Below are 72089 nucleotides of genomic sequence, written 5' to 3'. Positions count from 1 at the left end.
GGAATGCGTCCATTTCTTCTAGATTGCCTAATTTATTGGCAATAAACAGTATAGCTGTTAATAATATGTTTTTAAAATTGTATTTCCTTGGTGTTGGTAGTGATCTCTCCTTTCTCATTCATGATTTTATTAATTTGAGTCTTCTCTCTCTTCTTTTTAATAAGGCTGGCTAATGATTTATCTTTCATTAATTCTTTCAAAGAACCAACTCCTGGTTTTGTTGATCTGTTCCACCATTCTTCTGGTCTCGATTTCGTTGAGTTCTGCTCGAATCTTTATTAACTCACTTCTTCTGTTGGGTGTAGGATCTACTTGCTGTTTTTTTCTCTAGCTCCTTTAGGTGTAAGGTTAGCTTTTGTATTTGAGTTCTTTCCAGTTTTTGAATGGATGCTTGTATTGTGATGTATTTCCCCCTTAGGACAGCCTTTGCTGCATCCCAAAGATTTTGAACGGTTGTTTCTTCATTCTCATTAGTTTCCATGCAACTTTTTAATTCTTCCTTAATTTCCTGGCTGACCCTTTCATCTTTTAGCAGGATGGTCCTTAACCTCCACGTGTTTGAAGTCCTTCCAAACTTCTTGTTGTGATTTAGTTCTAATTTCAAGGCATTATGGTTTGAGAAACGCAGGGGACGATCCCAATCTTTTGGTATTGGTTCAGACCCGATTTGTGACCCAGTATGTGGTCTATTCTGGAGAAAGTTCCATGTGCACTGGAGAAGAATGTGTATTCAGTTGAGTTTGGATGTAAAGTTCTGTAGATATCTGAGAAATCCATCTGGTCCAGTGTATCATTTAAAGCTCTCGTTTCTTTGGAGATGTTGTGCTTAGAAGACTTATCGAGTATAGAAAGAGCTAGATTGAAGTCACCAAGTATAAGTGTATTATTATCTAAGTACTTCTTCACTTTCGTTATTAATTGATATATTTGGCAGCTCCCACATTCGGTGCATATATATTGAGGATTGTTAAGTCCTCTCGTTGGATAGATCCTTTAAGTATGAGATAGTGTCCCTCTTCAACTCTCACTGCAGTCTTCTGGGTAAATTTTAGTTGATCTGATATAAGGATGGCTACCCCTGCTTTCTTTTGAGGACCATTTGAATGGTAAATGGTTCTCCAACCTTTTATTTTCAGGCTGTAGGTGTCCTTCTGTCTAAAATGAGTCTCTTGTAGACAGCAAATAGATGGGTCCTGCTTTTTTATCCAGTCTGACACCCTGCGCCTTTTGATGGGGTCATTAAGCCCGTTCACGTTCAGAGTTACTATCGAAAGATATGAGTTTAGGGTCATCATGATATCTATTCAGTCCTTGTTTTTGTGGCTTGTTCCACTGAACTTCTTAAAGGGGAATTTTAAGAGACCCCCTTAAAATTTCTTGCAGAGCTGGTTTGGAGGTCACATATTCTTTCAGTTCCTGCCTGTCTTGGAAACTCTTTATCTCTCCTTCTATTCTGAATGAGAGCCTTGCTGGATAAAGTATTCTTGGTTGCATGTTCTTCTCATTGAGGACCCTGAATATATCCTGCCAGCCCTTTCTGGGCTGCCATGTCACTGTGGAGAGGTCTGCTGTTACCCTAATGCTCCTCCCCATAAATGTCAGGGATTTCTTGTCTCTTGCTGCTTTAAGGATCTTCTCTTTATCTTTGGAATTTGCAAGCTTCACTATTAAATGTCGAGGTGTTGGATGGTTATTATTGATTTTAGGGGGGGGATCTCTCTATTTCCTGGATCTGAATGCCTATTTCCCTTCCCAGATTAGGAAAGTTTTCAGCCATTATTAGTTCAAATACATATTCTGGCCCTCTGGCCCTTTCGGAGCCCTCGGGAACCCCAATTAAACGTAGGTTTTTCTTCCTCAGGCTGTCGTTTATTTCCCTTAATCTATCCTCATGGTCCTTTGTTTTTCTCTTTTTCTTCAGTTTCCCTCTTTGCCATCAACTTGTCCTCTATATCACTCACTCGTTCTTCCACCTCGTTAACCCTCCTCCTAGGACTTATAGATTTGATTGCATCTCATTCAATTGATTTTTACTTTCTGCCTGATTGTATCTAAATTCTACAGTCATGAAGTCTCTTGAGTCCTTTATGCTTTTTTCTAGAGCCACCAGTAGCTGTATAATAGTGCTTCTGAATTGGCTTTCTGACATTGAATTGTAATCCAGATTTTGTAACACTGTGGGAGAGAGGACTGTTTCTGATTCTTTCTTTTGAGGTGAGGTTTTCCTTCTAGTCATTTTGCTCAGTGCAGAGTGGTCAAAAACAAGTTGTATTGGGAAAAGGAGAAAAAGAGAGTAGAGAAAGAAGGAAAGAAAAGAGAAAAAAAAGAAAAAAGGAAGAAAAAAGAAAAAAGAGAAGAAAATGAGAAAGAAAAAGAAAGAAAGGAAAAAGGGTGGGGGAAGCAAACAGAAATCAAAAAGAAAAAAAACGCACGGGGGAGTATCTTCTGAATCTGTATACTGTAAGTCCCTTGACTTCCCCTGGAACTGGTCCGTATAGCTGGTCTTCTGGGGGAGGGGCCTGCTGTGCTGATTTTCAGGTGTGAGCACTTGGGGGAGCTGCTCTGCCCCCTGCCTGGTGCAGGGCTCAGTGGGGGTTGTTTACCCCGTGAGGCCCCAGGAGGAACAACTGCAGTGATGGGGCCAGCTCTGGAGCCCTGGAGTCAGCTCCCGCAGGACCTACTGAGCTCTTGATCTGCAGGGCCTGGAGGCTCCGGGGCGGGGCCGCTGATCTACCCAGCTCGTGGCAGGAGCGTCCTTGCTGTCCTGGGCCCTCCCGGCCTCTGCCTGTCCCGGGGGAGGCCGGATCCTGGGCTGTGTCCCTGCGCCCAGTGCTCCTGGGCCTGCGCTGTTGGATTCCCGCTCCCGCCCCGCAGCCCCCTCCGCGGAGCCGCCCCCGAGCCCCCCCGAGCTGCTCCCGCCCCGCAGCCCCCTCCGCAGAGCCGCCCCCGAACCCCCCGAGCTGCTCCCGCCCCGCAGCCCCCTCCGCGGAGCCGCCGGCGGAGCTCCTCCAAGCTGCTCCCGGAGCCGTGCAGCCCCCTCTGCACGGAGCCTCTACCTCCGCCCGAGCCCCTCCGAGCTGCTCCCGGAGCCGCATAGCCCTGTCCACGGAGCCACCGCCCCAGCCCCTCCGAGCTGCTCCGGGTCCCACCGTGTGCGCTGCAGCCCTTAGGGAGCTTAGCGCACTCTCCCAGGGTGCAGGTGTCTATTAGTGTCCCAGGGAGCCCGAGGGCATCCCCGCCCTCCTGGGGTCCTGCTCTAACTCCCTGCAAGCCCCTTTCCGCCCGGGAAGGTTGGTGCAGCTCCTGTTTCTCTGGGACAGGGCTCTCCTGTCCTGGGGACACTCACCCCGGCCTCAGCCCGGCTCCTCGCGGGGCCCCTCCCCCTTGGATGCCCTTTGTTTCTTTATTTCTTCCCCCCCCCGTCTTCCTACCTTGATAGTGCGAACTCTTCTCACTGTAGCATTCCAGCTGTTCTCTCTTTAAATCTCAGGCCGAATTCATAGATTTTTAGGATGATTTGAAGGTTATCTAGGTAATTTGCTGGGGACAGGTGATTTGGGGACCCTACTCTTCCGCCATGTTGCACCTCCCTCAGATTTCATTATTTTTGATGGATAGGTAATTTTCTATTGTATATACATACCACGTATGTTTATCCTCTCATCCCTCAATGGACATCTGGGCTCTATAGTTTCCCTATTATGGATATTGCTGCTATAAACATATAAACATTGGGGGGCAAGTGTTTGCATCCTTTGGATAAATACCTAGTACTGCAATTGCTGGGTCATAGAGTAGTTCTATTCTTCACTTTTTGAGACACCTCCATGCTGTTTTCCAAAATGGCTGTATCAGTTTGCATTCCCAGTTGTTTTATAGGTCCATGGAGAACGCATCGTTATGCACCAAGGAGTCAAGGATGTATATGTCAATATCCCTGCCTATTGTGGCTTACCAATGTATTGAGGTGACAAAATCTGTGCTTGAATACAGCAACGTACAATGTGCCATAAACTTAATGGTAAATGAGATTCACTCTTTCTATGGGGCTTATGGATGGAAGGAGATTAATAAGAACAGATGTTTTTGTTTTTGTTTTTGTTTTTTAAAAAAAGATGGATCCAAAGCTAAGCATTGAAAATAGCTTAGGAAGCAGAGTAAGGCATTTTAGGTAGGATAAACACTGTGAAAAGGTATTTAAGAATGAAAACTCATAAATTAACAAAAATTTATCAGAGAGAATATAATAACGGTTTTCTCCAGGGAATATTGAAGGTTCTAGAGATCCTGGTTATTAGTGCCAAAGTATAATAGCATCTTCCTAGTAGTAACACGCATTCTCCCAAACCTAAGGAACAATTCCTAAGGCAACTAATTGTATTACAATGGCTACAGTCATTTGAGTCAAAAACAGATCCATCACCCCCACAAGTAATAATTTTATCAAACCAGACCTAGTTTTACTCCTGCTCCCCAGTTCCCTAGATATGCTGGAACAGTGTGCTATAATGTTTAGCAAGCGTATTACTTTTATTTATGTTTTCATTAAAAACTGAAAGAAAATTTTCCCTAACTATAAAATCATGAACACTTTTAGTCAAAAATGGTGTCATTTAACAAATCAATTTCAGATCCTCTATAATCCTCTATAATTAAAATGAATTAGAATAAAAATTATTAATATAAATTAAGTACTCAGAGTTTTAGATTTGTTTTCAGTATGTGAATTATAAATCAGTCTACAAAACACTAAAACTTACAAACTATTATTCTCAAAGCCAAAGAAACAGAATTATTCAGGCAAAGGTTTTCGTTTGGTGATGTTCATACTTTTTATATTTCCATCGCAGGATAAGGCACTTAGGTTTACTTTTTTTGCTTCTTCCCAGACATCACACTGAAATGTGTAATTCTTAAAATAAGTTTTAACACTTATAGACATTTCATGATTAGCTATTAAGCTAATACAATACAGTACTAAAATTAAAAAACTATTTATCCTTTCAAATGATATGGTTTATTCCCAGGGAATGCTGTAAACTGTGTCCATATTTCTCCAAGGAATTCAGATTCAGAAGCAATATTTCCCTGAGGATCTTTGGCTTGTTTACTACACAAGAGATGCCAAAATATACAGACTCTTTCCTATCTCCTTCAACTATGTTTTCAGGAGATGCTGTACAAAATATACTATAGTAAAGCACCATGTACCCCCTTTACCTTCATTAATTTATTAATCAATTTATTCCTTCCTAAAATACCTATTCATTTTGTGTTTGAAATGTAACAAGCACTTCTGTATATCTAGGTCATATGTCCTGAGAGCTCCCCTACCCCTTCTTCCCTGTGAGAACCTGGCAACAAGTCTATGAAATCTATGAAGGGAGCTCTTACAGATACCTCATCTTTCAGCATGATAAAATGCCTATACACATCATCATCAAACTGATAAACACCAAAGAAATGAGAAAATCTTAAGTGTAGCTAGAGAAAGAGGCTACATTACATACCATGAATATTAGAGAACAATGGCTCAAACAATTTCTAACTTCTTTTCAGAAGCTATGGAGGCCATAAAACAGGGGAATCTTTAGAGTGCTGAAAAAAAAGCTAATTCTTATTTCATCACGCTCAAAACTTCAGAATAACCACCAATTGATCTCATATAAAAAAAAAACTCAATTTTAAAATTCTTCAACACATTCAGTCTCTAGTTTGAAGGATACCCCAGAGACCCCAGACCCTAAGTATACAGGGATGAGAAAATATAGCAGACAACTTTCTGCCCTGAAATGACTTAGAGTTATCTAAGAGTTATCTAGAACAGAAGGATAAAAGAGACAGTGAGAGAGAGCCGAAACACATGTAGAAATTAATATTAATGGTGTCATAAAGAACAAAAGACTGAGATAAAGTCTATAAAGAAGGGAAAATTCTCCTCACATATCATCTTTTTTTGAGAATGACTCTTTTGTGGAGAATACATTTAATTAGAGGCCTGGAATTTGGAGGTAGAGTAGGAGCAAAGGTAAGGAAAGAGGTGAAAGAGAACTTGAGGAATGGAAAGAGCGTCAGCATTACAACTGGTGACAGCAAATAAGAAAAGAGTGAAAGAGGATGAAGATGAGCAGTGAGGAGCTGTGCCAAGGATTCTTACCGGTTACTCATTGCCTGCAATTCAGTTAGGTTTTAGGACATAATTTTAGCAAAGAAGTAGCAAAAATGAGTTAAATTTTAGAGAACATACTTTTATCTTCTCTACATAAAATAGATTGGGTGAGGGAAGGAAGCAAAGATTCTTCAGAAGGTTATTACAGGCTACTAGTTAGACCAGGTGGAAGGCAATGGTAGACTGGATTTGAATGTTAACAGCTGGAGAAGACACTGAGTCTAATCACAAATGTTTCCTGCTGAACACACATTGAGACTGGACATCCTGGACATTTTGCATTTTGGTGTGCTCTATAATTGGATTCTTATGAATGGAGATTATGAAAATGACCTCCAGGCTTACCAGTGAAAACCTCCCATGTGACACCACTCTCTCTTCCTCCATCTGCTGGCTGACTGTAGAAACCTGTTGAAGATGGAAGAACCTTCAAAGTAAATTTCTGAATGATTGGATAGAGTAGGGGAGGCACATCCCACCCTACAAACAAAATCTCTGCCATCCATGCTGCATGTTTGACTTTAAATTTTCAGGAAATAGTTTTCCATTGTATTAAATCTTTTCAAAACATGAACTGACTCCTTGAAAGTAAGCACAGTGGCTAAGCCTTGAGAGAGATAATGACCAGAAGAGAAAAAAAGGGAGGATTCCGTCGTATTGGTAACAATCTGTTTCTTTATCTGAGGGCTACTTATGTGGGTATGTTAAATTTGTGAAAAGTGACCAAGTTATATAGTATAATAGTACATTCTGTACATACATTTTTACTTCATTGAAATATCTTTAAATATCTAATATGTAGCATTGCGATTATTTTAAAGTTTATTTGTTACAACAGTAGTATTTGTTTTAGGTACTTAGCAGTAGAAATAAAGAAGGTAAAATGAATTGAAATAAAATTTTCTGTAGAATCAGACAAATTTCCTACAGATTGGATGGAGACAGATAACAGCTGCCAACCTTAGACTCCTAAACTCATCTCCTTTCAATCTAGATCTCATGAGTTTGACCCTTCCATGGTATGTCACACATTTAATTATTTCCTTTGTCAATGATGACATGTCTTGGTTTTCAAATCCTGAAACTAATTAAGTCCCTAAAACTGCCACTCTAGAGGATGCCTTGAGAGGTTTAATTTAGGTAAATATAATATAAGCCCCTTATTGAATCAGGATTCAAACTTTTAGCAATAATCCCCTTAAAGTCTTTCACAATATGGGTTGGGGGATTTCATATTTCCCGTGTGGAATGTATACTTGTCATGGTTAAGTAAGCTGTAACCTCCAAAAACTCCTTCTGGCTTACAATATACAGAAGATTTTGTCTTGGTTTTAAACTTGAGTTTATAGATTTTAGAGTTTCCTCACTTAATAAAAAATTCACATATGTTTAACATATTTGTACAATGATCTCCAGGGAAATCTTTCCTTCTTTTAAAAATTGTTTCATCAGTTAATCCTCTTGAGATCAGTGGGAGAGTATGCAAGAATGATTATAGGTCTTGCAATCTGAAAAACTACAAAAGAAGCAATTGCGCTTCTCATGCAGGCTAGAAACATCACAAAATAAACAATGAGACTGAAATCTTTTTTTACCACTCCTTCTAAATATTTAAAAAAATAAATATATTTATTTTAAATGTGATGCAAAAAATGTTCTCCAGATTTAATATAATCTAAATTGGAGGTATGGCTTTAAAAAATAAGAAATGAAATTAGGTTTCAGTCCTGATAAAATCTTTAAGCTAACACATCTTTTTTTATAAATTTATTTTTTATTGGTCTTCAATTTGTCAACACACAGAATAACACCCAGTGCTCATCCCCTCAAGTGCCCACCTCAATGCCCATCACCCATTCACCCCCACCCCCCGTCCTCCTCCCCTTCCACCACCCCTAGTTCGTTTCCCAGAGTTAGGAGACTTTCATGTTCTGTCTCCCTTTCTGATATTTCCCACTTATTTTTTCTCCCTTCCCCTTTATTCCCTTTCACTATTTTTTATATTCCCCAAATGAATGAGACCATATAATGTTTGTCCTTTTCCGATTGACCTATTTCACTCAGCATAATACCCTCCAGTTCCATCCACGTTGAAGCAAATGGTGGGTATTTGTCGTTTCTAATGGCTGAGGAATATTCCATCGTATACATAGACCACAGCTTCTTTATCCATCATCTTTCGATGGACATCGAGGCTCCTCCCACAGTTCGGCTATTGTGGACATTGCTGCTAGAAACATCGGGGTGCAGGTGTCGCAGCATTTCATTGCATCTGTATCTTTGGGGTAAATCCCCAGCAGTGCAATTGCTGGGTCGTAGGGCAGGTCGAGAGTGAAAAATCAACCTCCACACAGTTTTCACTCTTTGAAAAAAAACCTCCACACGGTTTTCCAGAGTGGCTGCACCAGTTCACATTCCCACCAACAGTGCAAGAGGGTTCCCCTTTCTCCACATCCTCTCCAACATTTGTGGTTTCCTGCCTTGTTAATTTTCCGCATTCTCACTGGTGTGAGGTGGTATCTCGTTGTGGTTTTGATTTGTATTTCCCCGATGGCAAGTGATGCAGAGCATTTTCTCATGTGCTTGTTGGCCATGTCTGTCTTCCTCTGTGAGATTTCTGTTCATGTCTTTTGCCCATTTCGTGATTGGATTGTTTGTTTCTTTGGTGTTGAGTTTAATAAGTTCTTTATAGATCTTGGAAACTTAAGCTAACACATCTTGAGTGTAAGATGCTGGGGTTACTGTATTTTGGATGAGAATGCAAGATAAAGGCAGGTTAAAGGAATATAAAAAAATATGATGGATATGCAGTATTCAGCAATTGCCTGTTTCGGGACTCGAATCAAAAGAAGACAGTTGAGAACGAAATTGCTACTAAGGACAATAACAAGGTTTGGGAAAATTTTTATTTTAGTCATACTAACCTAATTTCATGAAGCTGGACAAAAAAGTTGATTCCTTTGTAAGCCATTGAGATATATGACATGAAGTTAGAACTATCTTTTTTACTCAATTGAGTTATCTTATAAAGAAATCTCTGAACTTTCATTTTGGAGGAATCAAGCTTTGAATAGATATCCTTCACAGCTTTCAACAGAATCTCAGAAATCTATTTTATTAAATAAATATATTGTTTTCCTGAGATAATTATAATTATATATGCCTTTAATATACAGGGTCAATGTGAATATTATAAAATATGACACTGGAATATAAAATATGACATACTAGGAAAATAATTAGTCCTAAACTTGAGAAATTTCCACTTATTGAATTCAATAGAATTTAAACATTTCATGAAATATCCAGTTTTCATATCCCAAAGGAATCACTTCTCTCTTACCTATAAATTGCCAAAGTAATTACAGAAGTCCCTGCATTTATAAAAATGGTCAGAAACAATGACTATTTTACCAACATTTACCAAGTATTTTATTCGGAATTCAAGCAAAATAACGATGTCAAGCAGTTTACAATCGTTTTTTGTTTTGTTTCGTTTGTTTTGTTTTATTTGGGTGATTTTTGTTTTGTTTTGTTTTTGTTTGCAATTTTGTAATTTAAATTTAGCCTGGGAGTATTCACGTCTGAATTTTCACTTCTAACTTTATAATTTGGCACCCTATAAAAGTCATCCTTTGCTGATTGACATTTCCCTATGCTTTTGACCTTAAAAAATAGACCAACCTTGAAAAAAGAAAATAGGCCAAATTTGGATTTCAAAAACCTGATTACTGAGCATAAATTGTGCTTTAGTGGCCAGAATGTAGACATTTTCAATGTGATGACCAACAAAATAATACAGTTTTCCAGAGTGGCTGCACCATTTCACATTCCCACCAACACCTGCCCTACGACCCAGCAATTGCACTGTTGGGGATTTACCCCAAAGATACAGATGCAATGAAAGGCCGGGGCACCTGCACCCCGATGTTTCTAGCAGCGATGTCCACAATAGCCAAACTGTGGAAGGACCTCAGTGTCCATTGAAAGATGAATGGAGGGCAGATCCGGTGGTGCAGTGGTTTAGCGCCGCCTGCAGCCCAGGGCCTGATCCTGGAGACCGGGATCCAGTCCCACGTTGGGCTTCCTGCATGGAGCCTGCTTCTCCCTCTGTCTCTCTCTCTCTCTCTTTCTCTGTATCTCTCATGAGTAAATAAAATAAAATCTTAAAAAAAAGAAAGATGAATGGATAAAGAAGATGTGGTTTATGTATACAATGGAATATTACTCAGCCATTAGAAATGACAAATACCCACCATTTGCTTCAACGTGGATGGAACTGGAGGGCATTATGCTGAGTGAAATAGGTCAATCAGAGAAGGACAAACATTATACATTCTCATTCATTTGGCGAATACAAATAATAGTGAAAGGGAATAGAAGGGAAGGGAGAAGAAATGGGTAGGAAATATCAGAAAGGGACAGAACCGGGATCCCTGGGTGGCGCAGCGGTTTGGCGCCTGCCTTTGGCCCAGGGCACGATCCTGGAGACCCGGGATCGAATCCCATATCAGGCTCCTGGTGCATGGAGCCTGCTTCTCCCTCTGCCTGTGTCTCTGCCTCTCTCTCTCTCTCTGTGACTATCATAAGTAAATAAATAAAAATTTAAAAAAAAAGAAAGGGACAGAACCAAAGACATCTAACTCTGGGAAACGAACTAGGGGTGATGGAAGGGGAGGAGGGCGGGGGGTGGGGGTGAATGGGTGACAGGCACTGAGGGGGGCGCTTGACGGGATGAGCACTGGGTGTTATTCTGTATGTTGGCAAATCGAACACCAATAAAAAAGTAAGTTTATTATTAAAAGGAATAAAAACAAAAACAAAAACAAAATATAATACATTGAAGGGTCTGGGGGAAAGAAAGAAAAATCGGTAAGTAAAGAATGAAATTAAGGGAGAAAGAGAGGGGAAATCTTAGTTGTATTGTAATTACTTATAACCACTGGAGATATCTGTATATTTTTAACAGCTGAACTGGTCTATATGAAATGTTATGTTGAAAATGCAATGTAAGATATGACATGATATTCTTCTTAAGGAAAATACGGTCATGATATCATCACGCTTTAGAAAAAATGGTGATAGACATTTAAGCTGATAAACATGAGGATGTAGGCATGGTATGGAAAAAGATGGAAAATAAGAAAAAAATGAAAAGGTTAACACAATTCTGAATTTTAAGAGGCTAAGCAAAACACAAGAGAATAAGAGAAAAGAGTGAGGACAGGACTAAGAGGGAAGAGGCCACCATGGCAACAGAGCAACACAATGACATGGAAACAAATTACCAGGTATGAGTAGATAACATTTTTTAAATGTCTCGTTTTCTAGAACTCTCCTGCAAAAACTAAATAAAGCATGCTATCATGATGCAAGTGTAGGAGAGAGCCACTAACACCAATGTGACCACAAGTGTCACCACAGCGAAGATGAAAGACATCAATTCTAGGACATGTGTGTCTGTGCAGGATATCTGCAGGATGGGGGAAGTTTCATACATAAAGTCATTTTGGAAGCACAGAAATCCAGCTTGAGTCCCATGAGCAATGGGGGAAAGATGATTAGGAATCCAGTCAGCCAGGAAGAAAGTACAAGCCAATAGCACACTCTGCTGTTCATAATGATTGGGTAATGCAAGGGTTTACAGATGGCAACATAGCGGTCATAGGACATAGCAGCCAGAAGGTAAAACTCTGCAACTCCCAGTAAAAGAATAAAAAATAATTGAGCCACAGTTATTATTAGAAATGTTTTGTTCTTTAGTCACTACGGTTTTCAAATATCTGGGAATACATACCGTTGTGAATATGATTTCTAAAAATGAGAAATTACAGAGAAAGAAATACATTGGCATCTTGAGGTGAGGATTAACCAGAGTGAGGAGGATAATGGTTAAGTACCCCATCAGCTCAATGTGTAATTAAGAAATAAAAACAGGAGGAGGGGCAAGATGGGGGAAGAGTAGGGTCCCCAAATCACCTGTCCTCACCAAATTACCTAGATAACCTTCAAATCATCCTGAAAATCTACGAATTCAGCCTGAGATTTAAAGAGAGACCAGCTGGAATGCTGCAGTGAGAAGAGTTCGCGCATCTATCAAGGTAGGAGGACGGGGGGGAAAAGAAATAAAGAAACAAAGGGCATCCAAGGGGGAGGGGCCCCGCGAGGAGCCGGGCTGAGGCCGGGGCGAGTGTCCCCAGGACAGGAGAGCCCCGGCCCGGAGGAGCAGGAGCTGCACCAACCCTCCCGGGCAGAAAGGGGCCCGCAGGGAGTTGGAGCAGGACCCAGGAGGGCGGGGATGCCGTCGGGCTCCCGGGGACACTAACAGACACCTGCGCCCCGGGAGAGTGCGCTGAGCTCCCTAAGGGCTGCAGCGCGCACGGCGGGACCCGGAGCAGCTCGGGGGGGTCGGGCGGCGGCTCCGCGGAGGGGGCTGCGGGGCGGGGGCAGCTGGGGGGGGTGCTCGGGCGGAGGTTCCGCGGAGGGGGCTGCAGGGCGGGATCGAGAATCCAACAGCGCCCACTGGGAGCACAGGGCACCGGGATATGGCTCAGGATCTGGCCTCCTCCCGGGACAGGCAGAGGCCGGGAGGGCCCAGGACAGCGAGGACGCTCCTGCCACCAGCTGGGTAGATCAGCGGCCCTGCCCCGGGCCTCCAGGCCCTGCAGATCAAGAGCTCAGTAGTTCCTATGGGAGCTGACTCCAAGGCTCCAGAGCTGGCCCCACCACTGCGGTTGTTCCTCCTGCGGCCTCACGGGGTAAACAACCCCCAATGAGCCCTGCACCAGGCAGGGGGCAGAGAGCTCCCCCAAGTGCTAACACCTGAAAATCAGCACAGCAGGCCCCTCCCCCAGAAGACCAGCTATATGGACCAGTTCCAGGGGAAGTCAAGGGACTTACAGTATACAGAATCAGAAGATACTCCCCCATGGGTTTTTTTTTTTTCTTTTTGATTTCTGTTTGCTTCCGCCACCCTTTTTTTCCTTTCTTTTTCTTTCTCTTTTTCTTCTCTTTTTTCTATTTTTCTTCCTTCTTTCTTTTTTCTTTTTCTCTTTTCTTTCCTTCTTTCTCTGCTCTTTTTTTCTCCTTTTCACAATACAACTTGTTTTTGACCACTCTGCACTGAGCAAAATGACTAGAAGGAAAACCTCACCTCAAAAGAAAGAATCACAAACAGTCCTCTCTCCCACAGAGTTACAAAAGCTGAATTACAATTCAATGTCAGAAAGCCAATTCAGAAGCACTATTATACAGCTACTGGTGGCTCTGAAAAAAGCATAAAGGACTCAAGAGACTTCATGACTGCAGAATGTAGATCCAATCAGGCAGAAATTAAAAATCAATTGAATGAGATGCAATCCAAACTAGATGTCCTAACGATGAGGGTTAACGAGGTGGAAGAACGAGTGAGTGACATAGAAGACAAGTTGATGGCAAAGAGGGAAACTGAGGAAAAAGAGACAATTAAAAGACCATGACAGATTAAGGGAAATAAACGACAGCCTGAGGAAGAAAAACCTACGCTTAATTGGGGTTCCTGAGGGCGCTGAAAGGGCCAGAGGGCCAGAATATGTATTTGAACAAATCCTAGCTGAAAACTTTCCTAATCTGGGAAGGGAAACAGGCATTCAGATCCAGGAAATAGAGAGATCCCCCCATAAATCAATAAAAACCGTTCAACACCTCGACATTTAATAGTGAAGCTTGCAAATTCAAAAGATAAAGAGAAGATCCTTAAAGCAGCAAGAGACAAGAAATCCCTGACTTTTATGGGGAGGAATATTAGGGTAACAGCAGACCTCTCCACAGAGACCTGGCAGGCCAGAAAGGGCTGGCAGGATATATTCAGGGTCCTAAATGAGAAGAACATGCAACCAAGAATACTTTATCCAGCAAGGCTCTCATTCAGAATAGAAGGAGAGATAAAGAGCTACCAAGACAGGCAGGAACTGAAAGAATATGTGACCTCCAAACCAGCTCTGAAAGAAATTTTAAGGGGGACTCTTAAAATTCCCCTTAAAGAAGTTCAGTGCAACAATCCACAAAAACAAGGACTGAATAGATAGCATGATGACCCTAAACTCATATTTGTCAATAGTAATTCTGAACGTGAATGGGCTTAATAACCCCATCAAAAGGCGCAGGGTTTCAGACTGGATAAAAAAGCAGGACCCATCTATTTGCTGTCTATAAGAGACTCATTTTAGACAGAAGGACACCTACAGCCTGAAAATAAAAGGTTGGAGAACCATTTACCATTCAAATGGTCCTCAAAAGAAAGCAGGGGTAGCCATCCTTATATCAGATAAACAAAAATTTACCCCGAAGACTGTAGTGAGGGATGAAGAGGGACACTATCTCATACTTAAAGGATCTATCCAAGAAGAGGACTTAACAGTCCTCAATATGTATGCCCTGAATGTAGGAGCTCCCAAATATTTAAATCAATTAATAACCAAAGTGAAGAAATACTTAAATAATAACACACTCATACTTGGTGACTTCAATCTAGCTCTTTCCACCCTCGATAGGTCTTCTAAGCACAACATCTCCAAAGAAACGAGAGCTTTAAATGATACATTAGACCAGATGGATTTCACAGATATCTACAGAACTTTACATCCAAACTCAACTGAATACACATTCTTCTCAAGTGCACATGGAACTTTCTCCAGAATAGACCACATACTGGGTCACAAATCGGGTCTGAACCGATACCAAAGATTGGGATCGTCCCCTGCGTATTCTCAGACCATAATGCCTTGAAATTAGAACTAAATCACAACAAGAAGTTTGGAAGGACTTCAAACACGTGGAGGTTAAGGACCATCCTGCTAAAAGATAAAAGGGTTAACCAGGAAATTAAGGAAGAATTAAAAAGTTGCATGGAAACTAATGAGAATGAAGATACAACCGTTCAAAATCTTTGGGATGCAGCAAAGGCCGTCCTAAGGGGGAAATACATCGCAATACAAGCATCCATTCAAAAACTGGAAAGAACTCAAATACAAAAGCTAACCTTACACCTAAAGGAGCTAGAGAAAAAAGCAGCAGATGGACCCCACGCCCAGCAGAAGAAGAGAATTAATTAAAATTCGAGCAGAACTCAATGAAATCTAGACCAGAAGAATTCTGGAACAGATCAACAGAACCAGGAGTTGGTTCCTTGAAAGAATTAATAAGATAGATAAATCATTAGCCAACCTTATTAAAAAGAAGAGAGAGGAGACTCAAATTAATAAAATCATGAATGAGAAAGGAGAGATCACTACCAACAGCAAGGAAATACAAATGATTTTAAAAACATATTATGAACAGGTATACACCAATAAATTAGGCAATCTAGAAGAAATGGACGCATTCCTGGAAAGCCACAAACTACCAAAACTGGAACAGGAAGAAATAGAAAACCTGAACAGGCCAATTACCAGGGAGGAAATTGAAGCAGTCATCAAAAACTTCCCAAGACACAAGAGTCCAGGGCCAGATGGCTTCCCATGGGAATTCTATCAAACATTTAAAAAAGAAATCATACCTATTCTACTAAAGCTGTTTGGAAAGATAGAGATGAAGTACTTCCAAATTCGTTCTATGAGGCCAGCATCACCTTAATTCCAAAACCAGACAAAGACCACACCACAAAGGAGAATTACAGACCAATATCCCTGATGAACATGGATGCAAAAATTCTCAACAAGATACTAGCCAATAGGATCCAACAGTACATTAAGAAATTTATTCACCATGACCAAGTAGGATTTATCCCAACGATGCAAGGCTGGTTCAACATTGGTAGAACAATCAATGTGATTCATCATATCAGCAAGAGAAAAACCAAGAACCATATGATCCTCTCATTAGATGCAGAGAAAGCATTTGACAAAATACAGCATCCATTCTTGATCAAAACTCTTCAGAGCGTAGGGATAGTGGGAACATTCCTCTACACCTTAAAAGCCATCTACAAAAAGCCCACAGCAAATATCATTCTCAATGGGGAAGCACTGGGAGCCTTTCCCCTAAGATCAAGAACAAGACAGGGATGTCCACTCTCACCACTGCTATTCAACATAGTATGGGAAGTCCTCGCCTCAGCAATCAGACAAAAAAAAGACATTAAAGGCATTCGAATTGGCAAAGAAGAAGTCAAACTCTCCCTCTTTGCCAATGACATGATCCTCTACATAGAAAACCCAAAAGCCTCCACCCCAAGATTGCTAGAACTCATACAGCAATTTGGTAGCGTGGCAGGATACAAAATCAATGCCCAGAAATCAATGGCATTTCTATACACTAACAATGAGACTGAAGAAAGAGAAATTAAGGAGTCAATCCCATTTACAATTGCACCGAAAAGCATAAGATACCTAGGAATAAATCTCACCAAAGAGGTAAAGGATCTATACCCTTAAAACTATAGAACACTTCTGAAAGAAATTGAGGAAGACACAAAGAGATGGAAAAATATTACATGTTCATGGATTGGCAGAATTAATATTGTGAAAATGTCAATGTTACCCAGGGAAATGTACACGTTTAATGCAATCCCTATCAAAATACCATGGACTTTCTTCAGAGAGTTAGAACAAATTATTTTAAGATTTGTGTGGAATCAGAAACAACCCCGAATAGCCAGGAGAATTTTAAAAAAGAAAACCATATCTGGGGGCATCACAATGCCAGATTTCAGATTGTACTACAAAGCTGTGGTCATCAAGACAGTGTGGTACTGGCACAAAAACAGACACATAGATCAATGGAACAGAGTAGAGAACCCAGAAGTGTACACTGAACTTTATGGTCAACTAATATTCGATAAAGGAGGAAAGACTATCCATTGGAAGAAAGGCAGTCTCTTCCATAAATGGTGCTGGGAAAATTGGACATCCACATGCAGAAGAATGAAACTAGACCACTCTCTTACACCATACACTAAGATAAACTCAAAATGGATGAAAGATCTAAATGTGAGACAAGATGCCATCAAAATCCTAGAGGAGAACACAGGCAACACCCTTTTTGAACTTGGCCACAGTAACTTCTTGCAAGATACATCCACGAAGGCAAAAGAAACAAAAGCAAAAATGAACTATTGGGACTTCATCAAGATAAGAAGCTTTTGCACAGCAAAGGATACAGTCAACAAAACTAAAAGACAACCTACAGAATGGGAGAAGATATTTGCAAATGACGTATCAGATAAAGGGCTAGTTTCCAAGATGTGTAAAGAACTTATTAAACTCAACACCAAAGAAACAATCAATCCAACCATGAAAGGGGCAAAGACATGAAGAGAAATCTCACAGAGGAAGACATAGACATGGCCAACATGCACATGAGAAATGCTCTGCATCACTTGCCATCAGGGAAATACAAATGAAAACCATGGTGAGATCCCACCTCACACCAGTGAGAATGGTGAAAATTAACAAGGCAGGAAACCACAAATGTTGGAGAGGATGCTGAGAAAAGGGAACCCTCTTACACTGCTGGTGGGAATGTGAACTGGTGCAGCCACTCTGGAAAACTGTGTGGAGGTTCCTCAAAGAGTTAAAAATAGACCTGCCCTACCACCCAGCAATTGCACTGTTGGGGATTTACCCCAAAGATTCAGATGCAATGAAACGCAGGACACCTGCACCCCAATGTTTCTAGCAGCAATGGCCACGATAGCCAAACTGTGGAAGGAGCCTCGGTGTCCATCGAAAGATGAATGGATAAAGAAGATGTGGTCTATGTATACAATGAAATATTCCTCAGCCATTAGAAACGACAAATACCCACCATTTGCTTCAACGTGGATGGAACTGGAGGGTATTATGCTGACTGAAGTAAGTCAATCGGAGAAGGACAAACAGTGCATGTTCTCATTCATTTGGGGAATATAAATAATAGTGAAAAGGAATATATGGGAAGGGAGAATAAATGTGTGGGAAATATCAGAAAGGGAGACAGAACATAAAGACTCCTAACTCTGGGACACGAACTAGGGGTGGTGGAAGGGGAGGAGGGCAGGGGGTGGGGGTGAGTGGGTGACGGGCACTGAGGGGGACAGTTGATCGGATGAGCATTGGGTGTTACTCCGTATGTTGGTAAATTGAACACCAATAAAAAATTATTTTATTTTAAATAAAATAAAATAAAATAAAATAAAATAAAATAAAATAAAATAAAATGCCATCCAGGTAGTCAAAAAAAAAAAAAAAGAAATAAAAACACAAAAATCAGAACTTGCAATTGTGGGTCATCTGTCAGTCTTATGAGAATAAACTCTATTTCTGTTGAATGGTTTCTCATCTCTCTTTTATAAGCCTTATCAAATATACGTAAGAAAGAGGACAAAGTCAAACATATACATGAATATAATATACTGCAGCGTAATGTAAATTAACCTATATATACACACATTAACATATATATATAACTATATAAAACCTAAATATATATAAATAGGCCTAAATGTTTATAAATTGAATATATAGAAATTAACCTAAATACATATAAACTAAATGAATAGGTGCAGCCTGGGTCCCTCAGTGGTTTAGCGCTGCCTTCAGCCCAGAGTGTGATCCTGGGGTCCCAGGATGAAGTCTCACATTGGGCTCCCTGCATGGAGCCTGCTTCTCCCTCTGCCTGTGTCTCTGCCCCTCTCTCTCTCTGTGTGTGTGTCTCTCGTGAATAAAATAAAATCTAAAGAATCCCTAAATGAATATACATACTAATTACATATTTTAACTAAATATATATTAACCTAAATATTTATATATTTACCTAAAGTGGAAAAGGACATATATTCTCTAATTTATCTATTTGTAAATTATTTTTCCATCTGAAATTTACAACGATACATAATTACATGCTAAAGATAATTCTAAATTCTTTCCTATCCATTTGTTCTCTTTATTGTAATATTTCTCACAATGTTTTCTCTTGAACTTGAATATTTTCTTTGGCTAATATGCATTTTTACCCATTCTTCCTGAGTCATGTCAACTCTACATGCATAATTTAAATAAAAGAATATGAATCATTTTAATGTAGTTTCCCATCATTTTTATTCCACCTGAACAAAAGACACAAAGTTGTTCTGTGTTTTAGAAATTGTATCCGAGTGATTTTCAAAACCAGGATTTAGAGTTATATATAATTCCTATGATAGTCAATGACTAAGCAGGATTGACTTCCATTAATTAGATAAAGCGGATCTTTTTCTCTACTAAGAATACTCAATTATTATCAACTTTCTTGACTGGTTATGCTATGGCTTTCAAGTGGTTGGTTGTCTTTTAGGAAATATAATAAATACAACAAAGGAAAACATGACAAAAACAAACAACATATTTTAATAAAAATATTCTGTATTTTTTCAAGTAACTTTTTTGAGGTGTATTCCTAATGTATTTACATAATTTGGGTCACTGCTTTTTAATATTCCCCAATATTTTTGTAAAACTATTAATTACTTCAGAAATTATTGTAGGAAAGTAAAATCTGCCACCCCAAAATGTGTCTCTTTGACCTGACAATTAATTTAAGCTGATTATTTTTAAGAAATGGAGGTCTCAGGGGATCCCTGGGTGGCGCAGCGGTTTGGCGCCTGCCTTTGGCCCAGGGCGCGATCCTGGAGACGCAGGATCGAATCCCACGTCAGGCTCCCGGTGCATGGAGCCTGCTTCTCCCTCTGCCTGTGTCTCTGCCTCTCTCTCTCTCTCTGTGACTATCATAAATAAATAAAATCTTTAAAAAAAAAAAAAAAAAAAAAAGAAATGGAGGTCTCAGAATGTTTTCCTTTTTACCTCCTCAAATGTCTAAAATAATTTAGATAAAAGACTTGCTTCAAAAAGGGAGATATTACCACAAATAATTATGGTTGTTTGTATGCTAATATGAATTGGCAAGATCTAAAATGTGGTCGAGAGGGAGGACCTTAGCAAAGTCTGGTTCTTAAAATTCTTCTTTATGTTCATTCTTTCTGTGTGGCCCAGCAAAAATTTGTTTCCCAAACACTTACTCTTTTTCATTTTCCTTTGAAATCTCTTCCTTGTCTTTGAAGGTCCCAGACCCTTACATCTTTTGTAGCTCAAAATGGTAGCCTCAAATGCCTGACTGCCCATAATTCTCATAATCTTACAAAGCTCCCTTCCTATATATATGCTATTAATTTGATATTTTCCTGTTAATGTCTCATGTCAATTTAATTCTTAAACCAGCAAAAAGAATCTGAATAGTAAAATGTTTCCTCCCAAACATTATATTCCTGTCTGTCCTTTCTAAGTGTAAAAATTCTATTTATTTCCATGTTATAGTATTCCATTTTATGTGAAACATTCCAGTCTATTTCATTATATGCATTACCTGCAAACTTTTAAAGGAAATAAATTATTAAAGCACTCTGTTATTTTTATTCTTTGCTTTTGTCTTATTAATATTACTATCTATTTCTTAATTTTTTTGTTGGGAGAAGAACAAAACTAAGATGCTCCATGCTTACTGTGGTTATCTGAAACAGATTTTAGGGAATAGCTTAAATTTTATTAATGGCAATTGAAGACACAGTCTTCAGCTGAGTGGTCACAAACTTTTTTCTATAAAAATGTATATTTATGTTCTTCTTAAAACTCCCAACTTTGCTCTATTTCTGACTTGAAATGGGCAAAAGACATGAAGAGAAATCTCACAGAGAAAGACATAGACATGGCCAACATGCACATGAGAAAATGCTCTGCATCACTTGCCATCAGGGAAATACAAATGAAAACCACGGTGAGATACCACCTAACACCAGTGAGAATGGGGAAAATTAACATCCTCTCCACAATGTTGGAGAGGATGCGGAGAAAAAGGAACCCTCTTACACTATTGGTGGGAATGTGAACTGTGCAGCCACTCTGGAAAACTGTGTGGAGGTTCCTCAAAGAGTTAAAAATAGACCTGCCCTACCACCCAGCAATTGCACTGTTGGGGATTTACCCCAAAGATTCAGATGCAATGAAACGCCAGGACACCTGCACCCCGATGTTTCTAGCAGCAATGTCCACAATAGCCAAACTGTGGAAGGAGTCTCGGTGTCCATCGAAAGATGAACGGATAAAGAAGATGTGGTTTATGTATACAATGGAATATTACTCAGCCATTAGAAATGACAAATACCCACCATTTGCTTTGACGTGGTTGGAACTGGAGGGTATTATGCTGAGTGAAGTAAGTCAATCAGAGAAGGACAAACATTATATGTTCTCATTCATTTGGGGAATATAAATAATAGTGAAAGGGAATATAAGGGAAGGGAGAAGAAATGTGTGGGAAATATCAGAGAGGGAGACACAACATAAAGACTCCTAACTCTGGGAAACGAACTAGGGGTGGTGGAAGGGGAGGAGGGCAGGGGGGTGGGGGTGAATGGGTGATGGGCACTGAGGGGGGCACTTGACGGATGAGCACTGGGTGTTATTCCGTATGTTGGTAAATTGAACACCAATAAAAAATAAATTTATTTAAAAGATAAAATAAAGAAAAGAAAAGAAAAAGAAAAAGTATGCTCTAGGAGTTACTCATACAATTTTGGTTACTGCGTGGATCTATCAGACTGTTCTAGAGCTATGTTATTCCATTTGAGAGAACAGTTGCTCAGCATTTTTTCCATATCACTTAACCAAGGGCAATACTTAATTCATACAGAGAATCAGAGAAAAATGAAATTTAGATGCAACTGTATATGAATAAAACAGTTTACACTATCTGTTAATATACAGCCAACAAATGACTGTACCATTAAAAACATTATAAACGTTAAAAATTGAGAACTCAAATTCAACTCCCTGAATTGGACTTGTGCCTTTGATATAACTTCTGATTTTGAAGTCAAGTTAAAATTATAGTTGCCTTACCTCCTTGAACCTATTGGATCTAGTGTTCCCTTAAGTGTGCATGGCAGAGATGTATGTTGACATAATTAATTATGATTTTAGTCTTTTATCATCATATTTTATTTTCTGAGCTGGATACTATGAATGATTTTTGTGGGAAGGACCATGTATATACAGTCCTTATGTAAAGAATTTCCAAATTCCCTCAAATCCATACTCACTTTGAAGTTCAGAACTCAAGTATTAATAATTTTAATGGACATCCATCTTCTATTCCAGATAAGTTGCATTTTGTGAAAGCTTGTTTTTATAATTGCTGTCATTCAAAACCTCAAAATGAGTAGTTATACTTTAAAATAAAATGAAATACGGCAACTGAAAAAGACTCGGGACATCATCTGATGAAAGATAAGCAGCTGTTCCAAGAGAAATTCCATATTGGTCCCTGTACACTTATGAAATGCTGCAGTTTTATCACATTCTACTTACTACAGACCCAGAGGTTCTACTGAAATAAAACAAAGGAAAAGAAAACCTAATCTTTGGGGATCAAAGGTCCAAAAGTACTAATGACTGGCAATAAAAGACACCACTGTAATCCACTTTAAATAAAAGCTGAAGTAAAAGTATCCCAGAGGAGTATCACAAGTGACTTAGAATAATTGATGAACTATTTAACAGGACCATCATCAGTTCACTGTCTTGGGGCAACACTGAAAAATCCCAAACTGGTTTATACAAGCCCAAGACACTACCTTGCTTCCAATTAGCAAAGATGCAATTTCAGACATTAATGTAAACCATCTTACACTCTGACACCTACTAGTGAGTTATATTTACAAGTAACAAGCATAATATTTTATCAGATTAATAAGTTGAGGCTTCAGATGGATGTCTGATGAAATTATTTTGATCCTTCAAGTAAACTGATTTTACCTGTAAAATACATTTTATGTTAATACCCCAAACTAGAAATGATCCAATATCCAACATCTTGTAAATAGTTTAACAAATTACGGCATATGTATATAATGCAATGAATTAGATATAAAAAAAATGATTGAGGGGATCCATGGGTGGCTCAGCAATTTAGCCCCTGCCTTCAATCCGGGGCATGATCCTGGAGTCCTGGGATCGAGTCCCACATCGGGCCCCTTGCATTGGGCCTGCTTCTCCCTCTGCCTGTGTCTCTGCCTCTCTCTCTCCCTCTCCCTCTCTCTTTCTCTCTGTCTTTGTCTCTCATGAATAAATAAAACAATTTTTAAAAATGATTGAATCTTAGAAATATTGTGCTAAGTGAAAGAAGCCAAATGCAATATCTATATACTCTATGATTCTATTTCTATAATTCAGAGAAACACTGAACTATAAGGGTAGAAATCTAATCAAAGTTTTAGAGGCTAATAGAAGTGAATTACCATAAAAGTGTCATGAGAAAACATTTTACAATGGATATATTTTATATCTTGATTGCAGTGGTGGTTGCATGACTATATATTTTTCAGAGTTCATCAAAATATATCCCCCCCAAAAGGTGATCTTTTTTTGTAGTTAAATTCTATCTCAATAATCTAGCAAATATAGATAAAATTTGCAGATAAACTCCAATATTGATTTCTTTTATTAAAAGAAATAAACTATGTCCTTAACATATTAATTTGGTTTGGTGTGGTTTTTGTTTTGCTTTGTTTTGGTTTGGTTTTGGTTTTGGTTTTATCTTCTTTTTCTATAATTCATGAGCTACAGATACACCTAGAAAGGAGTTCCCTCTAATCTTGTGACAACTTCCTGACTTTTTCCATAGTGATACATTTGTCAAATTTCACATAATCTATTTAGAATTTGTGAAACTGTAATAAATAAAAGCCACAAATAGCTGTTAGTTTTCTTTTTATTTATTTACTTTTTAAATAAATTTATTTTTTATTGGTGTTCATTTTACCAACATACATTGTTTTCTTTTTTTATTGGAATTTGATTTGCCAACATATAGCATAACACCCAGTGATCATCCCGCCAAGTGCCCCCCTTAGTGCCCATCACTCAGTCACCCCCTCCCCCCGCCCACCTCCCCTTCCATCAACCCTTCTTCGTTTCCCAGAGTTAGGAGTCTCTCATGTTCTGTCTCCCTTTCTGATATTTCCCTACTCATTGTTCTCCTTTCCCCTTTATTCCCTTTCACTATTTTTTATTTTTTATATTCCCCAAATTAATGAGACCATATAATGTTTGTCCTTCTCTGACTGACTTACTTCACTCAGCACAATACCCTCCAGTTCCATCCACGTCGAAGCAAATGGTGGGTATTTGTCGTATCTTTTTTTTTAAAATAAATTTATTTTTTATTGGTGTTCAATTTGCCAACATACAGAATAACACCCAGTGCTCATCCTGTCAAGTGCCCACCTCAGTGCCTGCCACCCACTCACCCCCACCCCCCCCCACCTCCCCTTCCACCACCCCTAGTTCTTTTCCCAGAGTTAGGAGTCTTTCATGTTCTGTCTCCCTTTCTGATATCTCCCACTATTTTTTTCTCCTTTCCCTTTTATTCCCTTTCACTATGTTTTATATTCCTCAAATTAATGAGACCATATAATGTTTGTCCTCCTCTGATTGACTTATTTCACTCAGCATAATACCCTCCAGTTGCATCCACGTTGAAACAAATGGTGGGTATTTGTCATTTCTGATGGCTGAGGATATTCCATTGTATACATAAACCACATTTTCTTTATGCATTCATCTTTCGATGGACACCGAGGCTCCTTCCACAGTTTGGCTATTGTGGACATTGCTGCTATAAACATCAGGGTGCAGGTGTGCCGGTGTTTCATTGCATCTGTATCTTTGGAGTAAATCCCCAGCAGTGCAATTGCTGGGTCATAGGTCAAATCTATTTTTTACTCTTTGAGGAACCTCCACACAGTTTTTCAGAGCGGCTGCGCCAGTTCACATTCTCACCAACAGTGTAAGAGGGTTCCTCTTTCTCCGCATCCTCTCCAACATTTGTTGCTTCCTGTCTTGTTATTTTTCCCCATTCTCACTGGTGTGAGGTGGGATCTCATTGTGGTTTTGATTTGTATTTCCCTGATGGCAGGTGATGTGGAGCATTTTCTCATGTGCTTGTTGGCCATGTCTATGTCTTCCTCTGTGAGATTTCTCTTCATGTCTTTTGCCCATTTCATGATTGGGTTGTTTGTTTCTTTGCTGTTGAGTTGAATAAGTTCTTTACAGATCTTGGATACTAGCCCTTTATCTGATAGGTCATTTGCAAGTATCTTCTCCCATTCTGTAGGTTGTCTTTTAGTTTTGTTGACTGTTTCTTTTGCTGTGCAGAAGCTTCTTAACTTGATGAAGTCCCATTAATTCATTTTTGCTTTTAGTTTACAAGAGAATATGAATCAATATGACTGCCATGAATAGATTCTCTGAAAATCTTCATTTTCAATCCCAGCTCCAAACCACTTAGCTATACTGTAATAGTCAAGTTAATTGATCATTCCAGCACTTATTTCCTACTTGGCTATAGGTAGATAAGAGAAATTTTCTATTATGGGGTTATTTTAGCTTTAATGAGATGATATTTGTACTGTGATACACTTAGTGGTAGTCAATACATAGTATAATTTGTCAATATAACTATCACAATATAGAATATAAAAGTAAAGAAACAAACTTGATTTATCACATAAAATAAATTTGATGCTATGAATCAGGATATATTATTTTTAAACAACTGACTTCTGAAAAAAATGATCATAAGAACTTTAAACTTTACATCTGTCCATGATATTAGCCACCAAATTAATTAACTCCATCTTAGTATACCCAGAAATATAAGTAACTAGAATAATGATAATAATAAATCTGCCCCCTGGTAAGGAGATAGTGATGATAACGTAGCTGAAAGTGGTAGACTGATAGATGTCCTCTAAAATAATGAGATCTAATCCCTGGTACCTGCAAATGTTACCCAATTTCCAAAAACAAGTTTGTTGGCTATGATTAAGTTAAAGATTTTGGATACCTAGGTGGCTCAGTGGTTGAGCGTCTGCCTTTGGCTCAGGGCATAATCTCAGGGTTCTGGGATCAAGTCTCACATCGGGCTTCCTGCATGAAGCCTGCTTCTCTCTCTGCCTGTGTCTCTGCCTCTCTCTCTCTCTCTCTCTCTGTCTCTCATGAATAAATAAATAAAATCTTTAAATAAAAAACGTTAAAGATCTTAAAATGAAGAGATTATCTTAGATTATCCATGTAGCATTTAAAAATAACTACAAGTTTCCTTATTAAAAGAGAGATAGATATTTCACACAGACAGAAGAGAAGTCAATGTAAACAGAGAGGCAGAGATTGGGTAATGAGACCACAAATCAAAGAAAGCCAGCAGCCTCCAGAAGTAGGTCGAGGTAAGGAATGGAGCCTCCCCTAGTGCCTCTGGAGGAGGCCTAGCTCTGCCAGCACTTTGATTTTGGCCCAGTGAAACTGATTTCAGATTTTAGGATTCCAAAATTGTGAAAGAATTAGTTTTCATTTGTTTTGGCCATTTATTTTGTCATAATTTGTTACAGTATCCACAGAAATTTAATATATTGTCCAGTAAAATAAATGGCAATATATACAGTTATAGTAAACAAAACAAAACAAAACAAAACAAAAAAACAAAACAAAAAAAACAGTAATAAAAATCAAGCCTTGAGAACATAAAGAAGAGCCTTCATTTCCTAATAGATGGCACTCAGATCCTTCAAAGATCTTCCTGGTAAAAGAATTCTAAAAGTTCTGAAACAAATTTTAAAAGAAAATGAAAGGATGAGTGGTTGAACTGGTGGAAAAGTAAGTAAAATCTACAATGTCTACAAAGGTAAAAAGAGTGAACAAATTCCGAAACAGATCATCATAGGTAAGTGGAAGTGTCGGCCCATGTTTTGGATTTTTCTGGACTTTATACAATTAAGTAACAAAGCAGTTCAGTGTTCATACACAGTGGATAATTTGTGTTGCTTGTAGATATATTGAGCCTGAACCAGGAAAAACCATCTCTCTCAAAACTCGAATAAGAAATATAAATCTTCACAAAAGAAAGATAAATGTGGACACTTGCCTCCTTGATTGAAAATGAGTGCAGGGATCCCTGGGTGGCACAGCGGTTTGGCGCCTGCCTTTGGCCCGGGGCGCGATCCTGGAGACCCGGGATCGAATCCCACGTCGGGCTCCCTGCATGGAGCCTGCTTCTCCCTCTGCCTGTGTCTCTGCCTCTCTGTCTCTCTCTGTGTGGCTATCATGAATAAATAAATAAAATCTTAAAAAAAAAAAAGAAAATGAGTGCAAGAAAAACAAAACAAAACAAAAGCTTTCTCTAGGATTTTTTTTAATTTAAAAAAAAGATGTCAGAAAACCAGAGAGGCTGAATTTCATGATTTCTTACAAACAGAGGGACTCAAAGCCTGGAATTTTAAAAATCAGTGGCTCATTGGTGGACCTGGAGGGCAATAGATAGCTGAACCCCTGTCCTTAAAAAAAGCACAACAATCAGCCCTGCAGAGAAGCAGCAGTTTGAAAAACACCTGGGGTGGGTTGGAGCTAGGATGGCAGAGAAGGAGGGGGACCTGGGCTTTCCTCATCCCTGGAACACAGCTGTATGGATCACTTGAAATACCCAGGAAATGGATCTGAGTATTGGAAGAAGGATTTCCATGGTTGGAGGGAGACAATGTGGCAGGTGGAGGTGTGTGGAAGTGAGTTAGGAGAGAGAGCTGCCTTGCTGCACAGGGGAGGGAACCCTTTGCATAGGGAAAGTTAAGAGAAAGAGAGGTTGAGAGAGGAGATGTAGGGTTCACAAAAAAAGAAAACCATTGTACCACAGACTGGGGAGTTGGGGAGCTGAGTGGCACAGGTTTTTTACAGTGATCATAGCTCAAACTCTGACCTTTGGGAAGTGTGATACTTTCCCCAGAATGGAGCTGTAGTGAGTGCTCCTGGTGAGAAGGTGAAGATTTTGGATGGGGAGCAGGCACAAAGTGGTGTAGGGTTCTCAAGGGTCACACTGGGAGAGATTGTTCCCTTTTCTGGATTACATAGGGAAGAGGATATATACTGTCTCCAAGGACAAAAGACACTGTAGGCATCTGTCCCTTTAATCTGCAAGGGACAGAGTCCTGTGCAGAGAGGGGATAACCTGGTTACTGCTATTTGAGGTGCCACAGCATAGGACGTGCCCACTTCAAGGACAGAAGACTGGTTTTCTGTGACAAAGAACATAGTCAGAGTGCATGGAGCCTCTAATGCAGAGGAGGAAGCACATCCAAGTGGTGGTGGCTCCTTTATGAATTGGAGCTTTGAATCCCAGCCTCACCAGACATAAATGCAAGATACCTGGCACTGGCTCCCTGATGGCCCTGGCTTCAGTGAGGGCTTCCTGAACAGAGGGGGTGTCACCACTTTACCCAGGCTGAAAACACTGCTGGACATCAGAGGGCGACACAGTGGCCCCCAATAGGGGTGGAAGCCATTGACATCAAATCCTGCACCCTGGTGCTAAGCAACTGTTTTTCTTTACTGGGACAGGTGACTCATAACCAACTCAGCTATCCTTTCCCCCAGAAGAGCACACAGACAGAACTCTACCTGAAACAAGTTTACTGAGAATACAGTGCCCCATAGTATCCCCTTCAGTTCTGGAAGAAATAGCACCTGGTGGCATTTTTTTTTTCATTTGTCTTACTCTTTTTATTCTTTTTCCTTTGGAATTGGGCTTACAGTTTTCTGTTTGTTTGTTTTTACATTTCCTTTTCTCTCTTCTCTTTTATTATTTTTATTTTTTGACTAAGAAATCTTTTTTTTTCTTTTTCTTTGAAATCAGACTATAGTTTTTTTTATTGTTTTTGTGTTGTGTTGGTTCCCTTTCCTTTCTTTTTGGAGTAGGCTTCTCCCACCCACTTCCTTTTTTTCTTTTTATTTCTTTCCTTTTATTCCAGGCATTTGTTAACAAACAAATCAAACCACACCTCAATAAAGGCCCCAAAACTCCACACTGCCACGAAGGAGGAACTCTACAGAGGATGGATGTGTGGGAAAGAGCTGTCAAAACCCAACAGCAGAATTCACACAGCATACACCAAAAACACTTTCTTATGTTCCAGGCCCTGGACACTGTATGACTTTTTAAAAATTTACTACTACTCCGAGGTGCAAGAAACAGAACAACCCTTAATAACATACAAAAGATAAAAACTTAGCCAAGTTGACACAATGGAGGAATTTGTCCCAAAAGAAAGGTCAGGAAGACATTATAGAGGTGGGGAAAGATGGCAGAAGAGTAGGGTCCCCAAGTCACCTGTCCCCACCAAATTACCTAGATAACCTTCAAATCATCCTGAGAACCTACGAATTCAGCCTGAGATTTAAAGAGAGAACAGCTGGAATGCTACAGTGAGAAGAGTTCACGCTTCTATCAAGGTAGGAAGACGGGAAAAAAGAAATAAAGAAACAAAAGGCATCCAAAGGGGAGGGGCCCTGCGAGGAGCCAGGCTAAGGCCTCAGCCAGTGCACCTAGTACAGGAAAGCCCCGGCCCGGAGAAGCAGGAGCTTCAACAATCCTCTTGGATGGAAAGGTGCTCGCAGGGAGTTGGAGCAGGATGCCAGGAGGGTGGGGATGCCCTCAGGCTCCCTGGGACAGTAACAGACACCTGCGCCCCGGGGAGAGTGCGCCGAGCTCCCTGAAGGGCTGCAGCGCCTGCACGGCTGGACCCGGGGGCAGCTCGGGGGCAGCTCGGGCAGAGGCTCTGGGCAGAGGGAGCTGTGCAGCTGGGACCGCGATTCCAACAGCACAGGCCCGGGAGCACAGGGCACTGGGGACACAGCCCAAGATCCAGCGAACCCCTCCAGGACAGGCAGAGGCCGGGAGGGCACAGGACAGCAAGGATGCTTCTGCCCCGAGCTGAACAGATCAGCGGCCCGCCCCCGGAGCACCTAGGCCCCTGTGGACTGAGAGCTCCATAGTTCCTGCAGGAGGTGACTCCAGGGCAGGAGAGCTGGTCGCTGCTACTGTTGTTTTACCTCCTGGGGCCTCACAGGATAAACAACTCCCACTGAGCTTCACAGTGGCCTCACCGGATAAACAGGTTAAACAACTTTCACTGAGCCCTGCACAAGGCAGGAGGCTAACCAGCTCCCCAAAGTGCTAACACCTGAGAATCAGCAGAGCAGGCTCCTCCCCCAGAAGATCAGCTAGAAGGTCAAGGGAAAAGCAAGTTATTGACCAAGCGGCACTAGAAAGTTCAAGGGGAAGTCGAGGGATTTACAGTATACAAAATCAGAGGTCACTCCCCCTTGTTTTTTGTTTTCTGTTTGCTTCCCCCTTTTTCTTTCCTTCTCTTTTTTCTTTTTCTTTTCTTCTTTCTCTTCTTTTTCTGCTTTTCCCAATACAACTTGTTTTTCACCACTCTGCAGTGAGCAAAATGACTAGAAGGAAAACTTCACCTCAAAAGAAAGAACCAGAAACAGTCATCACTCCCACAGAGTAACAAAATTTGGATTACAATTCAATGTCAGAAAGCCAATTCAGAAGCACTATTATAAAGTTACTGCTGGCTCTAGAAGAAAGCATAAAGGACTCAAGAGACTTCATGACAGCAGAATTTAGATCTAATCAGGCAGAAATTAAAAATCAATTGAATGAGATGCAATCCAAACTAGAAGTGCTAACCGCGAGGGTTAACGAGGTGGAAGAACGAGTGAGTGACGTAGAAGACAAGTTGATGGCAAAGAGAGAAACAGAGGAAAAGAGAGACAATTAAAAAATCATGAGGATAGATTAAGGGAAATAAATGACAGCCTGAGGAAGAAAAATCTACGTTTAATTGGGGTTCCTGAGGGCGCCGAAAGAGACAGAGGGCCAGAATATGTATTTGAACAAATCATAGCTGAAAACTTTCCTAACATGGGAAGGGAAACAGGCATTCATATCCAGGAAATAGAGAGATTCCCCCTCCCCTAAAATCAATAAAAACCGCTCAAATCCTCTGCATTTAATAGGTAAGCTTGCAAATTCCAAAGATAAAGAGGTCATTAAAGCAGCAAGAGACAAGAAATCTCTAAATTTTATAGGGAGAAATATTAGATTAACAGCAGACCTCTCCACAGAGACCTGGCAGGCCAGAAAGGGCTGGCAGGATATATTCAGGGTCCTAAATGAGAAGAACATGCAGCCAAGAATACTTTATCCAGCAAGGCTCTCATTCAGAATGGAAGGAGAGATAAAGAGCTTCCAAGACAGGCAGGAACTGAAAGAATATGTGACCTCCAAACCAGCTCTGCAAGAAATTTTAAGGGGGACTCTTAAAATTCCCCTTTAAGAAGAAGTCCAGTGGAACAATCCACATAAACAGGGACTGAATTGGTATCACGATGACCCTAAACTCATATCTTTCAATAGTAACTCTGAATGTGAATGGGCTTAATGACCCCATCAAAAGGCGCAGGGTGTCAGACTGGATAAGAAAGCAGGACCCATCTATTTGCTGTCTACAAGAGACTCATTTTAGAGAGGACACCTACAGCCTGAAAAAAAAAAAAAAAGGTTGGAGAACCATTTACCATTCAAATGGTCCTCCAAAGAAAGCAGGGGTAGCCATCCTAATATCAGATAAACTAAAATTTACCCGATGACTGTAGTGAGAGAAAAGAGGGACACTATCTCATACTTAAAGGATCAATCCAACAAGAGGACTTAACAATCATCAATATATATGCCCAGAATGTGGGAGCTGCCAAATATATCAATTAATAACCAAAATTAAGACATACTTAGATAATAATATACTTATACTTGGTGACTTCAATCTAGCGCTTTCTACACTTGATAGGTCTTCTAAACCAACATCTCCAAAGAAACGAGAGCTTTAAATGATACACTGGACCAGATGGATTTCACAGATATCTATGGAACTTTACATCCAAACTCAACTGAATACACATTCTTCTCAAATGCATATGGAACAGCCTCCAGAATAGACCACATACTGGGTCACAAATCGGGTCTGAACCGATACCAAAATATTGGGACCGTCCCCTGTGTATTCTCAGACCATAAAGCCTTGAAATTAGAACTAAATCACAACAAGAAGTTTGGAAGGACTTCAAACACATGGAGGTTAAGGACCATCCTGCTAAAAGATGAAAGGGTCAACCAGGAAATTAAGGAAGAATTAAAAAGTTTCATGAAAACTAATGAGAATGAAGATACAACCATTCAAAATCTTTGTGATACAGTCCTGAGGGGGAAATACATCGCAATACAAACATCCATCCAAAAATTGGAAAGAACTCAAATACAAAAGCTAACCTTACACCTAAAGGAGCTAGAGAAAAAAACAGCAAATAGATCCTACGCCCAGCAGAATCAGAGAGTTAATAAGATTTGAGCAGAATTCAATGAAATAGAGAGCAGAACTGTGGAACAGATCAACAAAACCAGGGAGTTGGTTCTTTGATAGAATTAATAAGATTAAAAAAAAAGATAAACCATTAGCCAGCCTTATTAAAAAGAAGAGAGAGAAGACTCAAATAATAAAATCATGAATGAGAAAGGAGAGATCACTACCAACACCAAGGAAATACAAACGGTTTTAAAAACATATTATGAACCAATAAATTAGGCAATCTAGAAGAAATGGACGCATTCCTGGAAAGCCACAAACTACCAAAACTGGAACAGGAAGACATAGAAAACCTTAACAGGCCAATAACCAGGGAGGAAATTGAAGCAGTCATCCAAAACCTCCCAAGACTTAAAACTCCAGGGCCAGATGGCTTCCCAGGGGAATTCTATCAAACATTTAAAGAAGAAACCATACCTCTTCTACTAAAGCTGTTTGGAAAGATAGAAAGAGATGGAGTCCTTCCAAATTCGTTCTATGAGGCCAGCATCACCTTAATTCCAAAACCAAAGACCCCACCAAAAAGGAGAATATAGACCAATATCCCTGATAAACATGGATGCAAAAATTCTCAACAAGATACTAGCCAATAGAATCCAACAATACCTTAAGAAGATTGTTCACCATGATCAAGTAGGATTTATCCACAGGATGCAAGGCTGGTTCAACACTCATAAAGCAATTAATGTGATTGATAATATCAAGAAGAGAAAAAAACAAGAAAATATGATCCTCTCATTAGATGCAGAGAAAGCATTTGACAAAATACAGCATGCATTTCTGATCAAAATTCTGCAGAGTGTAAGAATAGACAGAACTTTCCTCAACATGTTAAAAGCGATCTATGAAAAGCCCACAGCCAATATTATCAATGGGGAAGCACCGGGAGCCTTTCCCCTAAGATCAGGAACAAGACAGGGATGTCCAATCTCACCACTGCTACTCAATATAGTACTAGAAGTCCCAGCCTCAGCAATCAGACAACAAAAAGACATAAAAGGCATTCAAATGGGCAAAGAAGTCAAACTCTCCCTCTTCACGAGCCTCGGGCCCTGTGCTGTGTATATGGTGGTCACTCACCTGTGGAGCTGCTGGCCCAGGACCCTTTGGGCTGTGCTGAACACCTGGTAGACACAGAAAACGACTGCATATTCTGAGAGGCTACTCTCTTGGAAGGATCGCAGCAGGACTGTACAAAAGTATCCATTCTGCCTTCCCGGAGCGTCCGCCTGATCCAGGCCTCACCCGGGGTCAGGGTGGATGATTCCTTTCCACACCAGAGACACAAGGAGGGGCACTGTAGTCAGCTTCCAAACCACGGGCCACTGGGAAGAACAGGGACTGGCACTCAGCCCAGAGACACGCATCACCTCGGGAAGTTTTGCAGGACAAAGGACTTCAGGGCCCACACAGAAAAAGGTTCTAGGCTTCAAAATACCATTGGTTGGTTGGGACGCAGGGCAGAGCATTGGCAACTTCAACACATTCCAGTAGCTGAGCAACACCCGCATTTCTCTCAACTCATATCTTTTAGGAAGACCAGTATTCCATGGAGTCACCCGTAATCATCCAACTGCAGACAGAAGACAGAGGGTTAACACCTCAAATCCTGCCAAGATCCCACATATTGGGCCAGAGAAGAGACCAAAGCATGGCCTGCATGGCATTTCCCCTAAGCTGATGTACCTTGGTCTGTTCCTGACCTAGGGAGGAAGGATCAGGGGAGAGCACCTTCTTCGGCAGGCCCCAGGGGAGCCAATTGTTTCTAGTCTGGGCTCTTGGCTTGCCCTGATCATCTGTGGGTCCCGACTTTCACCATGAATGGGACTTGTTCTCAGCCCGGACCGGCCATGCTTGTAGTCGGTGGCCTGATGCACCTATGCTTCTCGGGGGGAGATGGAGTAATTGAACCCTTGGAGAAACTCATCCAAGATTTCCTGTGTGGATCTCTACACAAAAGACAGAGCCAGCTACTTGGGTGAGGAGGCATCAGAGGGCTTCCACCCAAACTGGGCTTCCAGGTAATGGCAGATCAAGCAACTTAAACAGTCTGTGGGGACACACTAGGTGCTCCATGCAGCACAGGAGACATGGCAAGAGAATGGCATCATGTCAAGTGCCATGGGCCTTGAATGGCTGAAGCACTGTAGCAGACGGCCCCATTGATGGAGTACTATGAGGACCTCTAAGGTCACAGCTCATGACCGTTAGGCCTACAAAGATCTGATGTGTTCTGGCACATGACACCTTAGAGATAAACATAGAAAATGGCTTCATCCCACCCTTCCTTTTGTCTTAAATCACCCTCATTACTGTGATCTTTTGTGAGGCCTGCAGATGTTGTGCAAAGACAGTGGATCTGTGTTCTACACAGGATACCTGGGGTGCGTGGGTGAAATAAGGAAAATGGTAGTGAAACGCAGACACTCATTGCTCTCAGTGAAAAAAACACACCACCCCCACTCCTCAAAAGCATGAAATCTATTCTGCACCATTCCAACCTAGGGGAACAGTGTCTTATCACCTCAGACACTGTTCAGGTCTCTTTGCGTTTGGGCCTGTGCGGCACTCGTGTGGAAACACTACAGGAGGGCCCCAGGTTTCTCTCCATGTTTGTGTGGAGGCCATCTCTCTGTGGAGAACCCTCTTCCCATGCTCACCTCAGAACAGCACTGCTCCTTGTTTGCCTGGTGCACCCTATTATTGTCTAGGGAGTTAGAAGAGTTGAAGCCACAAAACATCTCCTCCAAGTTCTCCTGGGTGCAGCTCTGCAAATACAGTGCCCTGTATGTACAGGGCCAAGAGACTTTAGGGTACTCCCTCCACAACACAACAAGGGGACAACCCCTTTAGAAATCGTGTTCTTCACTTCACATCACAGGGGCAGCCGAAGGGCCATCTGGCAAGGAGAAGCCGGATGAAAGAGACTCTTGTGCTCATGACTTACATACTTGAAGTTGAGCTTGGCCCTCAACACTCACCTTCTCATCTTGCCTGCTACGACCTGGCGTCTGAACACCAAAGATGTGTCAGGCTTCCAAACCGTGGCAGCTGGTTTCTACCCAGGAAGGGCATGTTCCTCTCCTCTGTCCCCTCTCCACACACACACACACAGTCTCACACTAACACACCCTCTTACACATACACAAACGGACACACACCCAATGAGGGTGAAAGTGGTGCAAGCCTCCTCTGCTGAGATTACAGTGTGGGCTGCTCTCCAGTGGCTTCCCCCAGGTGCCCTGTGGTACCTGTTGAGGTCTCTGGCACATAACCAGAAGCTTTGGCGAAGAGGGCCGAGCTGACGTCCATAGCGACATGAACATCTCTGTCTAGACTCTCTAAACCCAGAATCACTGAAAGTAGGGCAACAGCAACAGAACATCTTGTTCTCTTGACAGGCTCCAGTTAAGTGAGCTGGAAAGACAGACATTATTCAACTCAGCTTCCTGGTTACCAGAGTTCTAAATACGTTCCACGCTTGTCCCCAAGGAAGTGACGTCACTTTTTCAAGATTCCAGCCTTTGGGCCCCTCCCTTCAGTCAGACCCATCCAGAGCCCCTTCTTGGCAGATGACTGCTTACCCCGTGCCATCTCCTTAACTGTACATCGGGAGCCAAAAGTGCCATAGCCACAACTCTCTGAAAATGTAAGGAAGGTCCTACTTTTCTGGAGACGGAGCTGATTTCAGACCTTTCTTTCTGTGCTTGCTTTCCCAGATCTGTGACCTATCTAACCCACCGTGTCTCTCACATAGTCCCCAGATTCCCACCCTGCACGGTGATAGAAGAGGCAGAATCTCCTTCCTAGGGACATCATTAGGGGTCTATGGATGATATTTCTAACGCATGTGAGCTGGTGCCCTGTGTATCTGAGGCGCAATTTTAAGGATGGTGCTTTGACATAAAGGGGTGAGATGTGGCATGGGATACCACTTGAATGTGGCCTGCATACCAGCAACGTAATATCACAATGCTCACTTTACCCCCGGCCTCATTTCAGTGGGGGCAGCATGATGGGGTGGGAATGCTAGAAGATGCAGCCATGGTCATCTTCTGTAGTCAAACTGTACAATTGTGTCCTGTTCTATTTTGAATGAGACCGAGGGGCCTCCTTCTGGGCTCTGGGGGTCGCAGCCTTCACAATGGCTCCCAGTGATAAGGACTTGTGGCATAAATATCCCTGTGTCACCGCGAGGTGTTTCGTGATGGGTTTTGACCAACACGATACATCCAACACAATGGCATGTCACACCTAAGTTCCAAATGGAACTGTGCTTAATGTTAGTGTTAGGCTGGGGTTAGGGTTAGATTTATGGTGTAGCTTTAGGGTTAGTGTTAGGGTTATGGTTATGGTTAGGGTTAGGGTTAGTGTAAGTGTAAGGGTTACTGTTAAGCTTACGGATTAGGGTTATGGTTTAGGGGTAGGGTTAGGGTTAGGGTTCAGTTTTGGGTTCAGGTTCAGGTTTGGGAAAGTTATGGTAGGGTGAGGGATCGTGTTCCATTTTGGGTTAGGATTTGGGTTAGGATTCGGGTTAGAGTTAGGGTTAGGTTTAGGGTTAGGGTTCGGGTTTGGGTTAGGGTTAGCGTTAGGTTTCGGCTTCGGGATAAGCTTTGTTTAGGGTCAGGGCTCGAGTCCAGGTTAAGGACCCCACATGCCGCTCCCTTTGACTCATTGGTCTCTTCAAAAGACACCCCGACATGAAGCTCTCCCATTGGAAATCAAGAGATCTATGTGATCCTGGGATGACAGTCACTCCCCAGCGACAACCCCTGTAGTCTCCCAACCTGCTCTGTGAAGGCATCAAAGTTCTCCTGGCTCCAAAGACCAACCTCAAGTTTACTTGGCATTTCACAAACACTTTTAAGGAAGTTTTTTAAATTCTTGGAGAGAGACAAAGAGAACAAGCAGGGTGAGCTGCAGCGGGAGAGGGCGAAGCAGGCTCCCCACTGAGCAGGGAGCCCAATGGAGGTCTCAAAGCCAGGTCCCTGGGATCATGGCCTGACCTGAAAGCAGGGGCCTCACTGACTGAGCCACCCAGTGCCCTTCCTTGATCTTATCATCCATCTGAGTGGTCGAAATGTGGGTAGACCCATTCATCCCATGTGGCGGCCATGAAGATGTCCCATCTAACCAACTGTGGACATGCGTGCCTACGTTAGGTGGAGTGATTGACTGTCTGACACTCTGATTACACTTGAGACCGAGACAGTGTATCTACTGTATTCTTTCAATGACCTTAGTGCTTAGAAATGTGTGTGCAATCCTAGGCGCTTTATCTCTATTCTTGGAGAAAGGAATCCCAACCAGCACTTTCCCTCTACTGAGTGGACCATGGGCTGCTTTGCCTTCCCCAGTGACCTATGCTCTGGCCACATGAAGGATAAGGAGCAGGGCCAGTTAGATGGAATCCCAGAAGTCTTTTGCAAACAGGAAAACGGCCTGCTTTCCTCGTGCTCTGTGCACCCAGGGTGCCACAGGCCAAAGTTGCATCAGGCCATCAGGAGTGGGGTGGTTTGTGTTGTGGAGGGAGTACCTTAATGTCTCTTGGCCCTGTACATACGGGGCACTGTATTTGCAAAGCTGCTGCCAGGAGATCCCGGAGGAGATGTTCTGTGGCTTCAACTCTTCTAACTACCTAGACAGTGATCAAGTGCACCAGGCAAACAAAGAGCAGTGCTGTTCTGAGGTGAGAATGGGAAGAGGGTTCTCCACAGAGAGATGGCCTCCACACAAATATGGAGAGAAACCTGGGGCCCTCCTGTAGTGTTTCCACACGAGTGCCGCACAGGCCCAAACGCAAAGAGACCTGAACCTCCACTCCCAACCTCCGGCTACGTCTGAGGTGATGACAATGTTCCCCTAGGTTGGAATGGTGCAGGATTTCATGCTTTTGAGGAGTGCGGGTGGTGTGTTTTTTTCACTGAGAGCAATGAGTGTCTTTGCGTTTCACTACCATTTTCCTTATTTCACCCACACGCCCCAGGTATCCTGTGTAGAACGCAGCTCCACTGTCGTTGTACAATGTCTTCAGGCCTCACAAAGGATCACACTAAAGAGGGGGATTTAAGACAAAAGGAAGGGTGGGATGAAGCCATTTTCTATGTTTATCTCTAAGGTGTCATGTGCCAGAACACATCAGATCTTTGTAGGCCTAACGGTCATGAGCTGTGACCTTAGAGGTCCTCATAGTACTCCATCAATGGGGCCGTCTGCTACAGTGCTTCAGCCATTCAAGGCCCTTGGCACTTGACATGATGCCATTCTCTTGCCATGTCTCCTGTGCTGTAAGGAGCACCTAGTGTGTCCCCACAGACTGTTTAAGTTGCTTGATCTGCCATTACCTGGAAGCCCAGTTTGGGTGGAAGCCCTCTGATGCCTCCTCACCCAAGTAGCTGGCTCTGTCTTTTGTGTAGAGATCCACACAGGAAATCTTGGATGAGTTTCTCCAAGGGTTCAATTACTCCATCTCCCCCCGAGAAGCATAGGTGCATCAGGCCACCGACTACAAGCATGGCCGGTCCGGGCTGAGAACAAGTCCCATTCATGGTGAAAGTCGGGACCCACAGATGATCAGGGCAAGCCAAGAGCCCAGACTAGAAACAATTGGCTCCCCTGGGGCCTGCCGAAGAAGGTGCTCTCCCCTGATCCTTCCTCCCTAGGTCAGGAACAGACCAAGGTACATCAGCTTAGGGGAAATGCCATGCAGGCCATGCTTTGGTCTCTTCTCTGGCCCAATATGTGGGATCTTGGCAGGATTTGAGGTGTTAACCCTCTGTCTTCTGTCTGCAGTTGGATGATTACGGGTGACTCCATGGAATACTGGTCTTCCTAAAAGATATGAGTTGAGAGAAATGCGGGTGTTGCTCAGCTACTGGAATGTGTTGAAGTTGCCAATGCTCTGCCCTGCGTCCCAACCAACCAATGGTATTTTGAAGCCTAGAACCTTTTTCTGTGTGGGCCCTGAAGTCCTTTGTCCTGCAAAACTTCCCGAGGTGATGCGTGTCTCTGGGCTGAGCGCCAGTCCCTGATCTTCCCAGTGGCCCGTGGTTTGGAAGCTGACTACAGTGCCCCTCCTTGTGTCTCTGGTGTGGAAAGGAATCATCCACCCTGACCCCGGGTGAGGCCTGGACCATGCGGACGCTCCGGGAAGGCAGAACGGATACTTTTGTACAGTCCTGCTGCGATCCTTCCAGGAGAGGAGCCTCTCAGAAAATGCAGTCGTTTTCCGTGTCTACCAGGTGTTCAGCACAGCCCAAAGGGTCCTGGGCCAGCAGCTCCACAGGTGAGTGACCACCATATCCACAGCACAGGCCCGAGGCTCGCCTCTACTACCTGCATGTTTCGGGAATGTCACTGCACCTCCCTGGGCTTCCTTTTCCTCCTCTGAGAAGGGCTGTGGAAGAGGATAACCTCATGGGGCTACTGTGGGCAATCCCGGCAGAAAACATGGCCTAGGCTTCTCTGCTCCCTGGCCCTGTCGCAAGGGCTGCTGGGCATCTTCCTGTGGAGCAGCTGTCTCTCCCCTGTCGGCGTGGACGCGGCCCCGCGGCCTCCCGAGCCTCCCCGCGCACCCAGGCTCCCCTCAGCAGGCGGACGAGGCTACTGCGCACGCGCCCCCTGGTCCGGGCCTGGGCTCGGGCGCCCCCTGCGGGACGCGCAGGCGCTGCAGGAGGCCGAGCGGGAGGCCGTGTCCCCGCGCCCAGGGCCGCCCCCGCCTCCGTCCAGGCTCCGGCCGGGGCCTGTGAGCGGCGGAAACGTCTCCCCGACGCGGAGCCCAACCCCGGCTTCCCCAGGACACGGGCGGACGGGGACCTGGAGCCCAGGGACGACGGGACATGTGGACCAAACTCACCCCGTCCCGCAAAACCCCCTGCACCCTCCTGCGCCGCGGGCGGGGCCGCGGGCCGGTGCGGCCGCCCTGGAGACAGCGCGGAGGCTGCTCGGGGAGTTCCCGCTGGAGCCGCCCTGGGACCGGCAGGTGCGCGGCCCGGAGCTCCCGGGAGATGGAGACGCGGGGAGACGCGGGGCACCTGCCCCCGATGTGCACGGCAGCCGGGTCAGGGCAGCCACACTGCGGGCGGAGCCTCGGTGCCCTCGGGCAGAGGGTGGATAAAGGGGATGGGGACGGGTGGTGGCGAGAGACAGAGACAGAGAGAGAGAGGTCGGTGTCACTCAGCGTCGAAGAGAAGGACATCTCGCCGTTCGCAGTGACGCGGACAGAGCTAGAGGGATCGTGTTAAGTGAAATAAGTCACTCGGGAAAGAGAATGACCGTGTGACGTCATTGACAGGTGTGATTAAAGACGCAAAGCAGATGAACATCCGTGAAGGGAAGGAAAGACAAGATGAAAACAGAGATGGAGGAAGAGGAGACTCTTAATCCGAGGAAACACACTGCGGGTCGCTGGAGGGAGGGGAGGGGAGGGGAGGGGAGGGGAGGGGGGCGGGCATGAAGGAGGGCGCGGGATGTCACGAGCACTGCTGTTCTCTCCAACTGGTGAATCCCTGAATTCCACCTCTGAAAGTATAATACACTACACTGTTAACTAATTGGGTTTAAGTTAAATTAAGTTAAAAAAAAAATCCCTTGCATCAGAGCACATGTCCTTCCGGGCTCTGTTCTGCTCCTTCAGCTGATGCCGGACCCCCCCCCCCCCCCCCCCCCGTGGGTCTGGTTTGTTTAAGCAGGCGCCACGCCTTGTCCACGGCCCAGCCCAGGGCTAGAACTCACGACCCCGAGATCAGGACCGGGGATGAGGTCAAGAGTCGGATGCTTAACCGAGGGAGCCAGCCGGGGCCAAGAACCACGCTGGTTCATCCTGCATCTCTGTGACATCGATTGAAATAGGAAAGTGCTGCGTCCAGCTCTGTCCTGCTTCTCCAATACTGACTTGCTGTCCGGGGTCATTTGTGGGGGCAGACGGATGTTAGGGTTTTTTTTTTTTTTTTTTTCTATTTCTAAGATCTGGCACCATGATTTTGATAGGAGTGACATTGAAACTGAGGGTGGCTTCAGGAACTGTGGACATTTTCACAAGCTGAGGCTCCCGCCCCACCAGCCCAGGACGACCTCCCAGAGCCTGGAGGGTCTCAGCGCACAAGTCTCACACTCCCTTGGTTCAGTCTAACTACTTTGTTCTCTGTGATGCTCCTGAAAAGGGAGTCATGTCCTTAATTTCCTTCCTGAGGCTCATTGTTGGGACACAGAGAGGCTAATGAGCTCTGTAGGGTCATTCTGTGTCCCTGAACGCTCCTGAACTCACACCTTAGTTTGAACAGGTTTTGGTGGAGGCTCTCAGGTTTCCTGTTTCTAGTGCTGCATCTTCAGTAAATAGGGACAGTGTGACGCCCCCCTTCCAGGTGTGGAACCTCTGCTGTTTCCTGTCTGTTGACTACATTAGGACTTCCAGCGCTGAGAGGGGACCTCCTTGGCTTGTTCCTGCTCAGGGGAGACGATTTCAAGTTTTCACCCTTGAGGATGAAGTCAGCTGCGGGCCTTCCTAGCGGACTTTATTCTGTTGATAGACAAAATAATTGATAACACAATAATTGATAGACAATTTCCTCAAACCCCACTGTGCTTTTTATGTTGTATTTTGTCAAATGCTTTTTCTGCAACTCTTGAGAGGATCATATGCTTTTTGTCCTTTCTCTTGTTTTTTGTGTTTTGTTTTTAAAGATTTTATTTATATATCCTTGAGAGACACAGAGAGACAGAGAGAGAGGCAGAGACACAGGCAGAGGGAGAAGCAGGCTCCATGTAGGGAACCCGATGTAGGACTCAATCCCGGGACTCCAGGATCAGGCCCTGGGCCGAAGGCAGGCAATGAAGCGCTGAGCCCCCCGGGCCGCCCCATGTCCTTTCTCTGGTTAATGGGATGGATCGTGCTGACTGATGGCCAGAGGGGCCGCGGGGGGGCAGGTGAGCAACACAGATGAACAGTAGGAAAAGCTACAAGCGTCTGGTTCTAAATAAATAAACCCCAGAAATTTAGAAAGTACAGCCTGGCAACAGAGTCAGTACTGTTGGGACAACTTTGTACGGGGACAGACGGTGATGCCGCTTCTCGAGGGGAGAGCTGAGTGAGGCACAGAATTGTCAAGTCACTAGTTGTAGCCCTGAAACTACTGTTACATTGTGTGTTGACTGTACTTCAATAAGTATCAAGGAAAAGGGGTTTCTGGTAGGACTCCCGGTGGGTCCGTGAAAGGCATTTACACGGTCGTTACACACACGAAGGCACCTCTGCAGAGGGGATCAAGATGCTCACGTGTCTTCATGTTAATTTTTAGAAGATTTACTTGAGAGAGGGTGCAGTGGGGGGGGGGCGGAGGGAGAGGGGGAACCTGGAGCCGACTCCTCACCCACCGGAGCCCAAGCCCCACGCGAGGCTCCACGCCACAACCTCGAGATCCTGACCTGAGCCAAACTCAAGAGTCGACGTGGAACCGACTAAACCACCCAGGAGCCCCTCAAATGTTCCTAACTGCAACCCCATGCTGTGAACCCTGGGGGGCGGGGGACATCTGTGACCCCCAGTCTCCCTTGAAGGGCAGGAGGCCTGCAAGGCCCGAGGATGGGAACTGAGGATGTGGGAGGGTGCCTGCATCCCCTTCCCGCCCGGTGTGGGGACAGGACCCTCCCCCGGGACCCTCGGCCTTCAGGGTGAAGGGCTAAGTGCTGATTGGACCCTGCCTGCCCACAGTGATGATGCGGGACCCCACTCTGGGCGGAACTGTGGTGCCCCTGGGTTCCACCGCTGCCTGGTGCCCACTCTGCATCCGCAGACCTTCGGAGGCACTTGTGCTCCGGATCTGGCTCGCAGCGACCCGACTCTCCCACTCTCCCCAGTACCCCAGTACTCCCACTCTCCCCAGTACCCCCACTCTCCCACTCTCCCCAGTACCCCCACTCTCCCACTCTCCCCAGTACCCCCACCCTCCCACTCTCCCCAGTACCCCAACCCTCCCACTCTCCCCAGTACCCAGTGCATAAAGAGGAGGCGCTCACACAGCGACAGGTCACAGGTGAGTGGCAGCTGATCCCTGCTCCCCACGGGCCACAGTGGGGCCTGTGGGTCCAGGAGGGGGCACAGGCCTCCCGGGCTGGGGTCCACAACACCCTGACCCCCCCATGTGATGACCGTGAGCAGCTCCTACAGCCCTTCGACAGCCCCACGGGGTGAGAGCGGCCACCCTGCTGCCCCCGTCCAGGGAAGGAGGCTGCAGTCGGAACTCAGGCAGCTCCCCCGGGACCCCTGCTCCCCTGTAAGCCCTGTGCTGTGCAGGCACCCAAGCCATGACCTTTCCAGCCTGTCCTAGACACTTGGACCCCGACAGGGATGACTGACACCCCCATCCCGCCCTGTGCCCGCTGGGTCCCCCTGGCCCGTGAGCAGGCTTGCTCTTCACGCACTGGAATGTGGAGTCCCTCGTGCTCCCCCAGGCCCCCCTCAGGCTATTCACACATCACTGCCCTCGGGGTGGAGAGTTTGGTCACACTCTTGCTGGCATCAGGTTTTAATTTTGATGAAGTTCAGTCCGTCGCTTTCTGCCCTTGGTCGTGTGCTTGTGGAATCCAAGAGAAACCTTCGATCCCCGCCCCCGCCCCAAGCCCGCAGGGACACTCGCTGGCCGGCCCACCTACCACCATCTCTGCGCCGGCCTGGGGCTGGGAGACGTCACCCCCGAGCATCAGGTGGGCAGTTCCCGGAGCCCCTGGTCCCCCGCCCGTGTGCTCCTGATACCGGGGTGGGAGCGCTCTGTGACCCCAGTGTGACGGTGTGTCCTGGGACAGTGGCTGGGAAGGTGGACTGTAGGTGGGCGGGGGACAGACAGGCAGCGAGGGCCCGTGTGTGATGCCTGTGCCCCTTGGGGCTACGGGGTTGTCTCCAGCTCCGGTCAGACAGAGGGGCACCTGCCTACGGGGAGCACCCGGACGCATGTGTCCTCAGAAGGTTCTCACGCGCCGTCATTCTTGGATGTGTTTGGATTGCAGCACGATGCAGGAGGACCCGGAGACACTGCTGGCCTTGCAAAGGGCCAATATCGTGGCCCAGCACCATCAGGTGGGGCCCAGAAGGGACCATAGACACTACACACCCACGACAGGGGGGACCATACCTGCAAGAGCAGGGGAGGCTCAAGAGGGGATCAGAGCCAAGGATGAGCCAGGTCAGCCCAGACAAGGACCATAGTCACCAGGAACAAGTGAGACCCTGGGGATGGTCCCGGTGTCAGCAGCAACTAAGGGTCCATCCTGGATCCTAGTCATTGGTAGCTGAGGAGCCTAGTCACCAGGTATAGGTGAGGCCCAGGTGGGGACCACAGTCACCAGGTCCAAGTGAGCCCAGTTGGGGACCACAGTCATAGGTCCACATGAGGCCCAGGTGGAGACCAGAGTCACCAGGTCTGGGTGAGGACCACAGTCACCAAGTCTGGTGAGGCCCAGGTAGGGACCAGAGTGACCAGGTCCAGGTGAGGCCCAGGCGGGGACCACAGTCATCAGGTCCAGGTGAAGCCCAGGCAGGGACCACAGTCATCAGGTCCAGGTGAAGCCCAGGTGGGACCACAGTCACTAGGTCCAGGTGAGGCCCAGGTGGGGACCATAGTCACCAGGTCCAGGTGAGGCCCAGGTGGGGACCACAGTCACCAGGTCCAGGTGAGGCCCAGGTGGGGACCACAGTCACCAGGTCCAGCTGAGGCCCAGGTAGGGGACCACAGTCACCAGGTCCAGCTGAGGCCCAAGTAGGGGACCACAGTCACCAGGTCCAGGTGAAGCCCAGTGGGGGACCACAGTCACCGGGTCCAGGTGAGGGCCAGGTGGGGACCACAGTCACCAGGTCAGGTCAGGCCAAGGTGGGGATCATCACTGATAGATAGAAGCAGGTGAGGCTGTCAGGCTGTGCCCACCGGGCAGACAGGCCCTTCCTCTGGTGCCCGACCAATCTCAGAGGGTCGGCGCTCCCTCAGGATTCAGGGGAGGGAGGACCCCTTCTGCTCCCTCCTGTCCCCATTTCCCTGCTCTGATCGGTCCCCACCACGGAGCCCCCTCTGTTGCAGGCGCACCAAGCAGGGTCTCCGCAGGACCAGTCACTGTGCAAGGTCACTGACCACCAGGGCTTTCTGCAGTGAGTCCCTTGGACACCCCTCATCCATCTAAGGGGGGGTGGCATTTGCAGGAACACCTCTCTGGAGGCTTACCCCCCCCCAGGTCGGGACCTCGTCCCCTGGAGCCCTCTGAGGGCCATGTCTGCGCTGGGCTGAGACACCCCGGAGGATGACCCGGGGCGTGGGCAGGAAGGAAGCTGGGCCCGGGGGAGGCCCCTGGACACTCAAGAGGAGGGGCCTCCATGCCTTCTTCGGGCAGGCCCAGGTGTCTGCCTCCTGCATCCGGGAGGGGGGGGGTGTCCAGTCCCTTCAGCAGGGGCTCCCGCAGGTGAGGGGCTCTGGGGCTGGGGCGTGCTCTCCGTTGGGGGACGGCCTGGTCTGGGGCAAGTCCGCAGGGGTGCTCTCACCCACACCCCCCAGCCAGGGCCCCCACAGTCCCGAAGGCTTCTGTGGGGCTGCAGGTAGATGCCAGGGTTCAGGCCAGGGCAGGGAGGGAGGGTGTGGAGCCTGAGCCTCCCCAGGCCCCAGGACAGAGGTTGGGGAGCATCAGGTTGGGGCCATGGTCCCCTGCTCCTCGTGGGAGACAGGGCCCAGCTCCAGGGAGACCCAGCCTCTCCGCAGACACCATGGAGCTGACGCCAGAACCTTCTAGATGCCTGCACCCCTTTAGATGAGAATAAAAATGCGGCCTCCCAATCTCCAGCCCAGCGGCTGAGAATGTGGGACCCACTCCTCATGAGCCCTCCAGGGAAGCCGTTAATGGTCCGTGTGTCCCTGGTCTCTGTCCGCAGTCTGTGCTCACCCAGCCGGTGACTAGCATCTCCATCTCAGGTGTGCAAACCCAGTTTGCGTCTCCTAACCCTGAGGAATCCTGTGGCTCATGCGCCCCCTGTTCCTCCAGGGCGGGTGGGGTTCGTGGGGGTTGGCTACCTGCTGCCCCCCCACCCGGTCTCAGCCCCAAGCTGAGAGCCCACTCCTGGGCTCATTGACAGCAGCCAGGTTCAGGCTCCGATGCCTGGGAACTCCCCACACTCGGGCACCCCAGGTCTTCCCGAGGCGCTCCGGATCCTGAGCCCACACTGTCCACCTCGGATTCCTCCCTGCTTAGTCGCCTGAGTGCCTTCAGGCCGGGATGTCCTTCATGGGAGCAGACATCTAAATGTTCTGATTTTGCATTCTGCTGCTCTATCAGCTTCTGGTGCCAGCTTCCAGAGCCCGCCCCCCCAGGTCTATCTTCCCATATATCATCTTGGATTCACTTGTCTGCACTTCCTGCCTTGCACACAGTGGTTGCTTTTTTCTGCGCAGCTATTCTGCTTTAGATCTCCAGGTGAATTCGCAGGTGTTCGGAATGATGTGACGGCGACCTAGCTAAAGTCCTGGAAGACAACAGTGAGATGCCCCACTCTTCTGCCATCTTGCCTGACTCTTCTGACTTAATGTATTTTCTTCAATGAATATAAACTGCGTTTTTAATGGGAGAGTAAAAAAAAGCCTTAGCAAAATGTAAAGCGGCCCTGTCTCAGACCAGGTCTGATCTTAGGAACAGTGGCAAGTACGGAGCTTGAAGGCAGAGATGGGAGTCACCGCTGGCGAAGAGGAAGAGGCAAAGCTGGGCCGGTGCCGGGCGCCTCCTCTCCCCCAGCCCATCCTCTTTCCTACAGATTTTTGAGAATCTAGCTTGTTCAGGTTTTAGCAACAAGAACACCAGGCGAAGTGAGGCGGGAAGAGACTGCTCTGAGGCTGGGCCGACTGGAAGGGCCCAGAGAGGCCACTGGGCCGCCCGCACCACGACCACAGATACTTGTCCGTGAAGCAAGTGGAGACACACGGGCTGGAGTTGGAAGGAATGAGGACGCATCCTTTTGTGGGAGAAAAGCAGGCCAAGGGACCCAGCGAGGGCCCGGGCAGACCTGGAGAATGTCAGGGCCCGTCGCAGAGTCCCTGCGGCCTTCCCCACCATGCAGCTGACCCTTGCGGGGGGTGGGGGGGGGGCGCTCAGCTTACTCATCCCCTGAGTCAAGTGGTCACCGAACAGGAGCGGGAGTGGAAGGGTTGATGAGCCACTTATATTTTAACATTTTATTCTGTGTGAACATCTCCGGAAGCTCTCCTGTTCCCTAAAGGAAGGACTGGCTTGCGGGTGAGATTGTCCCTCCGACTGCACCTCGGGTCATGCTGGCTCTGCCGCCTTTTCTTCCCTGATGACCACCTGGCAGCTATGCTGGTGCCCGGGAGGCACCCCCTCATTTGGATTTCTATTGCTTGTCTCAGGTCCCTCAAAGTGGGTTCCCTGGTTAGGGGATAGTAAGATGTCAAAGAGGACTGAGCGACCCAGGAGGGAAGGTGGGTAGGATGAGAGGAGAAGGCCACAGGGCTTATTTCTTAGCTCTTCAGACCCCTGCAGCTTCCATGGCTGATGTAGGAAGGACTGGGACATGCTTCCCGGCTGATGTTACAAGAGGCAAGGGTGGGGAAGGGGGAGGGAAATTAAATAGCAAGAGGAGAGGAAGCAATGCTATTTTCAGAGGCTGCTGATTAAAGTAAGTTATTGGGCTGCTTCATTATTCTGGGGAGTTCAGTTGTGCCCCCATGGAATTTCTTGAAATGTCAGAGGTCTGTTTAGACGGTAACTCTGTATTTCATTAGGGCTTTCCAGAGTTACTTGCATGAGGCTCTGATAAACAAGATGGATAAGGGTAAGAGGGAATGATCTTATATTAGGGGCATCCCCTGTTGATTGAAGGGTGCAAATTAACAGCCACACCATCCTGAAGGGGATGGGCAGCCTCCTGATACGGTCTCCTGTCCTCTGCCTGCCTCATTCACACCGTGAAATCCAATAGCATGAATGAAAGCTGAGGAAGGAGTCATTTCTGTCCACCTGCAGCTCTCCCTCGGTGCTACCCCTGCATCTAGTCCTGATTGTACCATGAACACATGCACGCAAACACACACACACACACACACACAGGCATATGCCTGATTCTCAGGAACTTCCTCATGTTGGAGCCGGAAGACAGGAAGAGAGACGATTTGCCAGGCAATTGCCAGGTGGTTGCCAGGATTAATGCAGTTACGGAGAAGTTGTAATTGCAGAGGAAGTCCAGAGAGCTTATGTATGCCCTTTACCCAAACTCCTCAGTGTTGGCATCTCACATCACTGTTATAAGTGCCCAAACTAAGGAATTGAATTAGTACAATATTAACTCCATTCGTATTTTGCTCATGTTTCCACTAATATTGTTTCTGACATTTCCTTACTTTCTGACGTTACCAGATACTTCAGGGACGTCTTGCATTTTTCATGTCCCTTCCCATTTCTCGAGGATCAGCCATTTCTCCAAGGATATTTTCTTCTTTTATTGTAAAATGATATTTAGAAACCTAAATCTGGAGGAGATTTGACTCATTGTTATTAGAGTATCACTTCCCTTAGACCTTAGCAGTGGACAGAGACACGAAATACATGTATCCATCCTGACCCATGCGTGCATGCACATCAACAAGTCACGCTAAAATAGTTCTATAATCTAAACTCCCCAGGTGACCTACTGCAGTGAATCACTCTCTGCCCCCTCAATCCCTGGCAACCACCGACCTACTTTCTATTATTATAGTCCCACCTTTTCCAAAATGACATATAAATGAAATCATACAATACGTGGCCTTTGTAGTTTGGCTTATTTCACTTCTCAAAGTGCGACTAAGCTTCCTGTATGTCGTTGCATGAATAAACTATTCCTTTCTTTTTATTGCTAAGTAGAATTCCTCATGATGGACGGACTAGAACTGGTTTATCTGCTTATGTTTTGAAGGACATCGTGGTTGTTTTCCATTTTTAGCATTTGTAAGTAAAGCTGCTATAGATATTCACATGTAGGTTTTTGTGTGGATATAGTTTTCCGACGCACTTGCACAAATAGCCAGTAGTGACTTTGCTGGTATGTTGATGTGTACATTTAATATTATAAGAAATTGCAAAACTGTATTTCCAAGTGGCTGTAGTATTTTAAACTCCCACCAGTAACAAATGAGGTATTGTCACTTTTTTTTCCTAAAACAATTACAATGGGTATGTTGTGGTATCTCGTTTCTCTTGTAACAAATTATGCAAAATGTCTTTTCTTTGGCTTATTTTCTATCTACATATCTTTATTGATGAAGAGTCCTTTCACTTGTTTTGATTATTTTAAAAACTGTTTTTTTGTTTTTATTGTTAAATTTCAAGTGTAATTTATATATTCTCAATAAAAGTCTTTGATCAGATGTGTACTTTCAAAGTAACCTCTCCTCCCAACACTGTGGTTGATTTTCATTCTTTTAACGGTATCTTTCACAGACAAATAGTTTTCAATTTTGATCAAGCCTAGTTTTTAGTTTTGTTCATGAGCATTGTTTTTGGCATCATTGGATTTGTATTTAAACGATGAGGTCACTTTATTTCTGTTTTTATCATTTCATATATTTTTACTTGAGCACCAAGAATAATGCCTAGCAAATAATTATTCATACACTGAATGAACACACACCACTCCTGGGGAGAAATTTTTAGACAGAGGAAAAACCTTCTGAGCAGAAATGACTCTGCCACTCCCATTCCCCATAGACCTCTTCCCCCATCAGACGGGCTGAATGGAATATTACTCAGCCATTAGAAACGACAAATACCCACCATTTGCTTCAACGTGGATGGAACTGGAGGGTATTATGCTGAGTGAAGTAAGTCAATTGGAGAAGGACAGTGTATGTTCTCATTCATTTGGGGAATATAAATTATAGTGAAAGGGAATATAAGGGAAGGGAGAAGAAATGTGTGGGAAATATTAGAAAGGGAGACAGAACATAAAGACTGCTAACTGGGAAACGAACTAGGGGTGGTGGGAGGGGAGGAGGGTGGGGGGTGGGGGTGAATGGGTGATGGGCACTGAGGGGGACACTTGACGGGATGAGCACTGGGTGTTATTCTGTATGTTGGTAAATTGAACACCAATAAAAATTAATTTATTAAATAAATAAATAAATAAATAAATAAATAAATAAATAAATGAAGGGCAGCTTCTTTACCCTTTCATGCTGGGTGCAGTTTATCTAAATGGAGAACAAATATAACAGGAGCTGCCTGAGCAGCTGTAGTGTCTTAGGAAATGAAGCCTTCAGAATGGAAAAGAAGTCACCCAGCTGTTTGCCAGCCTCATAGAAGGAACAGGGGTAGGAAGAGCTTGTTTTGCAATCATCTACAAAACTTAGCTGGAAAGAACCACCAGGAGCTGCTTCCTTGAAGAAGTACTTACTAGTAATGATAGTAGTTTTATCTGGAACTTTGAAACAATTTGAAGTAAATAGTAATTGTGATTATAAGATTTGTCAAGACAAAATAAAGCCATAATATCATATAAAGTTGAAGTTGCTGTAGATAATGGGCGATGAGTGCCAGATTACAGATCATAGGTATTTATAAATTGTTCCTTGAGTGACATTTAAAATATAAATTCTCCTCAAAACTTCTCTTTATTATTTATTCATGCAAAAATACATTTTCAAATATTTATAATGTGAGTAGTTCACATTGAAACACAAGAGTGATTTTTATTGAGTGTTGTTAAAAATGTATAAGTAAACTTTTTCATTTGTTAATGTTCTTTCAGAAACCAAAGCAATTCATTTGTGTCATACTTGAAGAAAAGTCATAAATGGAAACTTGAAAAATTGGTTAGAAAATGCAAACTTTTCTGGCAGTTTCTTAGCTCTGTTGTCTCTCAAGAGTGATTGTCCTTCTTTTCCCAGAGATCTGGATTAGTCAGTAGAATAAATCATCATCATCATCATCATCATCATTGCCATTATTAATTGATTGCTATTACAGAGCTACTGTGTACTATCTCAGGTGCATGAAAGGCCTGGTAACAGATGGCATAAGGCTTATAATTGTTAATAGAAAAAGGAAAGATAGCAAGGACTCCTGAGCATGTACGTGCACACACAGACACATGGCAATGTACTCCTTCCTGCATGGACATAGTGATGTTTTGCCAGAAAAAAACATTCTCATTGGGCTCAGGACTTTATCATTTTCTTATCCTTTTTGGATGTGAAGAGAGGTGCGGAGAGTGTTTTTAAAGATATCAGGACTGGAGGTATGGAGAAAAAAGAAGAAGAATGCTAGGAGATGCTGGGCAGAGTGGAGCATGGCTCTCAGCTGGTGGAGATTTTTCTAGGAAAGGTATGGGAAGATACATTTTTCTGATCTGCTGGCATTTGTTCACCTGCTTTCATTGTTCTTCCTCAGCAGGCCTTTCCCATTTTCTTTTCCCCTTCTTTCTTCTAGGAGTGAGAATGTGATTAGTGTAGACAAGACCAATGTTTGTTTCCTGTCCCCCATGAATTCTACTTGTTTTACTACTTTACATGGAGTGCTTTGAACCTAAGATAGGATGTGGCACCTGGGTGGCTTAGTGGTTAAGCGTGTCTGCCTTTGGCTCAGGGCCCAAACACTCCTGGGACTCCAGGATCCAGTCCCACATCAGGCTTCCTGCAAGGAGCCTGATTCTCTCTCTGCCTATGTCTCTGCCTCTCTCTTTCTGTGTCTCTCATGAATAAATAAATAAAATCTTTAAAAAAAAGAAAAATAAACCTATAATAGGAATAGAATCTTTAGAAGGCAGAGAGACCTAAAATTATGAAAGAGGGATGAGCCCTCATCCCTTTTCTTCTCATCTCCAATTAGAGCTGAGAATGGATCTATTCTGTGGACTGCACCTCCAATAGGGGATCAAAGGAGCCTCATAGGTAAGGTTCATTTTCCCTGGAAAACACGTGTCACACATGCACTCAGTCCTCTCACTTTTCTCCCTTCTGAAGCTGCTCTGTTCAAGAGAAACCCAGAGCAGTAGTAAGAATGGGATAGGACAACTTAGAGAAAACAGAATGGAAGAAGGTCATAGAAGTGGGTTCAAAGACCACCCACATTCTCACAAGTCATTTTAGACACCCTTGTGGCAAAGAGTTGCCTGCACAATGACAGAGTCCAACCTAAGTGCAGACCTCGTCTTTTTGTTTTTCTGCTGAGGGTCTTCTCTAAAACTTTCTCCCTATGCCTGACTTACGTATAATCAGGTGCAGCCCAGAAGCACAAGGGGTGTTATTCAAAACATGTAGGAAAACTCCTAGACCAATTTCTGGGAGAACAGTTTGAGTGGTATTCTGTATCCTTTCAGAGGTGGAATTGAGCCCTTGAAACTCTAGCAGCAACTTTGAAAATGTACCCTTGACTGGCTTCTCCTCTCTTACCTCACTCTCTCTGCTTCCTTACTTCAACTTCCTAGCACCCCAAAGTAAACGTTATCACATACATTTTTATCTCAGGTGCTGTTTTTAAGGATCACTCAAACTAAGACACCCGGGGTATGTATTAGTGTTTCTACCTCTTACAAATTATTCTACCAATAAGGCATAAGCCCAACTCTTTAAATATCATCTCTATTTTTATAGTTTATGTCAGCAGCCATATTTCTATTGCCATGAAATCCAGTATTATTCTTGGCTATCTTATAGTGCACTTGAATAATTTCATTTCTTTACAAATTACAAAGGTCACATCTCTGTATTGTGTGTACTCTGCTATAGCACATGTAAAATTTTTGAGTTCTGCCACTAAATAAATTTATGATCTTAGTTGTGTTTATCAATTTCTCTGAGCCATAGAATCTTTACTAAAATGAGATATTATAAGTAGATTTCAGAATTATTATGAAGATTAAATAACACCTTATACTGCCGATACCTGTATTCTAACCTCTAAATGCTATTTCCCACTAAAATGAGTTGTGGCTCCTTGGAGAAATTGCCAATTCCAGGTGCCAACATATACAAGATAATCCTAGGAAATATTTTTGTCCCATAAAATAAGATGTCATGTGAGATAGAAACAGCAGTCTACTATTAACAGGGTTCCCATTGCCTAAGATGAGACCATTTGAGCATCAAAAAGAAAACTAATTGTCACAGATTGAAACAATAAAACATATACAAATTCATAAGTTCATAAAATAATTTTTAATATTGTTTTGTGCTGGAAACAATTGTTTAATATTGTTTTGTGTTGGAATTCATTATTTTGAATTTTCATAAACCAATATAGATTCTGTATCTTCACTTTTTTCTTTCTTTTTTGAATAAACTGTATCATTGCATGTCCAGATACTTTGTGAATAATTTTTTTAAAATTATGGCTAATAAGAACAAAAGAAATGACTAAATTTTTAAAAAGGAACATTTTCTCAAACATTAATAAAATAATGGATATAGAAAGTGATCATCAGTAGATGCTAAAATCATTAGGCAGAAAATCAATGGGGCATTTGATAATAGAAATGCCATATAGAATATAATGCCTATAATAGAAATTAAACTGACACCACCTGAGCCACTGATTAATCTTGAATTACTAAATGTGGGATAACTAGATTATACATGACTCATGATGTAATGCAATAGGAAGAGTTCAATGCCAACTATAAAATATTTTTGTTTTTGAAATAAAACCTAAATCTAACCAAGGATCTAGATCTAATTACCAGTTTACACAGCCAGTGTGACAATTAAATCATGGTGAAGCAATTGGCCAAACTGTCCCATAACATGGGACAATTTATAGGGCAAGTGCCCTAGTCAATAGCATAAAAAATGAAAAGTAGGATGTTTCAAAATCAAAGATAATTAAGTAATATAATAAAATGGAATGAGTGGACTGAGGATCCCTATTCAAACCAACTCACTGTAAGAAGATATTATTGAGGCAGTAAGAAACATTTGAACATAGACTGGGTATGAGATTATTTTTATATATGAATAAACTCATTAGATGTTCTAATGGCATAGTTTGTTAGATGTTATTTTCTGTTAGATATAAATTTCTTAGATAGTATTATGACATAAAAGTTATAATAGTACAATGACTTTCTATTTTCCATTCATTTTAAGAGCATTCACAATTTCTTGCTGGAATATTTTTATAACTGTTTTAAAGTCTTTATCAGAAAATTCCACTATTAGGACGCCTGGGTGGCTCAGCGGTTGAACGTCTTGCCTTTGGCTCAGGGTGTGATCCTGGAGTCCCGGGATCAAGTCCCACGTCGGGCTCCCAGCATGGAGCCTGCTCCTCCTTCTACCTATGTCTCTGCCTCAATCTCTCTCTGTGTCTCTCATGAATAAATAAAATCTTAAAAAAAAAAAAAAAGAAGGAAAATTCCACTATCTGTGTCATCAATATTGGCATGTTGTCTTTTCCCATATGAATTGCTATTTTTCCTAGTTCTCTCTAGACCAAGTAATTGGATTGTATCCTAGATAATTTTAATATTGTGTTATGACACTGTATTTTATTTAAATCATATGGAGAATCTTGGTAACTTTGTTTTAGAAGGCAATCAGTGAAATTGGGTAGAGACCACAGATTATGATGGACTTCTGTGGGTTGTGGAAAGATTGAGAGAAAGAGAAAACAACGGGACTTTATTCTACTCTTTCAGGACCACAGTTCCTCTTATTGAAGAGGAAACATCCCTTTCTTCAGAGTTTCTGTGGTCTTAGCTTCCAGAGATCCCTTTCCTGGTTCTTTTAACAACCCCATAGCAAACAACAACAACAACAAAAACAATTCAATTAAAAAACGAGTAAAGGATCTGGATTCTGATAGATTATTGTCCCTGCCAGAAGAACCCTTTCCAGATCCTTTAGAAGGCTCCTCCTGGAGCTCTCTCTGTTCAATTATTCTGCCCTTGAAGCTGCATTGAGATCTGATAGGTGGATGTTGAGGGATATAATAGGCAAACTCACCATCAGTTTGATGGTAGTTTGAATTTTGATCTTTTCCTCCAATTACCTTGTTATTATTTACCTCTCAGAATAGTTCCATGAATTCTTTCCAAGTTTTTATAGCTGCACTAATTGGGAGAAGCAAAGTGAAGTAATCTTACCCCACCTTTCATAACTGAACTCTGTCTTTTCTACTGAAAAACTTACTTAGAGACCAAGTCTTCGATTCACATTTAAAATGTTACCAAGTGGGCAGCCCAGGTGGCTCAGCGATTTAGTGCCACCTTCAGCCCAGGGCCTGATCCTGAAGTCCTGGAATCGAGTCCCACGTCGGGCTTCCTACAGGGAGCCTGCTTCTTCCTCTGCCTGTGTCTCTCCCTCTCTCTGCCTGTGTCTCTCCCTCTCTCTCTCTGTGTCTCTTATGAATAAATAAATAAAATCTTTAAAAAATAATAAAAATAAAATTTTAAAAAATGTTACCAAGTGCCAAATTAGCAGTCATATTTTTCTTTTCTTGTTTTGTTAAACCACCTGAAAGTAATTTGTATATATCTTGATATTTTAGTATTTTAGCAACCATCTTCTCAAAATAACAACATTCTCACTAACTAAAACAGTGACCCTACTCAACATTTAATTTTGAAGTTATCTAATATATAATTTATATTCAAATTTCACATTCATATTATTTTGAAATATAACCATAATACCATTACCATACTTTTAAAAACCAGCAATATCTTAAAATTGTACACAATTATTTCTTCAAATCAAGGAATCATCTCACATCTGTCAGAATGGCTAAAATTAAAACACAAGAAATAAGTATTGGTGAGGATGTGGAGAAAAAGGAACTCTTGTGAACCATTAGTAAGAATGCAAACTGGCACAGCCACTGTGGAAAATAATATGGAGATTTCTCAAAAAGTTCCAAATAGAATTATTCTACAACCCAGTATACATATTACTAGGTATTTATCCAAAAAAATACAAAAACACTAATTGGGAGAACCGATTCTAATGCATGCATGCACCTCTATATATAGAAATATATATAGAAATATATATATATATATATATATATATATATATATATATTCCTTTCTTATTATATATATACTTATATATAACAGGGCATGATCCTGGAGACCTGGGATAGAGTCCCACGTTGGGCTCCTTGTGTGGAGCCTGCTTCTCCCTCTGTCTGTGTCTCTGCCTCTCTCTCTCTGTGTCTCTCATGAATGAATAAATAAATAAAATCTTTAAAAAATATATTTCTTCCTCACTGAAATTCCTGGGTTTCAGTGACATCAGCCTAATTCATTAATTTTCCCTTTGAACACAAATGAAGCCATCTCAAAATAAATATACCAACACTATATCAACAAAATAAAAAGGCAAACTACAAAATGAAAGAAAATATTTGTACATCATATATCTGATGAGAGAATTATATACAACCCATTCATACAACTCAATAGCACAAAACAAAATCTGATTAAAAGACAGGCAGAAGAAGTGAATAGACATTTATTTCTTTCAAAGGAGACATATAGATGGCCAACAGGTACATGGAAAGGTGTGCAACATTACTAAGCATCAGAGAAATGCAAATCAAAATCACAACGAGATATTACCTCACACCTATGAAAATGGCAAACATCAAAAAGACAAGAAATAAGAAGTGTTGGCAAGGAGGTGGGGAAAAGGAAGCCTCATACACTGTTGGTGAGAAGGTAAATTGGTGTAGCCACCAATGGAAAACAGTATGAAGTTTCTTCAAAAAATTAAAAATAGAACTACCATATGATCTAGCAATATATCTGAAGGAAATAAAGACACTAACTCAAAAAGGTTTATGCACCTCCATGTTTACTGCAACAGTAATTACCAAAGGCACGACATGGAGGTAACCTAAGTGTCCACTGACAAATTAATGGGTAAAGAAATTGTGATGTATGTGTCACATGGAATATTATTCAGTCATAAAAAAGGAGGAACTCTTGTCATTTGTGACAATATGGATGGATCTCGAGGACATTATGCTAAATAAAATAAGTCAGAGTGAAAATGACAAATACCATATGACTTCACTTATATGTGGAACCTAAAGGAAAATAAAAACACTTGTAGATACAGAGAACAGATTGGTACTTGCCAGAGGCAGGGGATGGTAGTGGACAAAATAGATGAAGGAAGTCAAAAGATATAAACTTTCAGTTATAAAATAAGCCATGAGGATTTAAGATGCAGTGTGATAACTATGGTTAACAATAATGTATATGTGAAAGTTGCTAAAATTTAAAATTAAAATTTTGAGTAAATTTTAAAAGTTCTTATCTCAAGAAAAAAATTAACTATGTATGGTAATTGATGTTAACTAGACTTTTGTGGTGATCATTCTGCAATATATATACATCAAATCATTGAGATATACATCTGACACTAATATAGTACCATATATCAACTATATCTAAATTTTAAAAGTGCATATTTAAAACATTGTAGGGAGATAGAGAAAATGGATAACTCATGTGCCAAATAGCAGAATATAATCACACTTTCCCATTAGATATTTCTGTCTCTTTTCTGGGTTCTCACACTCTGCTCAGTATTTTTCCATTTCTAAGTCTTTTAAACAATTTTCAAAAATCCCCCTTACCATCCCAACTATTATGCTAGAGTCCATAGCTTGCACACTCTAGTTTGCAAAACTAAGGTCATGTCTTCTAGGGGTTCTCAGATCTCAGTAGCAAAATTTGTAATTGTAAGTCTTGAATTTTTTAGAGATGCATACTACTTTATTTCAGATGTAGTGTAATGATATCTTTATTTTAAAATATATTTGCAAAGAGAGAAAACAAAAACAGCAAAACATTACTATTAAATTCAAGTTGTAAATACATGTTTGTTTGATACACTATTCTCTACTTTTCTGTAAAGTTTCATAATAAAAAAAAAAGAAAAAGAAAACAAACAAAAAACTTACAATTAAATTTCCCTTTCTTGGGCTCCAATGGCAATATTTATGTTTACATCATATCAAAGATTCTTATTTGTTCTCTTAATCTTTTCCTCTTTATTAAATACATAATAATTCCAGTTTGTTTTTCACAAAATTTTCCTTAGGCTTCTTTTTGCCTGTCTTCAGCAACATGATTTTTTCTTGATAATCACTATTATTTTCTAAATTAAAAAAAAAAAAAAAAACACCGCTATGGAACAAACATGATTACAAAGCACCATTTAAAGTTTTGGGGCAATATAAAGAGTAGGACTTTTTAATCCATAAGAATCAAAAATTTTTTTTCTTTTTAAAGATTTATTTATTCATGAGAAACTCATAGAGAGAGGCAGAGACACAGGCAGAGAGAAAAGCAGACTCCATGCAGGGAGCCTGACGTGGGACTCGATCCCCCGACCCAGAATCACGGCCTGGGCTGAGGAAGACACTCAACTGCTGAGCCACCCAGGCGTCCCTCAAATTTTTAAGAATAGTAGGAATGTTCAATCCAATTAGTATGTTTTTAAAGTCACTTGCCCTCTCTTTGTGATTTGCCAACAACTATATACACAGTTAATTAATTTGATTTTAATTTTAGGGATATTAAAAAATTCATGAAAGTCTAGTTTCTCTAGGTGCCTTCTTTTTAAAAATAGAATTATTTATATTCTTTTGTTATTCACATTTTTCATGGGAAAATGGTGGTCTGCTGTACACATAATTTTCTATTCTGATTCTTTTTACTTAACACTTTATCCTGAAGATGAAGCTATATAAAGATATTTTCTATATGAAGATATCCTCCATCCCTTTTTAGAGCTAAATAATACTCCATTCTGCAGAGTATCATGGTTTATTCAACTAGTTTGTTATTTCCTTAAAAAGCTCCTTAGTTCTTTAGATGAGCATCGATTTGATTCCAAACTTCTGCCAAACTCACTTTTAAGCCCCTGTCAAGCCCCTGTCTCTAAACCAACCCTAACAGAATTCTTGGGAAAATAGAACCATAGATAGCATATACTTTGTGGTCTTTCTTCATGTATTCCCAATGCCTACGCTCTGACTCTAAATGTGTACATACACTTCTTCCTTCCATGTGAACTCTGGCCAGCGGTCTTAAGAGTGGTCAGGGAATCCCCCAGAGCACAGTATCTACCCATTTTTCTCATGTAAACCACAAGTGGAAAAGTGACCCTCCATTGCTTCTGGGAGCACTAATTCCCAGCAAATGGGACAGAGAGTAGTCCTTTAGAGGCAGTCAACCTGACAATCCCATTTATGATCCTCATGTACTGTTCAAACTTTGCACCCTGAGCCCAGCTTAAGAGCTGTGTCTTAGGAACCCACTGGAGCTGGGAATTCTTTGAGAATTCCTTTATATAATAACATTTTCTTTTTCTTTTTGTCATATATATATATATATATATATAGAGAGAGAGAGAGAGAGAGAGAGAGAGAAGAGAGAGAGAGAGAGAGACAGTCTGAGTGGGGAAAGAGAGGTAGAGGGAGAGGGAGAGGGAGAATCTTAAGCAGGCTCCACACCCAGTGCAGAGCTGAGCCCAACATGGGGCTTGATCTCATGACCCTGAGATCATGACCTGAGCCAAAATCAAGAGTTGGACACTTAACTGACTGAGCCACCAGGCACTCCAAATATGGTATTGAAGTTCTTTTTTGTTTGTTTGTTTTTGTAAAAATAGTTCCCACACTCAGCATGGAGCCCAGTGCAGAGCCTAAAACTCATGACCCTGAAGTCAAGACCTGAGCTGAGATCAAGAGTTGGTCACTTAGCTGACTGAGCACTCAGGTACCTTACCCATAATAACTTTTTCTGATTGGACCCCTGACCAGTGACAATAACATAGAGACAGTGAAGGAAAGCAGAATTTGACACCCCAGTTTTCGGCTTTTTGGCATAAGGAGGATCTTGAGCTCATTACTTTTAAATAACAAAACTTGAAACAAACAAAAGAAACAAGATTTAAAAAATTAACTATCACTTCATTTTTTTTCTATCACTTCATTTAGTAAATAACAACAGACATCTGAGCAGCTTTGAAAACTGAATAGAAGTTATACTTTTGTAGGATGAATTTACATTGGTAAGAGAAATCTCCATTTGTAAGGGTGTCTCCCTCTCTCTTTACCAAAAAGAAAAGGAAGACTCTAAATCACAAGAGAATTTTGTTGATGATCAAGGCAATGACTTAAATCTGTAATAACAACCTTACCCTGTTCACTGCGCTTTCCAGATATCCTCCCTTAACTGGCCTTACTCTATTCCACTCAAATATTTCTTTTGTTTTGACCTGAACATGCTATTTATGGTGATAGCTTATGCCATTTTTGAGATTTATACAGTGTTCCTGGGTATGTCTTGAAGCAGAGCAGAATTTTCCAGTCCAAAATAGGCTTCTTTGGCATAAGAATTATCTTTAGGTGTTTTTTTGTTTTTGTTTTGTTTTTGTTTGTTTCGGGTTGTTTTGAAACAGCAGAAGCAGGAAAAGCTTTGAAAGCTGAGTTACCCTTTTGTAAACGACATTTATACTTCTAAGAAAAATATTTATTTGCAAAGGTTCCCCCTGCCTGTACCAAGAAGAGAATGATTAAATCTCTAGAAAGTCTTATCAAAAGTGAAGACAAGGATTTAAATCTGCATAACCGGGATCCCTGGGTGGCGCAGCGGTTTAGCGCCTGCCTTTGGCCCAGGGCGCGATCCTGGAGACCCGGGATCGAATCCCACGTCGGGCTCCCGGTGCATGGAGCCTGCTTCTTCCTCTGCCTGTGTCTCTGCCTCTCTCTCTCTCTGTGACTATCATAAATAAATAAAAATTAAAAAATAAATAAATAAATTTAAAAAAAAAAATAAATCTGCATAACCACCTTATCCTTTTTACTGTGCTTTTCCTGGTAACCTCCCATAACTGCTCCCCGACTCCCAACATTTTTTATCTTTAACTAGAGATGATATTTAAAGTGGTAGCTTATGCCACCATTTCAGAAAGCTACTCGGTTTTCCTGGTTCTCCCCCACGTGTACAGGAGGTACATGTTATTAAATCTTTGCTGTTTTTTCTCCCGTAAGGGGATTTTGTTTTGTTTTCTATTACTGGGGTGGGGTGAGGGGAATCTCAGATAAGAACCTAGAAAGATAGAGAACAAAATTATTTTTCTTCCCCTATGCGGGGGCCAAGGGCAGGTCCTCCAAGATGGGCCCCTTTGGCATGAATGTTATTTTGACTTTAAAAACAAAAGAATCCCAGCAGATTCAGGAATAGTTTTTAGCCATAGCCTCAACTCTGCTCGTACCAGGAAGAGAGCTATTAACAGAGATTCCTCTTTACCTAAAGCAGAGTTTCCTCTTTACATAATAGAGCAACCTTTGTTTTTCAAACCTTGCCTCTCACCTTCCTGCTAATGGTCTTTCTCCTCATTGTATCTTCAGACCCGGGTCCCCTCTCCTTAGCTTGTATGAGAAACATGTTACCTGACAATCTAAAATTCCGTGTCTGTGTAGATTCCCTGTACTTATGCAATTAAATTTAATTGTTAAGTTAAATCCTATTAATCTGTCTCATATCAACTTGATTCTTGATCTCTCTAGAGAGATTTTTGGTTTTTAGATTTTATTTATTTATTCATAGAGAGACAGAGATGCAGAGACACAGGCAGAGGGAGAAGCAGGCTCCATGCAGGGAGCCCGACGTGGGACTCGATCCCGGGTCTCCAGGATCAGGCCCTGGGCTGAAGGCAGCGCTAAACTGCTGAGCCACCCGGGCTGCCCAGTATCTTACCTTTTCAAGGTTATTTGTAATTGCTTTAATCAAAGGATGATGTTCTAATATGGGGGAAGATAAAGGAGAGGTCCTTAGTGAGAGCAGTCTATGCAGATAAAGGCAGATGTATACTTCACTCTGGAGAGGAATAACCCTGATTCTTTTTTTTTTTTTTTTTTATAACCCTGATTCTTACTGACATTTGTTACCATATGAGGAAATCCTCTTGCCCAGGGTCTGAGTCAGAGCCCCAGGGAGGATATCATCATTTAAAATCTAACTGACCCCATTTGCTGCTCTAAAACACCAATTTTGCATTATTCCCAGTCCAGCTCCTCTCTCGCTGCAAACACCCCCACTGCAGGCTGCAGCAGCTTCATCCTCAGAGTCCCACTTTTCTTTTAATCTGCTGCATCGGGTTACCAGTTTGCCCCATCTTGTCCAACATGGCCATAGACACCAGCTCTGAGATTACTGCCAGGGACTTACAGAAGAAGGAAGTTGTGCAGGATGTGAGAATGGAAGAGACATGCATACCGACGGGAATGCTCAAGAGGAAAATGGGGAGCAGGAAGCCAACAATGCGGTAGATGAGGAAGTAGGGAGGAGGAAGAGGAGGAAGACATGGTGAGGAAGAGAGTGGAGAGGAAAACAAGGAGGATGGGCATCTGGATGGCTCAGTGGTTGAGCATCTGCCTTCGGCTCAGGTCGTGATCCTGGGGTCCCGCATTGGGCTCCCTGCATGGAGCCTGCTTCTCCCTCTGCCTAACTCTCTCCTCTCTGTACGTCTCTCATGGATAAATAAATAAAATATTTTTTTTAAAAAAACAAGGAGGCTGAGGCAGCTGGGGGCACATGGGGAGGTGAAGATGATGAGGATGGTGATGTCTACACCAAGAAGCAGATTGATTAAGATGACTACACAGTAAAAAAGGAAAACGTTAAATTTAACAAAAACAAAGTCTTCCATGACCTCTTCACCCTTCACTTCCCATGTCAGAATCAGAATGTGATCCCCCTTGGAATGCACAGTCCTGCCAGGCAGCCCCATGTGGGCAGTGCCCTGTCACCAAAAAACAACAATGGGAATTTATAATGGAAAAAACACCAAAATTTCCACGGTCCTGATCTTTTTCTTAAAAGTACTTTATTTATTTTTATATATTTTTATTTATTTTTATTTATTTTTATTTTTATTTTTTTTACTTATTTATGATAATCACACACACAGAGAGAGAGAGAGAGAGAGGCAGAGACAAAGGCAGAGGGAGAAGCAGGCTCCATGCACCGGGAGCCTGACGTGGGACTCGATCCCTGGTCTCCAGGATCGCGCCCTGGGCCAAAGCCAGGCGCCAAACTGCTGTGCCACCCAGGGATCCCTTAAAAGTACTTTAAAAAGAAAATTTATTTCTATTTTTTTATTTACATTCTGTATTTTTTTACATATTGTTAGTGGTCAGCCATTTTTAATGATCTTGGATGACCAAACCAGCCTTCAGTACATTCTCTGTCCTACTTCTGACTTTACTTGTGGTGGGACCACAATTCTTCCATCTCAAAGAAGAAGAAGAAGAAGAGAAAAAAAAAAACTTGTGGGAAAAGCAAAACCAGCAACAACAACAAACTTTTATTCTGAGCATTCCGGTAAATTTTTGTGTGTGTGTATGTACTTAGCTGAACTGTAAGTAGTTGGTGTGTTGGTTAAAAAGGCTAAAGATAAAAGGCTTCTCTTTTTCCCTTTTTTGTCTATGAGGTTGCCGTTTATTTATTTTTTGGCCTGTTTGATATATGTGTGAAACAACGTTGTCTGACAATAAACTGGAATTTTATTTTGCTGAGTTATCCTGAACACAAACAAACAAATTAACTAACAAAATAAAACCTGGGTGTTAGTGAGCCCTCTTGTTTGACTCTAGGCCCCAACAGTTAAAACCAGAAATACACAATACTGCTTAGCTTATGCTCTAACTAGAACCCCCTGGACTTATTTCTTACTGCACTTTCTTGAGGCATTGATGAAGGTGTTTTGCAATGACTGGAAATACCCCCAGACCAAAAAAGCCCTGATAACAAGAGAAGGCCTAGAAGACCATTCCACACATGACCCCTTCCCGCCTATCATCATGGGCTGAACATAAACTGACCCCTCACTCATGATCACAAGCTCTCCACCTGCTCTCTCGCACATACCCCCTAGGTCTCTATCATGCAGGTGGAAAGGTTGGTTGTTAAGGCTTGAGACTGCTACCTGTCCCCAACCACGGACATCCAAAATAAATTTCTCTTTTTCTCTTTTTCAAACCTTCATCTCTTGAGTTATTGGCTTCTCTTGCAATAAGTTTATCAGAGTTTGTTTGACAACAGTGTTGACAAACCCAGCCCAGAGCTGTGTTTTTTATTTGTCCATCCCCTTCAGCATTTCCTGGGTTGGGACCATTGGCCATGGCAATGCCCCAGGTCTTACACATTTATTTCCTGAGTTAACAGCTATGATAGATCATTTAGTAACATGAGCATTAGTGTCCAAATTTACTTCTTTTCACAGGAGGTTTCTGAGTATTAGATGTGAAAATAGATGTAAACAGGCTTGAAAATTCGAAATAGCTATTCAAGTGTAAGCATTGTTAATTACACTATCCTAATACCATTGATCACCCCACAGGCCAGGCACTATGCTCGACGCTATACTTGCTTTCCCTTGTTAAATAACACAAATTAAACCTAGTAAACTTTAAAGATCTAATTGATTTTATTAATAAATTCAAGAATTGAGCAGGATCTCATCTAGCAAGTAAAGGGGAGCTACAAAGAGCTACATAAAGGAAAATGTTATTAAAGACAGGATAAGGATGTCATAAACAGAAAAAAAGGATTATTTCAAATGAAATCATCTTTTGAGGACAAAAGTGTCATATTAGCTGGATTGCCTTATAGTCCTTTGAGTGATGAGGAGGGCCCATGTGACAGATTACCTTATTGGTACTGGCCAGAAAATTTTTGACCAATGAAGACTATCATTTCTAGGGGAGGTTGAAACTAATTAGACTAGGTTTCATGCTCTGGTTTAGTAATGTGGCTTAGTACACATGGCTACATTTTGGGCTTATGGTTTCCTTTTTAACAACTTCTAATCCTTGCAACTAAGGTATTATCCCTATGATACAAAGAAGAAAACAAACTACTTGCACTGACTACATACTCTCAACCTAGAGAACCCTGCATAGTCTGCTCTGTGATTCTGGGGATGAAAGTCTCCAAAGTACGTTTTTATAGACAGCTTGTCAGTTTACTTTCAGTTGGGTCCTGACAATGAGAGGCATTAGAATGTGACCGGAGACTGCAGGATGGGAAGGGGGTCTCTGTTCTGATTCCTATTGTCATTTTGCAGCAGCAGTCCATAACTGCAGCTCCTCACATTTGGCCTCCTTAGTAGCTCTCAGGACACAAATCAGGACACTAGTTACATGTAATATCTGAGGACCCAAGACCCAGTGTTTTGTGTTGTTGTTGTTTTTTTTTTTTTCCTTAGAATCCCTAACCCTAATACAAGTTAGACTTCCACAGTTCTAAGAATCAGATACTTGGCAAACCCTCAAAGTTTTCAGCATCTGACAGATGGTGCCTCTTTCTGACTCCTGAGTTTTGTAATGGCATTTCTATTTTGTTTCCCAAAGATCAGGAATAACAGTTCTTTTTTATCTAGGTTACCTTAGTATCTACTTTTGTTCCATCTGTCTTCTAACACCTATATATCTAATTTCTTGAATTTTATTCCACTCTGTTTGGAAAGTCTTGTGTGTTTTCTGTTGCCGGAACCAGTGCACCTGCTTGAAGCTTCCTAGGATAGTTAGTAGTGACTCTGGTAGTCAACCAGTACTTGTAACTCCAAAATCTGTGTTCTTTCCTTTGTCTTATGCTCTATTTACAATATTAATAGAGCATTAATCAAAGGTCTTAAATTCCAGGCTCGTATCAGGAGGATTACATATGCTGTTTTAAAGGTAGACATTTTGGGGCAGCCCTGGTGGCTCAGCGGTTTAGCGCCGCCTTCAGCCCAGGGCCTGATCCTGGAGACCAGGGATCGAGTCCCACCTCGGGCTCCCTGCATGGAGCCTGCTTCTCCCTCTGCCTGTGTCTCTGCCTCTCTATGTGTCTCTCATGAATAAATAAATAAAACCTTTTAAAAAATTAAAAAAAAAATAAAGGTGGACATTTTTATCTTCTTTGGCTGAAACCTTCTTGTGTTTGAAGACTTTCCCAGATCACAGAGTAGGCTTGTGTCTGAGCTGGAATGGTTTGTATAAATCTAGTGTATAAATCTAGAACTCTTATCCCCTATGCACATCAGACTACTTCTTCAACTCTTTTCCTTATGCAAATTAATCCAGCACCTATCTTGATTCCAGTCTTTACTTGCTCTTTCCCTCTACCTTGAGGACCCCGCCCTACCCCTTCTATCTTAAGGATTTGCTCCACCTATCCAAACCTTTCCCATCTTTATGGGTTCAGCTCATTTCCCTTCTACTCCATGAAGCTTTTTCAGACCTTCTAAATTCTTCAAACTTCTCTTCACCGCAGTTCACCCTTATTCTTACCTCAGGCTGACTTAGAGCCAAGGATGTCAACAAACCTCATTGCCTACAATGTTCAATTTTGCCTTTCCACCTATATTGCAAAGCCCTTGTGAGCATAGGTTTCATGATCTCTCCCCTTCTTGTTTCCAGTGCAGGGATGTACACTTGTTATTTAATAGTTTAGACACTGAGATTTGTAGGATTTTTGAAGAAGGAGGGAAATATTAGAGAAAGAAACTATATTGGGCAAGGTTTTTTGTTTTTGTTTGTTTGTTTTTTTTACTTTAGTCACCCTGGTTTCAATTGCTTGTTTCTATCCCTCACATTGCATAGTCAGTCCATCAGTCTTCTGAGAAACATTTACCTCTTGATTTAGTTCATATCTGTTTCCACTATCACCACCCTGATCCACGTGGTCACCTCTCATGAATTGTGGTAGTGGCTTCCTGACATGACCTATAAGCCTTCATAAATAATATCAGCTCCCCCCACCCATTATCTCTCTGAACTCATCTGCTACCACTTAGAGATTCAACATGATCTGAGAGGGCTACTAAGGCTGGAGATACCAGTAGTCAGTTTGGGCTTTATTTCTGATTTTATTTTCCATATCAGTGACTCTGTCTGAAAATAAGATCAGCACAGAGTATTAGGGAAGCAAGACATGGAGAGAGAGAGGAGAGAGATTGAGAGATGGGATGCTGATGACATTACTTGAGCCCTCAGTCTAATTGTGCCTATTCTCAATTTTTTTTTTCAGTTAATAAATACCCCCTTTCCGACTCTAGGTTAATTTATGATTTACAACTGTTTGAGGAGAAAAAAATTTTCTTTAGCTTTCAAGATTCTTCTGGCTGGTCTAGAATTAAACTGACCTTGGACAGATAAAAGGAGAAAATCAAATTTAATCCATACATATAGGAGTCTCATAAATATGAGACATAAGAAAAGATCAGGACAGGCTGCTTCTATCCTTTTTGACAAAGAAACAGTAAATTTGTGAGAAATTGACAGGAAAAAGAAATTTATGTTTGAGACCTACAATTAGTAAGAAATTCTAAATAGAATTTGAACTAGAGTAGTAAATTAGTAAAAGTAACAAAGTTTGTTTAGAGCCCAAGCTCCTTGGCCCTAAATTTCTGGCTTCAGCCAATATGGATATCTCCTTACCTCCTTTAGCAAGGGAGGACATCTTCCACATGGAGATTTATCTCCTGCTTCCTGGAAATAAGGAGAGTCACGGTATAAATAGCGCTGGCTATTTCTTAAGCTACCTTGATTCAAAGTAATGAATATGTCACTGTGACATACCTTAAGGCTGACTCCCCTGAGCCCCAACAAACCTAAAAGTGTTTCACCAATCATCTGCTTCATTATAGGATTATCCAAAGTTCCATTCTCCAGGAGTGCTTTGGGTATTTGTATTGCAGTCTAGTGCATCCTTTCCGATATCTGGGCACACACACAAATAGGTAGAGACATGACTACAGTACAGATACTGACATATGGTGAGTTTTACGGATTTTTTCCCAGTTTTATTGAGATATGATTGAAATATAACATTGTATTGATTTTAGATGTACAACATAATGATTTAATATATGTATCTACTGTGAAATGATTGCCACAATAGGTTTTGTTAATATCCATTACTTTGAACAATTACATTTTTTTTGTGTGTGAGGAGCACTTTTAAGATCTATTTTCCTAGCAAGTTTCAAATATAAAATAATGTATTTTCAACTATAGTCACCACACTGTGCATTCATTCCCAGAATTTATTCATTTCATAAATAGAAGTTTGTGCCATTTGACTACCTTTATCCATTTGCCATCCTCACCACTCCATCTCTGACAAGCACCAATCTGTTCTCTGTTTCCATTATTTCTTTTTCTTTCTTTCTTTCTTTCTTTCTTTCTTTCTTTCTTTCTTTCTTTCTTCTTTCTTTCTTTTTCTTTCTTTCTTTCTTTCTTTCTTTCTTTCTTTCTTTCTTTCTTTCTTTTTTCTTTCTTTCTTCTTTCTTTCTTTCTTTCTTTCTTTCTTTCTTTTTCTTTCTTCCTTTCTTTTTTCTTTCTTTCTTTTTTCTTTCTTTCTTTCTTTCTTCTCTTTCTTTCTTTCTTTCTTTCTTTCTTTCTTTCTTTCTTTCTTTCTTTTCTTCTTCCTTCCTTCCTTTCTTCCTTCCTTCCTTCCTTCCTTCCTTCCTTTCTTTTTCTTTTCCTTACTTTCTTTTTCTTTTCCTTTCTTTCTTTTTAACCATTCATCAGTAGGCACTGAGATTGTTTTCATGTCTTAATTGTAAATAATGCTACAATGAACATGGGAAAGCAGATATCCCTTCAAGATAGTAACTTCGATTCCTTTTTTTAAAAAAACATTTTATTTGTTTATTTGACAGAGAGAGAGATGCAAGAGAGATCCTGAGTGGGTGGAGGGGCAGAGGAGAGGGAGAAGCAGACTCCCCGGTGAGCAGGGAGCCCAATGTGGGGCTTAATCCCAGGACCCTGGGCTGAAGGCAGATTCTCAACTGACAGAGGCACCCAGGTGCCCAGTAATTCTGATTCCTATACCCAAAAGTGAAACTGTTGAAGTAAATTATAGTTCTACTTTTAATTTTTTGAGGAGCCTCCATACTGTTTCCATAGTGACTGTACCAATTTACATCCCCACCAACAATTCACAAATTATTCCACATCTTCACCAACACTTGTCTCTTGTCTTCTTAATAATAGCCACTAACAGATGTGAGATGATATCTTATTGTGGTTTGATTAGCAATGTTGACTACATTGCCATGTACCTATTGGCCATTTGTATATTTTCTTTGTAAAAATATCTATTTAGTTCCTCTGCCCACTTTTTTTTTGCTATTGAGTTTGGATGTTTACACTTTTAATGATACACTATTCTGCATTCTATTTTACTATTACTTGCTAAGAATACTGTATTACTGCTTTCTTTCCTTGTCAGTATATGCAGATCATGCTTTAAAATTCCTGCAGATTTAGAATAGGAATGCAGGTACCACATTCTCACAGTTACCACTTTTAGGTCTGTGATTTTGTGCAAATGTTGAGCATTAAAGGAGATGGCATCAGGAAAAAATTTAGCCCATGGTAAGCACTGCATATATTTCTTAATCATTCTTATTTAAGATTTTTGTCCAAAAAGCAGTCTGAAAAATTGGAAAGATCATTTTGGCAGAATTGTGCCTGTGGATTGGGGGTCACAAAAAATTAAGATCATTGCTCCTCCCCTCCAGATCAGGACAAGCTGGATCTGGAAGTACTGACTAAGCTTAATGTTTGCATCTCACCTCCTCTGTTCATAGTCTATTTCAAGTCTCAACGAGGAATCTCGGTCCTGTGAATGCCTGAGAGGTGGCAGTTCAGGAGCCAGTGGGTCCTGGGGAAAGGCTGTGAGTCTAGCAGGACTGTCTGCAAAACTAGGGGAAGGACATGCATGCAGAGGTTCCTTGGAAATTTCCCCAGATTGGAGGATGAAATAAGTAAGAAGTAGGAAAAGTGAGGCATGAGTATGTTTCATTTTCACAGCAAATGAAGTTGAGGAAAGGAGATAAACAAACATCTTCCTCAGCCTCTGGGGACATAAATACCTTTTGGTAGCAAAAGTGGGACTTGAAGAGCTTTCCCCAACTTGACAGGAAGAAACGGTTTTTTCCTTTTATAAGAAGCTAGGCTTTTATAAATAGTTAGGGATAGTCAAGTGTCAGGACAAGGATGAAGGAAGGAAGGATGAAGTCATTAGGGTTCTAAGCAATGTGATATTTACTCAGGCTTAGGAAGGAGAATCTCTATTTTTCTTTAAAATTAACTGTAAGCTGAGGCTTTTTACTGGGGTCTTTGACAAACACAACCATCATTTATTGCCTGAAAGAAGACCAGAGTGGAAATATTTATCACTTCCAGGACCCCAGGACCTATAGGAATCACCCAAATTGCAACCTATTTGCCTTTGAGTGGCTGTGGACATAGAGAGGTCCCTGAGACACTGCTGCTAAGAGACACACATTCTCATCTCTTTTTAGAATGAGAAAACTAGATTTCCAATGCTGCACAAACAGCTTACCCCCCTCAAGGAGGGTTTTCCCATGGATTCAGCCAAGGAAATGGTTGGAGAAGTGGGACTCACATCCCCCCTCTTACTTAAAATCTTCTTCAGCCTCTCATACCTGTGTGTAATCACCTTCACAAGTAGAATATAGGGGAAAAACTGGGATGGGAGCAGAGGCCTATCTCCATTTCTGATCTAAATCTCCTGGGTTCTTCACTGTACTAATTGCGGGGTCTGCACACCTGCTTAAAATGTTTCATGCCTCAGTTTCCTTATCTGCAAAGCAAAGAATATTGAAATATCTACCTGAAGGGATGATTGAGAACTAAATGTGCATACATGTAATTATTCACAACATGTAAGATGTGAAAACAATCCAAGTGTCCATTCTCAGACAAGTGGATAAATAATGTATGTGGTATCATATAATTGTGTGGTATACACATACCACGGAATGTTATTCGACCTAAGAAGAGAAGGAAATTCTGCCATTTGAGACCGCATGTGTGAGCCTGGAGGACATTATGCAAAGTAAAATAAGCAGACACAGAAACACAGATACTTCATGATCTCATTTATACGTGGAATCTAAAATAGTTAAACTCAGAGAGGCAGACAGTCTGAATGGTGGGTCTGGAAAGCAGAAGAAAAGGGAGATGTTGATCAAAGGGTATAGAGTTTTGGGACATCTGGGTGGCTCAGCAGTTGAGCATCTGCCTTCAGTTCATGGCATGATCCTGGGATCCTGGGATCAAGTCTCACATCGGGCTCTTGGCAGGGAGCCTGCTTCCCCCTCTGCCTGTGTCTCTGCCTGTGTCTCTGGGTCTCTCATGAATAAATAAATAAAATCTTCTTTGAAAAGGAATTTAAAATAAAGGGTATAGAGTTTTAATTATGCAGGATGAATCAATTCTGGGGATTTAATGTATAGCTTGATGACTACAATTAATATACTGTATTATACACTTGAAGTTTGCTAAGGCAATTAATCTTAAGTGTTCTCACTAATAACACTAACATTAATAATAATAGTGAAGAAGGAGGAGGAGAAGAATAAGAGGAAGGAGGAAGAGAAGGAGAAGAAAAGGAAGGAGGAGAAGAAAAGGGAGAGGAAGAAAGAGGAGAAAAGAAAAATAAGAACAAGAAAGAGAAGAGGAAAAATGCATGGTTAAGTGTCTCTTTAGTGTTCTGATGAAAAATGCTCAATACATTGTAGCTTTTATTGTTATTATCACTGTGTCTAAACCACTGAGATACAAAGATTA

General features: G+C 42.4%; 2 long non-coding RNA genes across 5 annotated transcripts; one reads left to right on the top strand and one right to left on the bottom strand.

Moving 5' to 3' along the window:
• Nucleotides 1-24503: 24503 nt before the first annotated feature.
• Nucleotides 24504-35917, bottom strand: LOC144311580 (uncharacterized). The gene is made up of 4 exons (XR_013377199.1): nt 35723-35917; nt 35132-35255; nt 33552-34044; nt 24504-27310 (listed from the first exon to the last, which is right to left on the bottom strand). It is a non-coding gene; the product is annotated as an uncharacterized LOC144311580 (long non-coding RNA).
• A 2-nt stretch (nt 35918-35919) lies between these two features.
• On the top strand, nt 35920-40870 carry LOC144311579 (uncharacterized). 4 transcript variants are annotated; one of them, XR_013377196.1, is made up of 4 exons: nt 35920-36120; nt 37162-38160; nt 39264-39756; nt 40765-40870. It is a non-coding gene; the product is annotated as an uncharacterized LOC144311579 (long non-coding RNA). The 4 variants fall into 4 exon arrangements; XR_013377198.1 differs by lacking the exon at nt 40765-40870 and having other exon boundaries at nt 37162-37383; nt 38055-38160; nt 39264-40045; XR_013377197.1 differs by lacking the exon at nt 40765-40870 and having other exon boundaries at nt 39264-39398; nt 39512-40045.
• The last annotated feature ends 31219 nt before the right edge of the window (nt 40871-72089 follow it).

The sequence above is a fragment of the Canis aureus genome, chromosome 3 (assembly GCF_053574225.1).
Source record: "Canis aureus isolate CA01 chromosome 3, VMU_Caureus_v.1.0, whole genome shotgun sequence".
Taxonomy (NCBI): domain Eukaryota; kingdom Metazoa; phylum Chordata; class Mammalia; order Carnivora; family Canidae; genus Canis; species Canis aureus.
The sequence above is the reverse complement of the archived record's forward strand: the minus strand, read 5'-3'. Positions and strand labels throughout refer to the sequence as shown.